Source organism: Sprattus sprattus, assembly GCF_963457725.1.
Source record: "Sprattus sprattus genome assembly, chromosome: 21".
NCBI lineage: Eukaryota > Metazoa > Chordata > Actinopteri > Clupeiformes > Clupeidae > Sprattus > Sprattus sprattus.
In genome coordinates this window covers 12717020-12789108 of record NC_137919.1, presented here as the reverse complement: position 1 = coordinate 12789108, position 72089 = coordinate 12717020, and the positions used below count along the sequence as shown (strand labels likewise).

The window sequence follows — 72089 nt, the reverse complement described above, 5'->3', positions numbered from 1 at the left end:
TGAACTGAGGTCCCCGTTCTGACACAAAATCTTAAGGGAAACAATGTATCCAGAAAACGTGGGAAAGAACAGCCTCCGCAGTCCCCTTGGCGGAAGGTAGTTTGCTTATGGGAATGAAATGGACCATCTTGGAAAATCTGTCCAACCAGTTAAAATAGTAGTTTGACCTTGAGAGGGACGTAACCCAGTGACAAAGTACAGAGATGCTGACGGAGCACTTCTGGAAGGAGAAGCTGGAAGATGGTGCTGGTGATGGCAGAGAAGTTGCGAGGATCTCCAGGTGTGCCATCATCTGCTGTAGTTGACCCGACAGGAGGCTAACCTGGCTTCCAACGGAGGTGAGTTGTTTGTTCAGAACAATATTTCTCGTCTGAACAAGAGGAGAGATGAGTAGACACAGAAAAACACAGAACTTAAATAAAAAATGACAACACAAGGAAAACAAATCCTAGGAAAGAGAACGGCACTTAACATGTATGTCAAAACCATTCCAGTCTGCATGATGGGCAACATATCGAAAAAGGGTCTTCTTCATAAATGTTAGCCAATGTGTGTCACCCCACTGTGGGGTCATGAGCTGCAGTGGAAGTATAATTTACTTTTTCCAGTTGACTGTATAGTGTGTCATTATGGAAAAATCTTTATTGACATTGATTGTTTCTTTGAGGGAAGTGGGTGGGGTCTGCAGGTATAATAGAAGATCACACTGGTCCCGAAACTGCCCACAGTTGTATAGAGGTGGAAAAATTAAACAAGAATGACTAGATGTTGTAACTGGCATTACTGAAGGGTTCTTGGAAGACAATGACATAGAGGAAAATTGTAAACATAGATTTTGAAAACCAATGATTAAAAAAACAAAACTCAGTAATCAGTGAACGAGATATGCCCAGCACAGTGAGGATGTCAGAAGAAAGAGACATCTAAAAGCAGAGTCATACAGAGAACCTTTACTTTACCTTTGAAGAGTCTGAAACAGGGCTGGTATTTAAATTGCAGATCATTGTTTCAAAAACATGCCCTGCAATAACTGTAGACTAGCCTGGATACCAGCCCGAACTCTGCCCACAAAAAAATTTGGACGGGAAGTTCGGTCTGGCTCGTCGGCCGTTGGGGAGAATTTTTTCCTGGTAGAAAACAGTACAGCCAATCAAAGTGCCAGGGCGGGCTTTATACGATGATGTACAGATGATCAAGCGGTAGATTCGAAATCCAACAAAGATGGCGCCGTCTCGTGAGCCTGTTAGTGGGAAATATTTTATTTGAATTAAGCTATCTACGACTTTTTGAATGTCTAAATTGACTCGGTTAGTTGTGTATGTGCAACACGAATGTTGCAGAATATTGTTGGTCTTAACTAAAGCTCTATAGACCATCATTATTATAGCCTCGCTGCTAAACGTATAGTATAACGTGATCAAGCATATCTCACAGATATTGACAGCGCATTCATTTTGAAAGAGGAACAGAGAAACGCGGTTAAGGCATTTGTCGATCGAAAAGATGTTTTTGCCGTCCTTCCTACGGGATCTGTTAAAAGTTTAATGTATCAGATGGTCATACTACGTTGCTCTGATTAGTTCTAGGTATCCAATTGAGCGAAGAGGCATTTTCTTTCCTGGTTCGTTGAAACACGACCCATAATCACAGCTCAATGGAGCAGACTCAGACTCATATTCTGACTAGAATTATGAGTATGACATCGTCTGGCTAACTGTAGACTAGACTAAAGGCTGCGTTTTATTTACGTTTCTTTACTGGTTTTGATGGTTCTTGCTTAGTGTGTGAACCAGTTTGACTGTTGCTGATGAGGAAATGCGTTTAAAAATGTACTCAATTTACACAAAAAATATATAATAGAACTGGAGATATAGTATTACCTAAAATAAGCCAAATGATCTGCCAACAGAACAGGAACATTTTACTTACCAAGATTTAAAAATATATATATATATATATATATATATCTTTAAACTGAAAGCTGTCAATAGATGAAAAATGTTTTACAAATTAATCTCACATTTTGAAATTCATTAATCTAGATGAATTGCGACTAAAAGATTGAGACTTAAAATGTTTAATCTTATAAATTAACCACAGTGTGTATTTTAGACACCGTTTTAAAGCAGCACAACGGATCAATAGCTATTCGCTAAAGGTACGCTAAAACTAACGAAATCTCTTGAAATGTGCTGACTTTGACATTATGACAAACTAGTTACTCAACGACTGTCCTTACACAGTCAAACATCAAGCAAGTGCAACACAAGACCAAGCAAGATGGCAAATAAGCTACTTACTAGATCGGCAGAAAGTAAACAAGTCAGGGCTGCGGCAGGCAAAACTACAGAACGCAGTTATATGCCTATGGACCCTGCTATGGCAATGGCACGGAGGCGATTCTCCATATTAAAAGTCATTGTAGCGCCCCAATTTTTTTTAAGCTGTTATTTTAAGGTTAAACTGCTTATCCTAACCCTAATCCTGAAGTATACTTGTTGCATAATGGGGCTTCAAACAAAAAACTTCACACAGAGAAGTTTTTTCTTAGAGACTCAGGCCTATAACTCCTACTTATAAAGTGCCAGCCAGGTTTTTAAATTTCATGTATGATGAATTGTGTACAAAAATAAAAATCCTGTTTTGAATATGCCCAATGTCCTTGGAAACAAAACCACTGCTTCTTTCTTCAGTGAAAGAGTAAAAAAAAAAGGTGTATTTGAGACACCATTGGTACTGTCATGAAATCAGTGAGCATGCTATTTCCATGTGACTGTTGCTGAAGCGTCAGCCCTTGTGTTCAGCCCTTTTCGTGGGAAGACCTTTTTAGGTCTCACTGAGACATACATCAAACCTGAAACCAATGCTACCCAGGCAGCACTCTCCACCAACTATGCATTCTTCCATACTTCCCGACCATCTGGTGGTGGTGGGACAGGGCTGCTAATTTCTGACAACTGGAAATTCACTCAACTGCTGCCTTCGAACAAGTATGCCTCCTTTGAATATCATGCAATTATGGTAACTGCTCCGGTTAAAGCTTATGTGGTTGTTGTCTACCATCCTCCTTGACATCTGGGTGACTTTGTCCATGAGCTGGACACCCTGCTGTCATCCATTCCTGAGCATGAGTGTCCAGTGGCGATTTTAGCCTGAAATTTCTGGTGGGGCAAATTTGTATGACGTCATGTCACGTCACAAAAATAGAGGTAGCCGATTATTATAACAGTAGACCTACGTATATACAGTAGACCAGTCAGGTATACTATGGGCTGCATTTTGAGTGCCAGCAGGGAGCAGACATCCCATTTCAAATACATTTCACATGCTTTGCGGCTCAGCACGACACAAAGATGTTGTCTATAATAATAATAATATTGCATTATATTTTAAACGCACTCTTCGTTCTAAAGAATTTCAGAGCACCAACATTGTACACACTATAATATAGCATTAAAGTAAAAAGATTAGACAGACACATAGATTCAATAACTTTCAAAATGTATTAAACAAAACTTTGTAAAAACTAAAAGATCACTTAAAAAGGAAGTTGGCGCGACGGTTCTTTGCTTGAGCAAACCTATCGATGACTTTGTTGTTAAAATCCAGCAGTCCATTAATGAACGAGTTTTCAATAGAAAGCATGGAAAGGGCGTTCAGTCTCTTCTGTCCCATCTTGTTCCTTGTGAAAGTCTTAGTCTGAAAGTCTTAATCCTTTTCAATAATCAACGTTATTCATTGTATTAAAAAACTCTTCCAAGGTTGTCGAAATCTAGCGATAGCTAACTAACCTGTAACTGGAATTAATCTCACACTCACTGTATGCTTTTTTTTCTTAGTCTCGGGGTACAGTTCTTACGGGTTTCGCATTATTCCAGTCTATATTACGTAGAATACGTAGATTACGCAGTATACGTCTAGGGGCAAATTTGAAATTGCCCCACGTCTCAATGTTAACTTTGGCCTGTGTGGTTCCCGCTCATTGGTGTTTCTATGGTAATGGTGGGGCAGCGTGGGTCTTTGCCCTCCCGGAAACCGGAAACGTTGCACAAAGCAAGCACCATATAGTAATATAAACGTTCATTCACACAAATATTTACGCTACTTTGCATGTATAAAACATATATATATATATATACAGTATATAGTTTGCCACGAAGTAGGAATGGATTGACCCTTCTGCACAACAGCGCCATCTGGTGGGGCACTGTGTCCAATGCTCATCCTTGGCGACATGAACATCCACCTAGAGAATCCCAACACAGCTGACTTTCTTACCCTGGTTCACTCTTTCGACCTACAACCGGTCCCCACTTCTTCAACTCACAAAGCAAGGAAAGCTGCACCACGGACAACCTAATGGTTACGCCTCTGCACCTCTCAGACCACTTCTTCATTCGCTTCGATGTTTGGTTTATTGAGTAACCCTCTGTCCCCCCTTCGTTCAGGCGCAATCTCTGCAACCTCTCTCCCACCAACTTCTCCTCTCTGGTTTCTTCTGCTCTTCCACCTTTAACCACTTTCTCCTCACTAGGTGCCAATGATGCCAGAGAATCTTTCTGCTCCACTCTGAGCTCATGCATGGACAGTTTGTGTCCACTTTCCACCAGACCTGCTCGATCTTCCCAGTCTCATTCATGGCTGAGTTATACCCTCCGAATGCAGCACTCCAATCTCAGAGCGCTGAGAGAAAGTGGCACAAATCTGCAGCACAGGACGATCTTGCAAGCTACCAAACACTGCTGGCCTCCTTCTCATCTAGCATCACTTCTGCTAAGAAGACTTTTTTCAATGACAAGATCAACGGTACAAATGACGCTCGGAAACTATTCTCCACCTTCAAATTTCTGCTCTACCCTCCTCTTCCTCCGCCAGCTACCAACATCACTGCTGATACCTTTGCTTCTTTTTTTTACACAGAAAGTGGCAGCCATTGGGAAAAAATTCAACCAACTGTCTCCCCCCCTAAGGGCACCACTGTCAATGGCTCATTGTTTCCTTCTTTCATCCCTTTCACTGAGAGTGAAGTCTCCAAAATCCAAACAGGTAGCCGTCCTACTTCATGACCGCTGGACTTCATCCCATTCAACAACCTTCAAGCCATGTCGCCTGACGCCTGCCGTCTTTCCGGCAATCACACAGGTGATTAATACTTAATTTTATTCTGCAACATTTCCTTCACTATTTAAAGTGGCTCAGGTAACGCTTCTGCTCAAGAAGCCGTCTCTCGATCCCACTTTTAAAACTATGGGACGTTCTCACTTCTCAAGCTCCTACTTATATTTGTATTGTTAGCCAAGAGGCTAATTAGCAGGCTATGTATTTTATTTTCACCAAGTGAATATGCAGAACTGAAATGATCAAATCTGACTCAGTCATTCAAAATATTGATTTGTAGATGCACAGCTTTTAGATGGGCAAGTCACAATCCTAAATCACCAGTAAACATATTTCTTGTTATTTCCCACCGTTCCAGCAAAAATATGTTTACTCAATATCAACTCAAGAAATAATCACACTTTTCAGTTAGATAAAAAAAAAATCTATGACTAGTCTGACTGAGTTTTTTGCATTTGTGCTTTCCTAACGGATACAAAAGTAGTGGCCTAACCCCGAGTAAAAAAATGGCACAGAAGGAAAAATGGCAATGTCGTTGTAGGTAAAACCGTGGTTGTTACATTATATTAATTAAATCAGTCTCATAAAATGTAATAATCATTAAATTTAGTATTTAATATTTTATAATTAAATTACTAAAATAATGGAAAGCTCTAGTTGTACCACTATGCTACAGTCTAAGTATGGTATCACAATACTATCGTACTACAATATCACTACAAAGTCTATAACACTTCATGGAACAACCAGAGAAGTGAAGGCAATTGGAGTACTTGGTTGGCGGAAAATGGCTTTCAGTGGAATATTGGAACAACAACAGACAAGACAATTGTTTAAATCTAAATAAACAATTTATTAAAGGTAACAGATAGTAATTAATGGCTAATACTAATCACATAAACAACTGAGTATAACAATGAAACAAGGCACAAAGTGGAGTTGGGATTACCGAGGAGGGGCATGAGAGCCTGCTCGCCCGTGTGTGTGTGTGTGTGTGTTTGCGTGCATGCGTGCGCAGGTATGCGCGGTTACGCGCTAAGTGGTGCGCGTACGTCTGTGTGAGAGACGCCAATATAAATTGGAGGATGGGCACAACTTTAAATGAGTAGGTTATAGACAAAGGATTCTTATCTCAAGGATAGAATCGGCCTTCAACTCAATACAATATATTTCAGCAGCACTGAACTCGCGATGTGGAGAGAGGGGAAGTGAGAGAGGCTATGCGAGCGCACAGATAATAAAATCTGTTTGAGTGAAGTGAAGAGTGCGCTAGCCCTAAATTCAGGAGATAAGGCTGGGGTCCGAGACCTAAACTCATTTGTTTTCTTAGTTGGGGGCAGGGCACCTTTCTGGGTAAAGAATGCCTGAACAAAGGGATTCTTGTCTTAAGGACTAAATCCAAGCTGCCTTAATTCAAAACAAGATATTCAACAACACTTAACTCGCGATATGACGTGTATATGTTTAGACGGTGATTGAGGTAGTTAGAGAGAGAGAGAGAGAGAGAACGTGTATGCACGTTTCTAACAAGTTAGCGAAAGTAAAACAAACGCAAGATATAGCACGGTTACAAACCATGCACTGTGAATTACAAAGTAAGCATTTAAATCATGAATGAAATAAAACAGCAATACTTTCACACATATATTAACACACATATAAGACTAATCTCTGCCCAGATGTCAGCCTTACGTGAAGAACGCTCCTGCTAAGCATTCAACGGTGTTTTCGCGGAATCCTTGGAACAACGCGTAACGTAGGTTCACTGGATGTCCGTCTGTCCTTTCTTTGCAGCCCGTCGGCTGAACTCGCGGAGGCCTTGCTGGAGGTCCGATGTTTTAGAAGGATGTAAAGTTCTGTCGACTTGGAGAAACGAATAAGGGAAGCCGGTCGCCTTATCCTACTCAGAGCACTGCTGGGCTGCAGTAATATACTACCGGTATAACTTGGTTGCAACTAGACGCGTCAAAGTATTTTCTTAACTTCGGCCAAAAGTTCAATACGACTGTCGTGCGTTGTCCTTTGTTCTGCAGAGAGGGTATCTCTTAATTGAACGATGTTCACGTGTGTGAAACCACCGTACAGAGAGAAAGATTTGGGGGGTTATCACTGTTTTAAGGGCAAAATGCGTCACCCTTTTTATGACTTTGATGTGACCAATTGCGAGGTCACTGACTGTTGATAAGGATTGAAATGTGATAAGGGAATTGTGGGTAATGGAGTCTATGGTGTCTCATTCACTTACATCGTTCACCCTGAACATGTCATAGTAATATGTGTAATGTAAGTACACCCTGTACACTAATACGTACAATTTAAGTGCAACTTGAACACGTAAAGTAATATGTATAATTTAGGAGGCATATTTATTCATGCTCATCATTATTTCAGCTACATAACTACAGTTTTACCAACACAGAGCCACTGACACAGACCAACAATATACACTCAAACAAACAGTATACATTTCAGTTTAAACTGCATCGTTTCTATCAGTGATCACATTTGCCTTTACTTTTCCCCGGGCTTATAAAGTTTCACTAATGTATTTAAACCAAGTACCATGATCATTGAGACCACAGTAGGCCTTTACTGTACTACCAAACATATTCACTCTCCCACGGCCTGCATTACATACCCACAGCTGTGACTTTCTGCCACCCTGTGGCCATAGAGGTTAGTGCAGCTAAGTGGTGACCCATTTTACTCACTGCTGCCTCGTGTGGACACTATGGGTGTGTGCATGCTTGATCAGTGTATGAGGGAGGATGTTCTTGGTGAATAATTATGTGTATTCTGTGTTGGATGACTAGATCTCGTGTGTAGCTGTGTTGGAAATGTTGTGTATTTGTGTGTGTGTCTGTGTGTGTGTGTGTGTGTGTGTGTGTGTGTGTGTGTGTGTGTGTGTGTGTGTGTGTGTGTGTGTGTGTGTGTGTGTGTGTGTGTGTGTGTGTGTGTGTGTGTGTGTGTGCGTGTGTGTGTGTGTGTGGACCTCCTGCAGGTTCTCAGTGGGGTCATCCTAGTTGGATCTGGTTTACCATGTATCAGCTGCAGTCCTCTCTGGTGTCACTGAGCTGGTCCTGTTGAGGAAGATGCTGCCCCCTGGTGCCTCTAAGTGTTACTGTGCAGGCCCCCAGCCTGCCTGGCGCTGGTCTCGGGAACCTGGTCCCCTCTTCGCCCCCCACCTCCTCTTCCTGCTCTTCCTCCTCTCCCTCTTTCTCCTCTTTCCCCAGGTCAGTGTTAGATTTCAGTGAATTTTATGTGCTCAAGCTGGCCTCCTGACCTTTTGTATTCAATGTGATTGAATCAGGGTATTGATTCAATGTGATTAAATCAGGGTCAAAGTCCTAATTAGCAATCACCCACTCAAAAACTGATACATACCTCTAGACACACCTTTCCCCTCCCTTATCCCATATGTCATTGTTTACATGTAAATTGTATTGTTTAAAAGATGTGAGCCTTTGCTCAGTACTTTGAAAGAATCCTCTTGTGCACCATACGAGTGGATTGTCCTGCCACGCTGGAATAAACATATTTCTTACGTGGACATTTCCCCGAGTTCCTGATTGTCTGCAAACCTGACCTTGGATCAAAGACCCAGACAGACTTCTTCAATTAGCAGGGGGTTTGACCAAATGGCTGGGGTGGCAGGGTTAAGTTTAGCTCTTTGGCCCCTTCACTACCAGGGCAGAAGCTCCAAATGGGTTGGGGTGTGCGGTAGGGGTGGGCGATATGAGCTAAAATTCATATCGCGATATTTTCCACTGTTCTGACGATATCGATATGATATCACGATATATGAGGGTAAAAAAAATCTTAATCACATTTTAGTAGCCATTATTAGCTTAATGTCTAGTTAAGACAAAATATGTCATCATGAAAAGTAAGAATCGAATAATGATCAAATAAAATCTAAATGTATCCACTGATATGTGCTACAACTGAAATTTCTGTATGATTCATATCATTTCAAGCAATTTTATAATCATCTCATCTCACATTGTGCAATCCCTTACTAACTGGGTTGAGCGCACGCCTTTTGCTTTCTCATAGTTTGTCACCACTGTAGTATTTGTGGACACTTGTATTATATGTCCTTTCTATCCATAGAATAGGTAATGTATTTCATGTGTAGAACCTTCATTTAGACAGTACGTCTGTCTAAATGAAGGGGCCGTGCGAGAGCCTTAAAATGGAATGTCAAATCGAAACGTAAAATGTTAAATAATGGGAGACCAATACCGGAGCTAAAAGGTACGCTTCAAACGACGGGACAGAAAATAACGCAATCGACCTGTCTTGCTTAAAGCTGAATTGCTTTTGAAAAAGGTTGGAACCTCATGAATAGATTTGGCTTTGGACGAAGAGTGGAGACTAAATATTAGCATGAGCAATATTCACTAACATTACATTAATATCAGAGTGAGCCCTTGCTCTGTCGATTTCCCATTATTTGTCTTAGGATTGTTTATATCTACTGTATGTGAAGCCATCACACAAGTGGTTGTAATCACTTTGAACCGAAAATTTAGAAATTAAACTTGGCAGCTAACGTTGTGTTTCCTGGTTGTTACTGGTTATCGAATTGCTGTGCTAGCTAAGGAAGCATTTAATAACCTTAGCATAAACGATTTCAATGGAAGAGTTACATTTGCATGAAATGATAGCGAGTTATCTAGCTGATGATATAGTTTGCTCGATTTAACTCAATTATAATGGGAAAAGCCCTCAGGGTGCCTGTGCAACTTCGTATGAAAGAGTTCATATTGACACATATTAACACGAGTTCATCACAAGCTAGCAGCTGCAAACTGTATGTATCTTACCTATGTGTGTTAAGAATGATGATATGAAATATGATAAACAACCAGAAGACAATTTGCAAGCTGTCAATTGAATGGTGATTTAACAGGTTGCTGGTGCTTACACCTTTGGCTAAAACAACACGGCGACACAACTGTCTATTATTCTTTTTTGGTCGGGGTCGGGGATTTTAAAGCATAACCAGTTCCAAACAACAGGGGTGTACCCTTTCTTTTTAACCAATTCATCCTCCTGCTGAAAAAATATGAAATTCAAATTCAAATTTCAAATTCAAATTTATGAATTATGAATAAATCGCGATATCCACGATATTGCAAAATCCATATCATGGCGTGGCAAAATCGCGGTATTACTATCAAACCGGTATATCGCCCACTCCTAGTGTGCGGCACATGGCAGAAGCACATTAAGATAATGCATTTTCGCCTGTGTGTAGACCTATGTTTAAAGTATTGTGGAGAACTGACGGAACATAAATGACAGTGACGTAAATCACAACTACTTCACACATTTTATTTATTGTTTGGAATGTCCTGAACATATTCCGTGTTCCCTATGTTTAAACAATAAAATCATACTTTTGTAACATCAGTGAATCGTTTTTAACCCCTTTTGATGTTACTATGAAATTAATATTTCTGACAGTTGAAGAAACACAGGGCGAACAATTGACTTTTATTTAGAAAAATCGTAAAAGGAAGTTGCTCAAGCTAATTTGACTATCGTCGCTCACTGAACACTGCTGTGTGAACTAAGGTAAACATTACCTGAGACACAAAGTAGTTTTTTTTCCCCCTTAACTCACATAACAGCAATATATAATTCACACATTCATAAAATTCATAACTCACATAACAGCAATATATAACTCACACACCCATAAAATTCATTACTCACATAACAGCAATATAGGTGATACGCTTTTCTTCAATAGGGCAGCGATCCGCCTACACCCTTTTACAATCAATTATAAGTTGAGGACTTGCCTTGACTTAATGATACGACCATACCTTGTGCGGAGACAAGGCTCAGTGTGTTTTGTTTCACATACAGACCCAGGGTGGGGTTCATGTTCCCATGGTTCCCATTGTCCAGTGACCTGATCATCATTCCTGATCTCAGGCTGCTGTGTGCTGTGTGTGTGTGTGTGTGTGTGTGTGTGTGTGTGTGTGTGTGTGTGCCGTTTCGGGTGTCGAGAAGGTGCCGTCGGGGGCTTCTGTACCATTGTCCATCGCTGGTTGTGATGTGGTAGCTTCATGGAGTCTCAGCGGGTTGGAAGACTGTTGCTGGTTTCCACATACCATCTCCCTGCTGGAAGCGGATGGGCGTTCCAGCGTGCAGTGTTGACAGGGGCCTAGCAGACCTGTTGTAGTGCTGTTTTTGGCGCTGCTGTCATTTCTCTTGCCTTGCTCGCACTGCCTCCTGGGGGGTTACCTGAGGTCATAGCTGTAGTGCTGTTGTGGGTAGGATGGAGGGCAGTCTGCTGCTCATCAGTAGTTGGGCTGGAGATTTGAGTCCATTGACTGGTGTGTTGACCGTTCCATTGACCCTACTGTTGCCTCTATATGTTGACCCATGCCTGGCCAAAACATTTTGTCTCTTGCACTGTGTTTGCTTTTCTCCACCCCAAAGTGTCCTGTATGTATGCAATGCAGCATGTCTGCTCTGGGCCTTTGTGGAATGATTCTTTTCTCAGCCTTTAGGAGGATGCCATCAGCCTCTGTGATCTCGTCACAGTGGTTCCAGTATTCACTGATCTGTGGGTGACACAGTTTCCTTGTCTCCAGCCAGCCTGATCGAATTACCTGTTTGAGGGTGGACAGCTGCTCGTCCTGAGCTGTGGCGGCCTTGATGTCCTCTAGCCTGTCTGCACTCACCAGAGCTGCGCTGATGACTGTGTGTACCTGGGTCTCCATAGCCTAGGAGAGTCTGTGTCTGTGTCATTCATGGACTTTCTTGACAGCGTGACAGCCGCAGGGATCTCTTCGCCTGGTCTGTGGATGAGGGTTATGCTCTATTTCTGCAGCACGAGGTGGTGCTAAGCCTAGTGGCTTGCGGAGTATTGTCTCCAGTGGCTTGTGGTCTAATTCCATTCACCCATAGAGGTATTCGTGGAATCTCTTACTATAGGACTGCATAAAGCTCCTTCTCTATCTTGGCGTAATTCTGCTCCGTACTGTTAAGCAGCTTGGATGCGTATGCAACTGTTCTGCCTTCTTGCATGATAGTTGCGCCTAAGCCATTTATCTATGCGTCGACCTGAAACTTAACTTCTTTTTAGGAATCAAAATATGCAAGCACTGGCCCTGGTTTAGCTGCCAGTAACCCGATCTTGCGTCTAGGACACTGAAGAACTTAGCCCCAGTCAGTTTGGATGTTACATCTTCCAGTGTGGGTAGAGGGTAGTGCGGCCTCAGTTTTGCCTTGTTTAAAAGCCGTGGATCTAGACATACTCTAAGCTTGAGTGTTTATGGGTTCTCACACACTACCAGCGTGTTAACCCACTGGGTAGGTTCAGTCCCTTTGCAGATTATGCCATCCCTTTCAATGTTGTCTAACTCTTTTTTAAACTATTTTTAAACGTTCTCTTAAGGCAAATGGTACTCTTCTTGGTGGGCAAACCACTGGTGCGATGCTAGGGTCTATCCTTCTCACCCTGGAACTCACCAATGCCTTTGAAAACATCTGAGTACTCATTAAGTATGTTGCCTGACTGTGTGTCTGGCTCTTCCTTGCGTTGTTAATGGCTTATACCACCTTGATGAGCCCCAGGTCTTGACAATCTCTGTAGCCTAGGATGGGTGGGCCGTTGCAGTCCACAATGTAAGACTTCCAGGTTATGGAGTTACTCTCCTCCCAAAGTGCAGTAACCGTTAGCTCAGAGCGCAGTTAGCTTACGGCTGTCAGTACTTATTAAGGGAGGCTGGGCATGAGTGTGGCAAAGTCTTTGGCAGGTATCACTTTCGCTTGTGCACCTGTGTCCAGCTTGAATGTCATTTGTTGGTTCTTTGGTCCCAGTCCTATGTCTGCCTACACGCTTTCCTCATCTTTTCTTTCGGTTGTGACTATGTCCACAAAAAGCTCTGAGTCGTAATCCTTATAATCCTCAACAAAATGCTCAGGTATCTTCGAGTCTGTGAATATCTTCAATACTGTACCGAAGTTCTCACCTGTGTAAAACTGTAACCCCTGCTGAGTGTTGCAAGTCTGAGAGTGTTTCCCTGAATCACCCCACTTTGTGACGTGGTTGTGTGACATGACAATGTGGGAGTAAAGACCGTAAGAGTAAAATCTTTCAGTGGCATGTGGCATCAAGAAGTACATGCCACTGGCATGTGGCAGGAAAAGACAGTGAGCCGCTAATGAGCAGCATTGACCGTTGACAGACAATTGCATGTGCATTCTACATGATTGTAGAATGCCATGGCCAAATCTCTCAATGTTGGATCATTTGTCTCCGTTTAAAGTCGCTACAGACCTTTTCATTATGTCAGGTAGAGGTTGAGTTTTTCCCCAGAGGAAAAACTCGGAGGAGGCGCAGACAACTGCAAGCACTGGGGTGTGTTGTCATGTGCATAGCATAGCACATGCGGCTTCGGCATTTAAAATATATAAGTCATTTTAATCCAGTGGCAGTAGTGAGTGTATTAAAAACCCCATTCTTTACGATTTTACTAATTACTTTCGTATTGAATTACTTATGTATACATGTCAGCAAGTGAAAAGGTATTGTTGTAGCGAAAAACAACCTCTTCAAATCTTAGAGTAAATACTCAATCAGAGTCAGAAGTCAGAGTGCAATAAACTAAAGTTTTATTCAATCCTGCGGACATTTCATTCACATCGAGAGTGGTGGTCCATGGAGCACCTCTGACTAAAATAACGAACGCACTACCTATTAAAAGGGCATATTCCGTGACTATGTTTTTTTTTATCAAAAGCCTAAAACGTATCCACATAGAACCAACCAGAAGATTCTGCTTACTTATTGCCAAAACATCTTTCAAGATGACGAGCAGCTGTTTTCTTATCAGTAGTTTTACCCCTCCGGGTTGTGATGGCAAGGCTCTTTCGTGGGAACTTTTACCTGCTCTCTGATGAATTCTGCATTCCCTTATGCATAAACCTTTTAATTAATATTAAAATTAATATTCGGCTGTCTCTGTAAGCCTGCACCTGTGGAAACTGTGTGATCTTGTTTTGAGAAAATAGACATCTCTGTTTAGCCTGACCTTCATCCATCAACAAAACACTCACTCCTGCACACAAGCTATTCTGTTTATCCTAACAAAACGCTCACTCCTGCACACTGTTGCTGCACACCTGCTTTATGTCCACCACTGTTTTATAACGATGATTCTCAACAGTATAAAATGTACCTTTCCGTACAGTAAAATTCACCATTCCCTGTTTTGTGGAGGGGGGAGATGAAAAGGTGCCATTGGCACTGTCTCAAGAATGTCCTAACACGTGCCCAGAACTTTAAGAAGCACCTTTCAAATCATAGTCTGAACAGAGTTTACATGTGACAACCTTGAAGTATGTGAGTGTGTGTGTGGAGTTGTAACAATTCACAACTTACCTCTACCGCATATTTTTTCTATATCATTTTAAACTCTCACTAACAGCCGCCGCTAATTCCGGGCTTATTTTATCTAGGCATACATGAAGTACTGCAGCCGTAATACTAATACTAATACTTCCAGTGTGTTACAGTCCGAGCATCTTTTGCACACCAGACCAACTATATGGTGTATAATGCATAGAGATGATACTTGTACTTCAGCCGTGAAGTGGGCAGCCGTGGCCTACTGGTTAGGGTTTCAGGCTGGAAACCGTAGGGCGGCCGGTTCAATCCCCAACCAGTAGGAAAAATGTCGGCGGGGGGAGTGGTAGACCACTGCTCTCCCATGCCCACATACACGGCTTGAGCAAGGCACCTAACCCCAGTCACTGCTCCCCGGGCGCTGCCAAAGGCAGCTCACTGCTCCGGTTTAGTGTGTAACCTCACTTCACTGTGTGTGTGTCACTTAAATGCAGAGGTGGAGTGTGTGTGTCTACACCACCTCTGCCATAGAGAGGACCTTCACTTTTTTTCACATGAATCTCATTACAACTACAACTGCCAGTATTACGTTTGAAAAACACATCTCATAATAACGGTTTAGGGTGTGTGTAGTAACTGTTCTGAATGTCCATGCATATACAGTGCCTCCCATATGTATCTGGCTAGAGCAGGCCGTCCTCACAAACTGAGTGCCCGTGCATGAAGGAGACAAGTAAGAGAGGCCACCAAAACACCTATGATGACTACTCTGAAGGAGTTACAAGCTTCAGCAGCTGAGATTGGAGACACTCTGTATACAACAACTTTTGCCCGGGTTCTTCACCAATCAAAGCTTTATGGAAGAGAGCACCTGTTGAAAACCAGCTCCACTTTGGTCTCATCAGACCACAGAACCTTCTTCCACTTGTCCTTGGAGTCTCCCACAGGCGAGCTCTAGTCGATATTTGATATGAGGTTTTTTAACAGTGGCTCTCTTTCGTATGTTAAAGGCATGTGGGAGACTCCAAGGTCAAGTGGAAAAAGGCTCTGTGGTCTCTAGCCAGACTTGCACATGGCGTTAGAATCTCTCAATCTTTGGTATGTTATCCTGAAATTGAGTAGCTCTCCCCCTGCCACAAAAGGCCTTGAACAACTTGTAACGTATATGTGTGTGGTATAAAAATAATACAGTTCATTAACAGTTCTAAGCGTATTACTTTAACCCTTTATTAAATCAAAGAATAAGCAGACCCACCGACATGGATTACGTATGTCCTTTTTGATTACCAAATCAAAACAACAAAGTTTCACTGTCAGAAGTAAAAAATACTGTCATGAGGCCACATGAGTGAATTGTTTGGTTTTTGTTTGTTTGTTTGGTTCTTGAGTGCACTTTTAAAGTATTTCTACCTTTCCAATGTAAGTGCCTATAGCCTTTATGCTTACTCTCTTGGACAACCCAAAAGTGTGGATAACTATACAAGATTTGAAAGAAATTAAACACACACGTCACAGTACACCAGTTTCTCAAAGTGGGGTCTGTGACGCATTGCCTAGGGGTCTGCGAAAAATTCTGGCTTCCAAAGGTTTTTTTTTTGGGGATGCAATTACGAAGGTGTCCTTGGAAAGTATTCTGGCCTTTGAGGGGACAACTGGCCCTGCAGTACACCACAAATAGATCACACTCTCTTTAATCTTTGGAATGATATCTTGGAATTGAGTAGCTCTGCCCCTGCCAAAAGAGGCCTTGAACAATGTGTGTGGTATAAAAAGAATACAGTTCACGAACAGTTACAGTATAAGTGCATTACTTTGACCTTTATTAAATTAAAGTATTAACAGGCCCACCGACATGGATCATGTTTTTGATTACCAAATCAAAACAACAAAGTATTACATAACAAACATTTCATGTTTAACTAGAGGGGCATTGTTTTAACAAAATTACACAGATGCTAATCCACAGCTACAATATCAGAGTTTGCTTCAATGCTTGAAGCAATGCACCAATATAATCAAAATAACAGGTTAATAATGGAATATATTTAATACTATTATTAAATAAGTCAATACCATAAATGGACAAGATTAGGTATCATTACCACATCCCGCAATTGAAGAATGGATGCTAGTCATTTCATAAGATGTGTGAAGGCATGCCTGTCATAATGTTTAAATATACCAAACCATCCCCATCCTGCCTTATATGGATCCTGCTTAGTTTGCAGATGGTCACAATATAAAGGACTTGGAGGATCCAAGAAGAGACAGAGGCAAGGGGGTTCCAGTGCAAAGTAAGTTATAATGCTGTGACTGCTTGGTAAACTCTGATCTTCTCTGAAACATTGGAGAGCTGGATTGGCTTGGCAGTGAAATCTGTTAAGTTTTTACTATTTGCATTTATATTTGATATATTGTCTGACCTCTTACTCTCATCATTTTAGACTATTTGACAGTTCTTCACATTTCACCTGGACCTGGGAAGAACAAGTAAGTTGATCTGCTTTTTAACAGACTATCAATTCTGCAACTTCAGCTACCTTTTCAAATAATAGCAAATAGGAAATATATGCCTATAGTTCAGAATTCCCCTACCCAGTTCAGTCAAAACAATCTTTCACAAGCAAATAGGGTTGCATAGGTATGCATATTTTCCACATTCGGTCCTTAAATCCAAATCTCTGGGCTGTACACATAGTCTTTGGCTGGACAGTTATCACCTAATCTGGCTTTGTTTCTTATTTAATTCATATGAAAAGGTCATATCTCTTTTGACCAGGCTTCAGTGCAGTTCTATGAAGATATCAATTCAAATATAAAAAATACTGTAAGAGAAGAGACAATGCACTCAGCTTAAACATTTCTGACACCTACTTTCACATCTGTTTATGTCTTTTTTCTTTTTTTGGATTAAAAAAAAAAGGCTGCACTCCATACTTCTTGATGACAGACAAAGACAACATTTTAAATCTGCTAAATAATAATACAACACACTTGTATTTATTTACTACACTACCCCACGCCCGTAAGGTGCATTTTGAATTCAAGATACCCATGGTTTAATATGATTACCTGTTTCCCACATTAGATACATTGTAAATATTTACTGTTGCTCTTGACTGCCTCATACACAGTCACTACAAAAAAAACTTATTTTAGATATGCTATGTTGCAAGGATGAATTATGTTTCTTACAGTTCGTGGTTGTAATCTTGATTATATATTACATGTTCATGCCTCTTCTTCCAACAGTAAACCTTAACCATGGGCGACGGCGACATGGCCATCTTTGGCAAGGCTGCCATTTACCTCCGTAAGCCTGAGAAGGAGAGGCTCGAGGCCCAAACCATCCCCTTTGATGCAAAGTCAGCTTGTTATGTAGCTGACAAGGAGGAGTTGTACCTGAAGGCTAAAATCAAGAGTAAAGATGGTGGCAAAGTCACTGTTGAACTGCTTGAATCCAAGGAGGTATGTTAGCAAGGCTCTTAGTAAAGAAAATGATTGACTGTTTCCAGTACCACTTCCAACACCAAGGTCTTTTTTGACTCTGTAAGGTAGTCTGCCTTGCCCGATTTTTTTTGTATACAGTATTTCACCTAACTAAAAACCATGAGGCTTATGTGGCATTTATGATTATATTCTAGAAAACTTCAGCAATAATAAAAAGAGAGTAAAAGGAATGTAGTAAAAAAAAGTTTTAAATCTAAAGACACTAAAATTAAATCTAGTTTTAGAGGTGCTCAGACTTTGTACAAAAACACATTGTAAATATTTTGGAAGTTTTCTTTATTACTCTGAACCTTGTAAACATAGGTGTTTGCACCACATAGGTAAATTTAGCATTCAGAAAGTGTGTGTGGTTTCTATACTAATAATAAGTAATTTAGAAAGTGAAACATTTCTTCACGTAGAGTCTAGACTACTATGCATATTGATGAGATAGGTGTAAGCAACCTGGGACAGCTCAGTCAAAGACATTGGCCATTATTTAATGGCCCTGGAATGTCTTTGTGGCCCTCTACCCCTACAGGTTTTCTTGACACATCATAACATGGAGTCATGTCGGCTGAAACCTCACTCAGAGACTGATATTGCTGAAACCTCACTCAGAGACTGATATTGCTGAAACCTCACTCAGAGACTGATATTGTGCAAGGGATTAGTTGTATTCTTCTTACAAAGTGATTATTTATATTTTAGTTTCAAACTGAATATATTTTTGAAGTAAAGGGTTCAAGGTTGCTGTGGGTGTTAGTTTAATGTTTGTAGGACAAAATCTATTTATCAAAATACCACCAACTGCCCCACAGAAAGGTTCTTGACTGTAACTCTCTATATTGGCCATTTGTTTTAGGAAAGAGTTGTTAAGGAGGAGGATGTCCACCCCATGAATCCTCCCAAGTATGACAAGATTGAGGACATGGCCATGATGACCCACCTCAATGAAGCCTCTGTCCTGTATAACCTCAAAGAGCGTTACGCAGCATGGATGATCTACGTAAGCTCTATGCCTCCCAAAGATGAAAAACTGTTCAAAAAATAATAGAGCTGTGAAACCAATCCCCTTTATTTCCTCATTCTAGACCTACTCTGGACTTTTCTGTGCCACCGTGAACCCCTACAAGTGGCTCCCTGTGTATGACCAAGAAGTGGTGGAGGCCTACAGAGGCAAGAAGCGTATGGAGGCCCCACCCCACATTTTCTCTGTCTCTGACAATGCTTTTCAGTTCATGCTCCAAGGTTAGCATTCAATTTAAAAGCCACCAAATAATAAGATTTAATTACAAGTTTGTTCATGAACTCATTATAAAAGGTGATTTATCTAAAATTGCATTTGTTCCACAGACAGGGAGAACCAGTCTGTTCTGATCACGTAAGTGTCAATGCAGGCCTTAACACTTTGCATTATCTTCTATGTTACCCTGTGGCACACAAAATTCTTATCTGAAAAATGTCAATATCTTATGTTTAATCTAGCGGAGAATCTGGTGCTGGCAAGACTGTGAACACCAAACGTGTCATTCAGTACTTTGCAACAATTGCAGTCAGTGGTGGAGAAAAGAAAAAGGAGCCAGTGCCTGGAAAGATGCAGGTCAGAGCCCTTACACATTTATGTGCTAATTATCATAAAGCAACACCAACATTCCCTTCATAACAACATATTCCTTGAATGTTTCAACCGCTTGCAGGGCTCTCTTGAAGACCAGATTATTGCTGCTAACCCACTGTTGGAGGCTTATGGTAATGCCAAGACTGTGAGGAATGACAACTCTTCCCGTTTTGTAAGTTAATTTCTCATTTAAACTCTGGCTTCAGTTCTGTGGTTATTAATAAGATACAATGACTTAGGATATTATTTTGTCTAAAACAGGGAAAATTCATCAGAATTCACTTTAACGCAACTGGAAAACTGGCCAAAGCTGATATTGAGACTTGTAAGTATAATTATCCTGTGTATATCTACATTTTACATTATTGCTGCTTAATTTAAAGTTAAAATATATTCCTCCCCACCTAAATAGACCTGCTGGAAAAGTCTAGAGTGACATTCCAGCTTCCTGATGAGAGAGGCTACCACATCTTCTTCCAGATGATGACCAACCACAAGCCTGAGCTTATTGGTAGGGTTATTATTTTCAACCAACAATCAAAAAACATTACATGTAATTATTCATTTGCAACAACACAATATTGTTTTCTCCCTCTATAGAAATGACCCTCATCACAAACAACCCCTATGACTTCCCCATGTGCAGTCAGGGTCAGATCGCTGTGGCCAGCATTAATGACAAAGAAGAGTTGGACGCCACAGATGTGAGATATCCATTCCGAGTTTTTGTTCTGGACAATGAATACAATGAGAATGACATTCTTAAAAAAACTAATGATTAAAAATAATGATGCGCTTAAACTTCATGTAATTGCAGGATGCCATTGACATCCTGGGTTTCACTGCAGAGGAGAAAGTCACCATTTACAAACTGACTGGTGCTGTGCTCCATCATGGCAATATGAAATTCAAGCAGAAGCAGCGTGAGGAGCAGGCTGAGCCTGATGGCACTGAGGGTAGGTTTTAAAACTCTACTGCACTTGGGTCAGTTCTAGTGATAACTACTATGTAGTCTTATTTATTGAAGTAATTTCATTAAAAGATAGATCAGCATGCATATTAACTTCAAGTTGTATTTTTCCTCTGATTATAGTTATTCATATATTATATTTATTACCTACAACAGGAGCCTTCAAAAAATATATCTACTATGTCATTCATTAGATGTGTTTTAGTGGCCTCTCAATTTAGGTTAATAATGACTTTCCTGAGTAAAAAAAATTGATATACGTAAATAACTCACTTAAACGCTTTGTTTTAAGATGCTGACAAAGTCGCTTACCTCCTGGGCCTGAACTCTGCTGATATGCTGAAGGCTCTGTGCTCCCCAAGGGTGAAAGTCGGAACTGAGTATGTCACCAAGGCTCAGACTGTGCCACAGGTATCTAACATACAAGGTTGACTTAAGACCACAGAGATTTTGACATTGTTTGACAAGAATTTTACTGCTTGTATTTTCTTACTCAGGGTTCACACCCGTTATCATTGACAACATTTCAAAACTTTTCAAGGACCTTTAATGAAATCTCCATGAATCTTCACAATCTAATAAATAAACAGAATGATATACTTTACAGCACAGATTGGGCCTACAATCTGAAAGGAAAGTTTTCCATTACTTTTCTATTAGACAGGCTCAATTCGAGTAGAGACTGCATCAGGCACAGCAAAACCATTATCCATCTAAGAGTACAATAACATAATTAATTTCATTAGACCTACTGTACATTCAACAAAATAAATATTTCTTGACTTTTCCAGAACTTTCAGTGACTTAACTGAATTTCATGACTTTCCTAGCCCTGGAAAATGGGATTTTGAAACTCCATGACTTTTCAGGGATTTCTATGACAGTGGAAACCCTGCCTTTTCTCATCATAGTAAGTAAGTAGTTATTCTTACATATTGTTTTAGGTCAACAACGCAGTGTCAGCCTTGTGCAAGTCTATCTATGAGAGGATGTTCTTGTGGATGGTCATTCGTATCAATGAGATGCTGGACACCAAGAAGTCAAGTCAGTTCTACATTGGTGTGCTGGACATTGCTGGATTTGAGATTTTCGATGTGAGGACAAAATTATAAGATTCGACACTAACATCATTTATTTCTAGTCACTTAAGAGTGCCACTTTTAAAGAATGTTTGAATATGTATCCAACACAGTACAACAGCATGGAGCAGCTGTGTATCAACTTCACCAATGAAAAACTGCAACAGTTCTTCAACCACACCATGTTTGTCCTGGAGCAAGAGGAGTACAAGAAAGAGGGCATTGTTTGGGCGTTCATTGACTTTGGCATGGACCTGGCTGCCTGCATTGAGTTGATTGAAAGGGTCAGTTTCAATCAATCCACATAGCACAGTGTTAGATTTGTGTAGTTTCATGATGTCCACTTTTATAACTAAGCAATCTTAATTTTCAACAGCCCATGGGTATCTTTGCCATCCTTGAAGAGGAGTGCATTGTCCCCAAGGCCTCTGACACCACTTTCAAGGAAAAGCTGTATGCCCAGCATCTTGGAAAGACAGCAGCCTTTACGAAGCCCAAGCCTGCCAAAGGCAAGCAGGAGGCTCACTTTGCCATGGCCCACTATGCCGGCATCGTGGACTACAATATTACTGGATGGTTGGAAAAGAACAAGGATCCACTGAACGACACTGTCGTGCAGCTGTACCAGAAGTCATCAGTCAAACTTTTGCCTGTCCTGTACCCACCTGTTGTTGAGGGTAATAACCTGTTCAAGTCAAAAAGCTAATACACAAATAGTTATTATATTAGATTCTATGTATATAACTCAACTATCCGATTCATTATTTTTATATGTCAACAGAAACTGGTGGTGCTAAGAAGGGTGGTAAGAAGAAGGGTGGCTCCATGCAGACTGTGTCCTCACAGTTCAGGGTATGTGTTTAAATATCAAGAAGAAAATGATCAATCAATCAATAATCATCCCATCACAATAAACTGTATGATTAAAATTGTATACATTATTGCCACAACAGGAGAACTTGGGTAAACTGATGACCAACCTGAGGGCCACCCATCCTCACTTTGTGCGTTGTCTGATTCCAAATGAAATTAAGAAACCAGGTAAAGGGCTTTTAGTAAATTAAGACATTTCCATTATTCATCACCTTGTATTTGCTTGAAAATGTTACGTCTCTGTATATTCACAGGCTATATGCAGAACTTCCTGGTCATCCACCAGCTCAGGTGTAATGGTGTACTGGAGGGTATCAGAATCTGTAGAAAGGGTTTCCCAAGCAGAATCATGTATGCTGACTTCAAGCAGAGGTAAACATACAACAATAACTTATAATACACACTTCATATATGTATTATGTGGGTAAAATAATGTTTTTCTTATTACTGACAACAGATACAAAGTACTGAATGCCAGTGTTATTCCTGAGGGTCAGTTCATTGATAACAAGAAGGCTGCTGAAAAGCTCTTGGGATCCATCGATGTTAATCACGATGAGTACAAGTTTGGACACACTAAGGTGGAGAATGTTTCTATCTTATATCTTTTATTATGGATAAATATTGAATTACATGCAGTGTGTCCATTTCTGCCTTCAGTCACACACCTCATCATTTTTTGTTCTTCTTTTGTTCTGTAGGTGTTCTTCAAAGCTGGTCTACTTGGTGTCCTTGAGGAGATGAGAGATGAGAAACTGCTTATCCTGGTCACAATGACTCAGGCTCTGTGCCGTGCATACCTGATGAGGAGGGAGTTTGTCAAGATGATGGAAAGGAGGTAATGTGTGATGTATTTGGTGGAATCACACTCAACAAAATGATCTGCCATAAAACATAGCATTGCAGGTTTTTTAATTGTAACACAATAGGTTGTGTTGAATGAATTGCCAATCTTTTATACATTAAAGTACAAACGTACAGCAGAGATATCATTTCCATCAACACAGATGTATATAAAAGACTGGACTAATCACTGTCAATGTTTGACATAATCCCTCTGATCTATTTAGTTAGCTTCAACACGGTTTAATCAACAAATCTCTTTTGCAGAGATGCAATCTTCACTATCCAGATGAATATCCGCTCATTCATTAATGTGAAGCACTGGCCATGGATGAAGGTGTACTACAAGATCAAGCCTCTGCTTCAGAGTGCTGAAACTGAGAAGGAGCTGGTTTCCCTGAAGGAGGAACATGCAAAACTGAAAGACATGTTTGCAAAGGTTGATGCCAAGAAGAAGGAACTTGAGGAGAAGATGGTGTCTATTGTGCAAGAGAGGAATGACCTACATCTGCAAATGGCATCTGTAAGTCTATAACTGTACAACTGGTTACAATTCTTCACATCATTGCAATATTCAAATCACTGTCAGAGAATTATGTTTTCAAAACAAATCAGATTTCATCCTTTTATCTTGTATTTACTGTAGAGCAATGAGACTATCAACGATGCTGAGGAGAGGTGTGAAGGTCTGATCAAAAATAAGATCCAGCTTGAGGCCAAACTCAAGGAGACAACCGAGAGACTGGAGGATGAAGAGGAAATCAATGCTGAGCTGACTGCCAAGAAGAGGAAACTGGAAGATGAGTGCTCTGAGCTCAAGAAGGACATTGATGATCTGGAGCTGACCTTGGCCAAAGTGGAGAAGGAGAAACATGCCACTGAGAACAAGGTTTATATTCTTAAAAAAAAAAAGAATTATGTTTTATTTTCAAGAAGACTTTGTGAGGTATACTGGATATTGATATGAAATATTCTATGTGTAGGTCAAGAACCTGACAGAGGAGATGGCCTCTCAGGATGAGGCCATTGCTAAGCTGACAAAAGAGAAGAAAGCCCTCCAAGAGGCTCATCAGCAGACTCTTGATGATCTCCAGGCAGAGGAAGACAAAGTCAACACTCTGACCAAGGCCAAGTCTAAGCTCGAACAGCAAGTGGATGATGTGAGTTAAGGGCCTGTCTGTGTAAAGAAATGCACATATATATCATTGTTCTACTTAATTACTTTTTTGCTTTGTATCTGCAGCTTGAGGGTTCCCTGGAGCAAGAAAAGAAGCTCCGCATGGACCTTGAGAGAGCCAAGAGAAAGCTTGAGGGTGACCTGAAACTGTCCCAGGAGAATGTCATGGATCTGGAGAATGACAAGCAGCAGTCTGATGAGAAGCTGAAGAAGTAATGTAGAATTCTATTAGCAACTAATAATTCATGCAAACATGTACTCCTTTTTTAGTCCTTTTTTGGTATAAGCAGCCGTTTACAACTATTTAATTTACAATTATACAGGAAGGACTTTGAAACGAGCCAGCTCCTTAGCAAGATTGAGGATGAACAATCATTGGGTGCTCAGCTCCAGAAAAAGATCAAGGAGCTTCAGGTTTGTTTCACATCTTCAGTTACGAATAGTGTTAACTGTCATCTGCCGGTTCTTTCTTAGTATCATTGTTCTCTTTTCAACAACCAATAGGCCCGCATTGAAGAATTGGAAGAAGAGATTGAGGCTGAGCGTGCAGCTCGTGCTAAGGTTGAGAAGCAGAGAGCTGATCTCGCCAGGGAACTTGAGGAGATCAGTGAGAGGCTTGAGGAGGCTGGTGGTGCCACTGCTGCTCAAATTGAGATGAACAAGAAGCGTGAGGCTGAGTTCCAGAAGCTGCGTCGTGACCTTGAAGAGTCCACTCTGCAGCATGAAGCCACTGCTTCAGCTCTCCGTAAGAAGCAGGCTGATAGCGTGGCCGAGCTGGGAGAGCAGATCGACAACCTCCAGCGTGTCAAGCAGAAGCTTGAGAAGGAGAAGAGTGAATACAAGATGGAAATTGATGATCTTTCCAGCAATATGGAGGGAGTTGCTAAAGCTAAGGTTTGTGTCATGTAAACCTTAATGCTCTAGCTGACTCTGACTACAAACATTATCATACTGAAAACAGTGATACAAAACTTACATATTCTTGTACGTTTTGTATTTAATGTTATCCTAGAATTTTTTAAATAATTGCCATAAACATTTCTGACTTTTGTTTTACTTGTTAATTTTACCTTCTCAAACAGGGAAATCTTGAGAAGATGTGCCGTACCCTTGAGGACCAACTCAGTGAAATCAAGGCCAAGAGTGATGAGGGTGCGCGCCAGGTCAACGACCTCAGTGCTCAGAGAGCCAGACTTACAACTGAAAATGGTGAACTCGGCCGCCAGGTTGAGGAGAAAGATGCTCTTGTGTCTCAACTGAGTAGAAGCAAACAGGCTTTCACTCAGCAAATTGAGGAGCTGAAGAGGCTCAATGAGGAGGAAGTCAAGGTACTAATATCCGTGAATGACATGAAAAAATTGGAGTACATAGCCCACATTCTGTAAAGCCCCAAATGACACCATTCATTGTTCACAAACAGGCCAAGAATGCCCTGGCCCACGCTGTTCAGTCTGCACGCCACGACTGCGACCTTCTGAGGGAGCAGTTTGAGGAGGAGCAGGAGGCAAAGGCTGAGCTGCAGCGTGGCATGTCCAAGGCCAACAGCGAGGTTGCACAGTGGAGGACCAAGTACGAGACTGATGCCATCCAGCGCACTGAAGAGCTTGAGGAGTCCAAGTATGTACCAAACAGGGAAAGAAACACATAGAATGTGTATGTTGTTTGTTATGTTGTCTCCTAAAACCTGTCCACATCCTCTAACTTAAATTGGTTGCATTATCAGGAAAAAGCTTGCCCAGCGTCTACAGGAGGCTGAGGAACAAATTGAGGCCATCAACTCCAAGTGTGCTTCTCTGGATAAAACCAAGCAGAGACTCCAGGGTGAGGTTGAGGACCTCATGGTTGATGTGGAGAGAGCCAATGGTCTTGCTGCCAACCTTGACAAGAAGCAGAGAAACTTTGACAAGGTTGTACATCTATCTGGAATTTGTGTGATGTTGTAGGACAAACTAGCCTTCATATAACATCATTTGAGCATACGGATTTTTGGTAGCAGTGTAGCTACCTTTGGTTGCAGATATTTCAAATTAACCCAAGGCACAAACTGTTTTTCAAAGGTCTTGGCAGAATGGAAGCAGAAATATGAGGAAAGTCAGGCAGAGCTGGAGGGTGCCCAGAAAGAGGCTCGCTCTCTCAGCACTGAGATGTTCAAGATGAAGAACTCCTATGAGGAGGCTCTTGACCACCTGGAGACTCTTAAGAGGGAGAACAAGAATCTCCAACGTAAGTCCAGATGGCCGTAAAATACTTACAAATCAAAGCTTGTTTAGAGAAGCTTAAATCAAAATGTTTTATCCTGGTATGCAAAAAAATCAATAGCACATTGGTAGATGCTGACTTTGTGTTAAGGGTTTTTAAATGTCTTGTTGCAGAGGAGATCTCTGATCTGACGGAGCAGCTTGGTGAGACTGGAAAGAGCATTCATGAGCTGGAGAAGGCCAAGAAGACTGTTGAGTCTGAAAAGGCTGAGATCCAGACTGCCCTGGAAGAGGCTGAGGTACAAATACAAAATCTAACAGAATGGAGTGGATAGATTCAATAGGACATCTTAATAAATTAAGCAATTGTCCTATGTTTTACACTCTATTATAAAATAGGGAACTCTTGAGCATGAGGAGTCCAAGATTCTCCGTGTCCAGCTTGAGTTGAACCAGGTCAAGGGTGAGGTTGACCGCAAGCTTGCAGAGAAGGATGAGGAGATGGAGCAGATTAAGAGGAATAGCCAGAGGGTGATTGACTCCATGCAGAGCACCCTGGACTCTGAGGTCAGGAGCAGGAATGATGCCATGAGAATCAAGAAGAAGATGGAGGGAGACCTTAATGAGATGGAGGTTCAGCTGAGCCACGCCAACCGCCAGGCTGCTGAGGCCCAGAAAAATCTGAGGACCGTCCAGGGTCAGCTCAAGGTCAGTAGTATAAATATTAAGTGTTTTGATATTACAGTGCTTACACCAATGAAGTATAGCAAACACCATACATTTTTCTGTCAACCAGGATGCTCAACTGCACCTTGATGATGCCGTCAGAGGACAGGAAGACATGAAGGAGCAGGTTGCCATGGTGGAGCGCAGGAACGGCCTTATGGTGGCTGAGATTGAGGAGCTTAGAGCTGCCCTGGAGCAGACAGAGAGAGGCCGCAAAGTGGCTGAGCAGGAGCTGGTTGATGCCAGTGAGCGTGTTGGCCTCCTCCACTCCCAGGTAGAGAATACAAAAAGTTTGTTTAAACCGATACCTAAAACAAACAGTTTCAGCATTCAAAATATAACTGTTGTTGTTTTTTTTTCTACACTAGAACACCAGTCTGCTGAACACCAAGAAGAAGCTTGAGACTGACTTCCTTCAGGTCCAAGGTGAAGTTGATGACATTGTCCAGGAGGCAAGAAATGCTGAGGACAAGGCCAAGAAAGCCATCACTGATGTATGTTTTTTTTTCTGAAACGGAGCATTATATTTAAAAGTTCTGTTTTTTCTATTATTTAAAAATACACTTTTCCATCATATAGGCTGCCATGATGGCAGAGGAGCTGAAAAAGGAACAGGACACCAGTTCTCATCTGGAGAGGATGAAGAAGAACCTGGAAATCACGGTCAAGGATCTGCAGCACCGCCTGGATGAGGCAGAGAATCTGGCCATGAAGGGTGGCAAGAAACAGCTCCAGAAACTGGAGTCCAGGGTAGGTAACAAAATATGACTGGATGAATATGTTTAACTTATCATAACAAAACAGAGGTCAGTGTCTAAAATGGGAATATTTTTTTTAAGGTTCGTGAACTGGAAGGTGAGGTTGAGGCTGAACAGAGACGAGGTGTTGATGCTGTCAAGGGAGTCCGCAAATACGAGAGGAGGGTGAAGGAGCTCACCTACCAGGTAAGAACGCTCTCCTCTTTCTATAGAACTGCATGCAAAATGTAAGAGGGGAGGACATTCCTGGACAAACTTTTTCTCTTTAGACTGAGGAGGACAAGAAGAACGTCAACAGACTGCAGGATCTGGTTGACAAGCTGCAGCTGAAGGTCAAAGCCTACAAGAGGCAAGCTGAGGAAGCTGTGAGTATTTTTCTGCCTTTGCTAAACAGGAAAATATTTGCTACTTCACGTTGACTCTTTATTAATTGTTCCGTTTAAATTGCACTCAATTTCATTTACAACAGGAGGAACAGGCCAATACTCACCTGTCCAAGTGCAGGAAGGTGCAGCATGAGCTGGAGGAGGCAGAGGAGCGTGCTGACATTGCTGAGTCTCAAGTCAACAAGCTCAGGGCCAAGAGCCGCGATGGCGGAAAGGTGAGATAATGTTTTATGAAATTAAAGAAATATTATTATATCACAAATAAACTTTGAGAATGTAAGTGTCATTGATTTTAATTTGACATCTAGTTTATTCATTTTATTTGTTCTCTTTTAAAGGGCAAAGAGGCTGAAGAATAAACTCTCTGAATCCATGTCACTTTCATCTGGATTAAAAATCCTGGTTAATGTGACTTTGCTAACAATGCATACTCCCTAATAAATATTTATTTGACTTCATATTTTTTTGGTCTTTCTTTAATGGCATATTCATGTACTTTAGTCAGGAGGTTGACTTTTCTATGACTTTATAACTGGACTGTAGCTTTTTTCGGTACCACTTTACAATAAGACTCCATTATAAATGGTGTATAAATGGTTTATAAATAGGTTATTAATTAGGTTGTAAACCCATTGTAAGTCATTAATAAGCCCTTATACATGAGTTATAAACACAGTTTTTATACATCGATGCAGGCTCACTATTTTGGAAGATCCCCATCTTGGCAACCCACTGTTTATGCTATAGTTTGCTCTACTAGCCCAATTGCACACTCCCTGCCATTCTTGTATCTGTTACTAGAGATTAAACCCCAGGACGGGGGGGTCTCACAACGTGCCCCCCCCCCCCCCCCCCCCCAAATAAAAACTTTACAGTTAATGTTTGTAACTGATAACTAGATGATGATGTGTTTCACACTTTAAAATAAGGCTCCGTTTTGCCAGTCATAAATGTTAGTAACTGATTAATAGAGGGTGATTTGTTGTGTAATGAGAAGTAGGCAGTAACTTGATCTTGGATGGATAGATACTTTATTAATCCAGAGGGAAATTTTAGGGCATCCAGTAGCATCCGGACACAACATCCTTGCTCGTTTCAGTAAAGACGCCATTTTGAAAGTACGGGTGCCAAGTTATGTCATGCGAGACTGACATAAAATTCAACCAATCCCATCTCGTGTACCATTCAAACACAAATAGAATACATTTTCTCATTGGCTTACCTCTCTGTCACACAATACAACAGTTTTTTTACGTTTTCTATGTTAGGTTATGATAAAACAGCGGCATTATGTCATCAGTACTGTGGTACTGATATTTGCATGGCCGGACCTGAAAGAGTCGTGCATTTTTTGTTAGCTAGTGACGTGATGCCATAGGTCAGAAGGTCACAGACCAGCGCGCCCACGGCATATAGGGAGCTTGAGTGGGGGGGCTTCTTGTGTTTCAGTTCCGTTCCCACTCCTTTTGAACGTGTTCTCCCTATGTGTATGTGATTTGTGGATGTTGTGTCTGGATGCTACTGGATGTCCTAAAATTTCTCCGGCTGGATAAATAAATTATCCATCCATCCAAGATCAAGCTACTGCTTACTACTCATCACACAACAAATCACCCTCTATTAATCAGTTACTAACATTTATAACTGGCAAAACGGAGCCTTATTGTACGTTGTGAGACCCCCCCCCCCTCCTGGGGTCTCTAGTAACAGATACAAGAATGGCAGGGAGTGTGCAATTGGGCGAGTAGAGCAAGTTATAGGATAGACAGTGGGTTGCCAAGATGGGGATCTTCCCAAATAGTGAGCCCGCATCGACATATAAAAACTGTGTTTATAACTCATTTTTAAGGGCTTATTAATGACTTACAAAGGGTTTACAACCTAGTTAATAACCTGTTTATAAACCATTTATAAACCATTTATAATGGAGTCTTATTGTAAAGTGGTACCCTTTTTTCTATAGGAAACGGTTTTATCATTCACAATCATTCAACAGATCTCACGGTCCTTGGTACTTATGTGAGACTAATTAAGCTGTTGAGCTACATCAGAGTTATAACACATCAGAGAAGGTCTGCTAACGTCCAACCTAAAGATTATATTTTGCATACTGAACTAGAAGGGCTTTATCCTAAACTGCAGATCAATCACAGGGATCACATATGAGGGATTTGAACACGTGTATTTTCAAATGTGCAGTTCTGATATTTTACCATCTCCTAACTAACTATATTTTTGTTTTGCTCTTCTATCTCATTAGGTTCTTTCCTATCCAAATCGCTAAGTTGGATTTGATAATGTCCTCAACATGTTCAATAACCAGCACACTCGAGGAACTATCATGCAGTTCTGTCTTCAAAAGATAAGAGGCAATGTATTAAAGGGGACTTCTTCATCATCACAGAGTCAGCTTGGCAAAAGATTGAAAGATTGTTGATAGACCTCCACTTCCAATTGAAGGAGAAAGATTGCTTGGGTTATGCATGTATTGCAAAGGGCTTTGCTTTGTACAGGACTTAAGAGCAGACTCATATAAAATGGTAGAGAATAATCCAAAACATTTTACAATCAGAGTTTGGTACACAGAAAGGCAGTCCAGAAACAAGCAAGCAAATAAAAAAGGGGGCAGGCAACGACAGGGTTCGGTGTGGGATTGGGTCGAGGTTCTCTACAGGGGCAGGCGTTCAGAGATCAGGCTGATAATCCAGAAGTGAAGAAACAAAGGCGAAATCAGATGGACAGGCAGAGGTCGGCAACAATAGGTAATCAATAAACAACAGGGACACACAGACTATAAACACAAGACGATGAGGGTCAGGTGGAAACAAATGCAGGCAATCAACAAGGCAGGGAACACTCACAAGGGCAGGGCGTGAGGTGAGCTCTCCTTCACAGGCTTGATACGGGACACATGGAAAGTGGGGTGCACCATCATTGCTCTGGGGAGCCTGATTCGTACGGCAGTGGGGTTAATGATGTTGGAGATGGGAAAAGGACCAATAAACCGGGGAGTCAACTTGCGTGCCTCAACACATAGGGGGATGTCACGGGTGGACAGCCAAACTATATTGATAGTTTTCAGGTGACATCAGAATGACCAGCTGGCGGGTAAAAAAAACATTCCACAGCTGTATTTCACTGGAGTTTATACAGAAACCGTCCAGGTACTACAATGCCAGTAGAAAATATATGGGAAGATAATCTAAGTTGTCATTCGCCAGACCAGGTGTACTCACTTGTTTAAACCGTTGGGTAGGCTAAAGGCTGCTAGCTAACAGCAGGTAGCTCGCTAGCGGGTAGCTAGCTATTAAAGGCACTCATCTTTGCTCTGATTATGAAGATGTGTTTTGTTTTCACCTTCAAGATGATATCATTGTGAACCCATTCACTTCTGAAAATTAAATAACTATCTTTGCTTTTGTAGGCTTTCATTTTTTGAGATGTGTAGGGCGATGGATTTTCTATTAGATAGAGGTAAATATCTCCACACTGGAGCTCAGGCAAGTTCCTAAAATTAAGTATTGTTCTAAATATCTCTGTCTGGCTATGGTGGTATGGTCTGTGGTTGATGGTGATCGTAGTTGAGGAGGCGACACTGCTCGAATTTGTCCACTGTTTGTTGCCATTTTCGCGGTTTCGCTGTACTATTTGCCCGCCAGCTAACTATTGTAATCACGTGCCTGAAAACTACCATTTGCCAGGTTGGTAAGGGGGCGCGGGGTCGCCATATTCTTCCCCCAGGCTGAGCTTCCTAGGAGCACCTCACAGTCACCAGTCCAGCGGCATTGGCGGATGAACTTCTGGGCAGAGGGGATGCTGACCTCCATCTCTAGGGCGGGGAATAGTGGTGGATGGTAGCCATAGACACACTGAAAAGGAGAAAAGCTGGTAGATGAACTGGGTAGGGTGTGAAAATTCTACCCAAATGAGATGTTTGCTCCAGGTGGCCGGATTCTGGGAAACAAGGCACCCTAGGCAGTTCTCGAATTCAGCCGCAGTTCTCGAGATCAGCCGCTCCGCCTGGCCTTTTGACTGTGGATGGTATCCTGTGGAGAGACTGACCGTGGCGCCGAGGAGGGAACAGAAAGCCTCCAGAACTGTGAAATGAACTGAGGTCCCCGTTCCGACATAAAATCTTTAGGGAAACAATGTATCCAGAAAACGTGGGAAAAAACAGCCTCCGCAGTCCCCTTGGCGGAAGGTAGTTTGCTTATGGGAATGAAATGGACCATCTTGAAAAATCTGTCCAACTAGTTAAAATGATAGTGGGACCTTGAGAGGGAGGTAACCCAGTGACAAAGTCCAGAGATGCTGACGGAGCACTTCTGGAAGGAGAAGCTGGAAGATGATGCTGGGGATGGCAGAGAAGTTGCGAGGATCTCCAGGTGTGCCATCATCTGCTGTAGTTGACCCGACAGGAGGCTAACCTGGCTTCCAACGGAGGTGAGTTGTTCGTTCAGAACAATATTTCCCGTTTGAACAAGAGGAGAGATGAGTAGACACAGAAAAACACAGAACTTAAATAAAAAATGACAACACAAGGAAAACATATCCTAGGAAAGAGAACGGCACTTAACATGTATGTCAAAATCATTCCAGTCTGCATGACGGGCAACATATCGTCGTTATGAAAAAGGGTCTTCTTCATAAATGTTAGCCAATGTGTGTCACCCCACAGTGGGGTCATGGGCTGCAGAGTCCCAACTGTCTCCGGACAGTGGTAGTATAATTGGCTTTTTCCAGTTAGTGTGACATTATGGAAAAATCTTTAATGACATTGAATGTTTCTTTGAGGGAAGTGGGTGGGGTCTATAGGTATAATAGAAGATCACACTGGTCCCGAAACTGCCCACAGCTGTATAGAGGTGGAAAAATTAAACAAGAATGACTAGACTAGACATTACTGAAGGGTTCTTGGAAGACAATGACATAGAGGAAAATTGTAAACATAGATTTTGAAAATATTTTTGCATTACTGGCAGCTCCAACCAGTACAAAGCTTATGATAATGGTGGCAGTAAAAACCAATTATTTAAAAAAAAAAAAAACTCTGGTGTAATTACTCAGTAATCAGAGAACAAGATATGCCCCGCACAGTGAGGATGACAGAAGAAAGAGACATCTAAAAGCAGAGTCATACGGAGAACCTTTACTTTACCTTTGAATAGTTTAAAACAGGGCCGATATTTAAAATGCAGATCATTGTTTCAAAAACATGTCCTGCAATTATTGTAGTCTAGACTAGAGGCTGCGTTTTTTTTCATGTTTCTTTAGTGGTTTTGATGGTTCTTGCTTAGTGTGTGAACCAGTTTGACTTTTGCTGATGAGGAAATGCTTTTAAAAATGTACTCAATTTACAGCCCAAAAAATTATTGAAAAGAAAAGATATAGTAGAACTGGAGATAAGATAAGCCAAATGATCTGCCAATAGAACAGGAACATTTTACTTACCAAGATTTTTTTAAAGAACCCAAATATATCTTTAAACTCAAAGCTTTCAATAGATTAAAAATGTTTTACTAATTAATCTCACATTTGAAATTCATTAATGTAGATTAATTGCGATTAAAAGATTGGCTCTTAATTAGATTTAGTTTATAAGACTAAATCCTATAAACGTGTAATCACTAACCACAGCGTGTATTTTAGACACTGTTTTAAACAAAAAACTTCACACAGAGAAGTTTTTTCAAAGAGGCTCAGGCCTATAACTCCTACTTATAAAGTGCCAGCCAGGTTTTTAAATTGTATGTATGATAAATTGTGAACAAAAATTTTAATCCTGTTGAGAATATGCCAATCGTCCTTGGAAACAAAAACACTGCTTCTTTCTGCAGTGAAAGATCCAGATTAGTAAAAGGTGTATTTGAGACACCATTGGTACTGTCATGAAATCAGTGAAAGTCCTCTCTATGGCAGAGGTGGTGTAGACACACACACTGCATTTAACCCATCCAGGGAAGTGACAAACACACACACAGTGAAGTGAAGTAACACTAACCCGGAGTAGTGGGCTGCCATTGGCAGCGCCCGGGGAGCAGTGATCGGGGTTAGGTGAAGGGCACTTCAGCCGTGGGCATGGGAGAGCAGTGGTCTACCACTTCCCCCCCTCCACATTTTTCCTACTGGTCGGGGATCAAACCGGCCACCCTTCGGTTTCTGGCCTGAAACCCTAACCAGTAGGCCACGGCTGCCCACAGTGAGCATGCTATTTCCATATGACTGTTGCTGAAGCTTCAGCCCTTGTCTTCAGCCCTTTTTCGGGGGAAGACCTTTTTAGGCAAAGACCTGTCTACCTGTGTAAATCCACCGAAGCAAGGACCACAAACAATGTACAGTAAACCTGTTGAATCTGCCATAGCCATGCGTCACTGCAGCATCTCTGTTGTCACTTGCTGTCACAAAAGGTCTCAGCACAGCAGAAGGCAGCGCATCCTGGGTATCCTCCACTCACTTCAACAAACCTCATTTGCTGTAACCTCCTTATCTGTTGGCCTGTGGAACTTTCAGTCTGCAGTCAACATTTCAGGTAACCAATGCTACACAGGCAGCTTTCTCCACCAACTATGCATTCTCCCATACTTCCCGACCATCTGGTTATGGAGGTGGGACAGGGCTGCTAATTTCAGAGAACTGGAAATTCACTCAACTGCTGCCTTCAAACAAGTATGCCTCCTTTGAATATTATGCAATTATGGTAACTGCTCCGGTTAAAGCTCATGTGGTTGTTGTCTACCATCCACCTTGACAACTGGGTGACTTCATGAGCTGAACACCCTGCTGTCATCCATTCCTGAGCATGAGTGTCCAATGCTCATCCTTGGCGACATGAACATCCACCTTCACAATCCCAACACAGCTGACTTTCGCACCCTGGTTCACTCTTTCGACCTACAACAGGTCCCCACTTCTCCAACTCACAAAGCAGGGAAAGCTGCACCAAGGACAACCTAATGGTTAAGCCTCTGCACCTCTCAGACCACTTCTTCATTCGCTTCGATGTTCGACTTATTGAACAACCCTCTGTCCCCACTTCGAGTGTCTAGTTCAGGCTCAATCTCTGCAACCTCTCTCTCCCACAAACCTCTCCTCTCTGGTTTCATCTGCTCTTCCACCTTAAACCACTTTCTCCTCACTAGGTGCCAATGATGCCACAGAATCTCTCTGCTCCACTCTGAGCTCATGCCTGGACAGTTTGTGTCCACTTACCACCAGACCTGCTCAATCTTCCCAGTCTCATTCATGGCTGAGTTATACCCTCCGAATGCAGCGCTCCAATCTCAGAGCGCTGAGAGAAAGTGGCACAAATCTGCAGCACAGGACGATCCTGCAAGCTACCAAACACTGCTGGCCTCCTTCTCATCTAGCATCACTGCTGCTAAGAAGACTTTTTTCAATGACAAGATCAACGGTACAAATGACGCTGGGAAACTATTCTCCACCTTCAAAACTTTGCTCTACCCTCCTCTTCCTCACCCAGCTATCAACATCACTGCTGATACCTTTGTTTCCTTTTTTACAGTGAAAGTGGCAGCCATGGGGAAACAATTCAACCAACTACATAACTACAGTTTTACCAACACAACCACACTGACACACAACAACAATATCCACTCAACCAAACAGTATACATTTCAGTTTAAACTGCATTGTTTCTAACAGAGGTCACATTTTGCCTCTACTTTCCTCCATTATAAAAAGTCTCACAAATGTATTAAAACCAAGTGCTGTGATCATTGAGACCACAGTAGGCCTTTCCTGTACTACCAAACATATCCACTTGCATACACCTTGCATTACATACCCACACCTGTGACACTCTGCCTCCCTGTGGCCAAAGAGGTTAGTGCAGGTAAGTGGTGACCCATTTTACTCACTGCTGCCCCGTGTGGACACTATGGGTGTGTGCATGCTTGATCAGTGTATGAGGGAGGATGTTCTTGGTGAATTTGTATGTTTATTCCATGTTGGAGATGATGACTAGATCTGGTGTGTGTAGCTGTGTTGGAAATGTTGAGTGTGTGTGTGTGTGTGTGTGTGTGTGCGGACCTCCTGCAGGTTCTCAGTGGGGTCATCCTAGTTGGATCTGGTTTACCATTTCTCAGTTGCAGTCCTCTCTGGTGTCACTGAGCTGGTCCTGTTGAGGAAAACGCTGCCCCCTGGTGCCTCTAAGTGCTACTGTGCAGGCCCCCAGCCTGCCTGGAGCTTGTCTCCGCAACCTGGTCACCTCCTCTTCCTGCTCTTCCTCTGGGTGGGGGTGTGCGGCGCATGGCAGAAGCACATTAAGATCATGCATTTTACCCTGTGTGTAGCCCTATGTTTAGGTATGTTTAAGTATTGTGGAGCACTGATGGAACATAAATGACAGTGACGTAAATCACAACTACTTCACACATTTTATTTAATGTTTGGAATGTCCTGAACATATTCCGTGTTCCCTATGTTTAAACAATAAAATCATATTTTTGTAACATCAGTGAATCGTTTTTAACCTCTTTTGATGTTAGTACGAAAAAAATATTTCTTTTTTTAATTATTTATTTATTGAAGGAATTGCACAATACAGGTTATCTCAAGCATTTTTCCTCCATGTTTTCATTCATTTTTTTAAACATGAGCAAGATTACCCTCACCCACCCTCCCCATACACCTCTTGGCAGTTAGTATGTTCATAAAAACAAAACAAAATACATTTCTCAGTCATGAATGTACACAGCTATGCATCAATATTCTTTTCAAAACATACACTTTATTGGCTCAAATATAGTAAATATTTACAATGCGTCAACCATTCTTTGAGGCGATCAAATATCAATAGGAAAAAATTAAAAATAAGCTATAAATAAATAGGCAATGAATAGATAAAAAAATTAACGTCTAGGAAAGAATAAAGAGGGGGGAGGGTCTCAGTTACAATTAGGGACACCCACCCAGTGGGCAACTCTTTCAGACTTTCAAAATACGACAAAAACGGTTCCCACTTCAAATTGAACCTTTCCACAGACCCTCTGAGTGTACATTTTATCTTCTCCAGCTTTAGAAAAAAAACATTACATCTTCCAGCCAGACCGAAGCTGATGGGGAAGTAGAAGATTTCCAAACTAACAAAATTCTTCTACGGGCCAAAAGTGATGTGAATGCAATGATGTCTGACTGGTTTGCATTTAAACACAGGGTTTCATCAGCTACACCAAATATTGCTATAAGTGGACAGGGTTCCAGCATCACTCCAAGAGCCTCGCTTAGCGTTTTAAAAACTATTGCCCAGTTACCTGAAAGTTGGGGACAAGACCAGAAAGAAGTAACTAGGTTGGCTGGAGAAAAAGAACATTTATCGCAGCTAGCATCTGTCTCAGTGTTTATGCTGGCAAGCCTTGCTTAAATGAAATCTATGCAAAACCTTACATTGTATAAGCCCCAGTCTGGCACATGATGATGAGCAGATCTATACCAAGCTCTTCTTCACACCTACTTTTGTATTTGTTTAGGCTTTGATCTTCAAGAGACATCAGCTGAGAGTAAATTAGAGAGATTAGACCTTTATTCACAAAGGTGAGAGTAAGTTTGTCAAGCACTGTGACGGCTGGGAGATCGGGAAAATGAACAAATGTAGGATACAAATGTAGGATACAAATGTAGGATACAAAGTGGCGAACCTGTAGATACTTAACAAAAAAAACTGCAAGGAAGGTTATATCGTTTACACAAATTTTCAAAACTGTCAAATATGTTATGTGTATATAGGTCTTTGATGTATAAGAGACTGTTCAAACTCCATTGTTTAAATGTTGAGTCAAGTGTAGAGGGTAGGAAAGGATGGTTCTTAAAATCGGGCCAGAACAGATGCTGATGTTAGCTTATAGTGACAGTGAAATTGATTACAAATTTTGAGAGTTGACAATACAACAGGATTGTTTATAAATCTAGAGAGCTGCACTGGCAAAGAGGAATAGACTAAAGCTTGGAGAGATGTAGAACGACAAAACTGAGCCTCAAGTAGACACCAGTTTGTATCTGATTGATGGAGCCAAAATAATATCTTTTGTATGTTGGATGTCCAATAATAATGGATAAAGCTTGGAAGGCCCAATCCCCCTCCTCACGATCTCTTTGGAGAATGGACTTCTTAACTCTAGGAATCTTATTCCCCCAAATAAACGATGTTATGGATTGGTCGATGGATTTAAAAAATGACTTGGGTATAAAGACTGGCAGGCATTGGAATAAATAAAGAAATCTCTTCAAAACATCAAATAAATAAGACCATTCCACTCTGTCAAATGCCTTCTCTGCGTCCAGAGAAATAACTACCTCTGGACACGGAGAAGCCCTGGGTGAATAAACTATAGCAGCCAGCCGTCAAATATTAGAGAAGGAATGGCGGTTTTTAATAAAACCTGTTGAAATTATTTGAGGGAGGAGGCGCTCTAAACGCCATGTTAATAATTTAGCCAATATTTTAACATCGACGTTCAAAAGAGAGATGGGGCGGTAGGATCCACACTGGGTTGGATCCTTGTCTTTTTTAAGAAGAAGGGAGATAGATGCCTGTGAAAGGGTGGGGGGTAGAGAGCCATTTTTCAAGGATTCCTGAAACATTTTCAGATGGATTGGTGTGAGCTGCTCTTTGAATTTCTTGTAAAAAATTGGTGGGTACCCATCAGGTCCTGGGGATTTATTGCTCTGCATTGCCATGATGGCACTTTTAAGCTAATCTTGTGTAAGAGCTTGATCTAAATCCTTGGTATTTGCAAACTATCTAAGAAGTGCTCCATATCTGTTGTATCAAAGGGAAATTCAGAAGTGTAAAGAGAGTAGTTAAAGTCTTTAAAAATATTATTAATTTCTTTTGGCTTGTTTGTGGTGTTTTGGTGGGTATCTTTTATCAGGGGAATAAGTCGAGAAACGGCTTGACATTTCAATTGATGAGCCATTAACCGGCTTGATATCATTTGCAAAATGAACATTGTCCCAGTTAGGGGCATAAACATTCACAAGTACAACAGGCTTCTGAAAAAGGGAACCGGAAACTATGAGAGAACGGCCATTGGGGTCACTGATTACACTAGAGGGAGAAAATTGAGTACTTTTGGCAACCAATATAGCCACACCTCTGGACCTGCTTGTAAATTTGGAATGAATGATCTGACTAATCCAATTTCTACTGAGTCTATTATGATCCTCCAATCTGAGATGTGTTTCTTGTTAAAGTAATATATCTGGTTTTAATTGTTTTAAATGAGAACAAAACTTTAGCTCTTTTAACAGGACCATTAAGCCCCTTGACATTCCAAGATATAAACCTCACAGGATGGCCTTCATCAGGGTTCATCATGTTGGCAACATTAACAGACATATAGGGCAAGCAATTATAAACAATGTAAGCATACGCTGTATTTTAGAACACATACTGAGAAAAACAAAACAAAAACGACCATCTGAGGTAAGCTGCCATGGTGATTCCCCAGAACACCCCTTTATAACATATACCCCCCCAAACCTAGATCTACCTCCCCAATTGAAGACGATCGCAGGCATTACAAAACTAGAAACTTCCAAAATGATTTCCTTTAAAACGGGGCCAGACTAAGACTTTTTGAGGCCTGGGGCTAATTACCAGGATGAGGCCCCTATATCGCCCCGACACACATCATGACACGCACACAAACCCATGCCAGGTGCACTGGCAGATCAGTGCTTTAAAGTCCACAGAACCACTCTATAAATATGATCAGTTTAAAGCCAAGGATAAAATGTATGTGTGTAGTAGACTTCACTGTGGACAATAATTAACCAATAATGTAAATGTATACATATTTCCATTCATTCAAAAGCAAAAACAAGGCTAAATAGCCAGGGAATGAAATAACGGATTGATTAAGTGTATGCCTATTCAGTAAGGCAACAGCTTGGCTCCGCGCCCACGTTTCTATGCGAGAGCACGGACATGCGGTCAGGGGAGGCAGAGCCTCACCTATCATCATTAAAGTAAAAAAACAAATAACAATCAAAGGAAATAAATATTTTCTACTGGTCTGTGATATAAATGTATTTTCTGCATGATTCCAATCATTTCGAGCAGTTTTTTAGAGGGTCACGGTCCACGGACCAGTTTTTTGGCCCCACTCTCGTGCTTTCTTTGACCGGACATTTTCGCGCATTATAATTTTTTTCACTCTGAATGTTTCTAATGTTATGCGCGGTGCCGTTGACATCGGGCAACCTGAGGCCCCCTGGTGGCGAGGCCCAGGGCTGCAGCCCCTAAAGCCCATTGTCTTAATCCGGCCCTGCTTTAAAACTAAAACTAACGTTTTGATCGAGGGTGGCCCTTCCTTGAACATTCTCATCACCTTCAAAGCACCTCCCGCTTAGCTACAGAAAACATCAGTATAGCATGTACAATAAAAAAAAACATTACTCCTGCTGATTGAAAGGATACTCATAGTTAGTATATCACAGTCTTATTAAAGTCTGTAAAGTAGCCTTAATTAAGTGGGATGCAGCAATCAAAGAAGAAAATCAACAGGTTACCTCGATAAAGTAGGCTAAACCAACAGTGCCAGCAGTGGGCTACAAGTATCTGTATCTGTTATCTGTAGCTGCCTCTGGTGAGCCAAAGGAGTGTCTTTTACCTTCATGGGTGACCTGGAGCCTGGCAGGGTACAATAAGCCAAACCTGATCCCTTTCTCGTAGAGCAGAGATTTAACATCCCTGAAAGTTGATTGTTTTTCTCCCTAGCTCCGCACTGAAATCTTCATGGAAAAACACACGACTTCCACGGAAGACTAGCTCCTGCCTCTGTCTGCTGACGCGATGTTTGTCCTGAAAGTAGTGAATGTGGACCAGGAATACTCTTGGTTTCGATCGCCGGCCTTCATCGGTTGGTTTAGCTCCAATTCGGTGTGCAGGGGGAAGCAGGAGAGGTCCCGTAAAGAAATCTGCGCCCAGTACCTCATGAAAAAAATCGGCCATGAATTTAACAGGGTCTGAACCTTCCAAATTTTCAGGGATGCCGACCACTCAACACTCACCAAACGGTCGCTGTATTCACTTAGGTTATCTACAACCCCACGAATGCGTTCGTCGTGTGATTCGTAGTAAGACTTTACTTGTTCAAGTGTGCTGTTCACTGGAGTCAACGTGGTTTGAAGCGCATTTTTAAGCGCAGAATGCACTGCTTGAGTCATATCAGTGAGGAGAATCGAACGAAGTTTCTCAAGGTCTTCTGGTAGTGCATCAGGCACCGAGGCCGTAGCCATGTTTTCACTTCTGGTTGAAGCTTCGTCTTTTTCAGTTGCTTTATTATTTCTACGGTGTGCTTTGCTTGTCATTTCGGTGTCTAGCTAAGACCAAAGTTGTGCAAAAGGTTTAGGATACATACGGGTGGGGTTCATGTTCTCCTGGCTCTCATTCTCCAGTGACCTGATCATCATTCCTGATCTCAGGCTGCTGTGTGCTGTGTGTGTGGGTGTGTGTGGGTGTGTGTGTGTGTGTGTCGTTTCGGGTGTCGAGAAGGTGCCATCGGGGGCTTCTGTACCACTGTCCATCGCTGGTTATGATGTGGTAGCTTCGTGGAGTCTCAGCGGGTTGGATGACTGTTGCTGGTTTCCACCTACAATCTCCTTGCTGGAAGCGGATGGGCGTTCCAGCGTGCAGTGTTGACAGGGGCCTAGCAGACCTGTTGTAGTGCTGTTGTTGGCACTGCTGGCATTTCTCTTGCCTTGCTTGCACTGCCTCCTGGGGGGTTACCTGAGGTCGTAGCTGTAGTGCTGTTGAGGGTGGACAGCAGCTCGTCCTGAGCTATGGCGGCCTTGATGTCCTCTAGCCTGTCTGCACTCACCAGAGCTGCGCTGTTGACTGTGTGTACCTGGGTCTCCATAGCCTCAGAGAGTGAACTGTCTGTGTCATTCATGGACTCCCTTGACACCGTGTCAACCACAGGGATCTCTTTGCCTGGTCTGTGGATGAGGGTTATGCTGTATTACTGCAGAGCGAATATCATGCGCTGTAGGTGCGGTGGTGCTAAGGAGTATTGTCTCCAGTTGGTTGTCGTCTGATTCCGTGGTTACATGTCGCGCATAGAGGTATTCGTGGAATATCTTACACCCGTATAGGACTGCATAAAGCTCCTTCTCTATTTTGGCGTAATTCTGCTCCGTACTGTTAAGCAGCTTGGATGCGTATGCAACTGTTCTGCCTTCTTGCATGATAGTTGTGCCTAAGCCATTTATCGATGGGTCGACCTGGAACTTAACTTCTTTTTAGGAATCAAAATATGCTAGCACTGGCCCTGGTTCAGCTGCCAGTAAACCGAGCTTGCATCTAAGACACTGAAGAACTTAGCCCCAATCAGTTTGGATGTTACATCTTCCAGTGTGGGTAGAGGGTAGTACGGCCTCAGTAGTGCCTTGTTTAAAAGCCGTGGATCTAGACATACTCTAAGATTGTGTGTTTTTGGGTTCTCAGTTCTCACACACTACCACCGCGTTAACCCACTGGGTAAATTCAGTCACTTTGCAGATTATGCCATCCCTTTCAATGTTGTCTAACTATATTTTGAAATGTTCTCTTAAGGCAAATGGTACTCTTCTTGGTGGGCAAACCACTGGTGCGATGCTAGGGTCTATCCTAAAACTGCACTTACCCTGGAACTCACTGATGCCTTTGAAAACATCTGAGTACTCATTCAGTATGTTGCCTGACTGTGTGTCTGGCTCTTCCTCACTGGTGTCGTTAATGGCTTATACCACCTTGATGAGCCCCAGTTCTTGAAAAGCTCTGTAGCCTAGGATTAGCACTGCATGCTGTATGAATGCAGTATCACAATATCCGCAAGTTCTTGAGGCTTTATTCTTCAACAATCATCAACTGTCATGGTACATTCTAGTTTCCGATTCACAGATAATTTCATAATAGAAGTCTTCATTCTATCAGTGCTAAACATTACAACACCCAGTAACCTTTTCTTAACTGCGTTTCGAGAATGAGGTCCAATGTTTGTCACCTTTTCATGTTTTTTGCGAAAAGTCTGACTTTCCGAGTGGAGTTAACTTATTCTTGGACTTTCCTTTCCTTAACCAGAACAATGTCACTTATTGTGAATGGAATTTCATGGAGGGTCGGAAGGGACAATGAACAGGGAAAAAAGAAAGAGAGAGAGACTTCGGCAAACCCACATTAAGGGCAATGTACTACTGGGTCAGTTCAATGAACTCGTCTGACAGCCGGCTGTATATGCAGACCAATGTTAATTGACCAGCATGAAGGACAGTTTGTTAAAAAAAAACGTTGTCTACCTTACTACAATTGGAAAGCGGTGTTGTGTGTTTTAGCAACGTTCTGTTTATGTGTGAAACTGTAACCCCTGCTGAGTGTTGCAAGTCTGAGAGTGTTTCCCTGAACCTCCCCACTTTGTGACGTGGTTGTGTGTCATGACAATGTGGGAGTAAAGACAGTAGGAGTTAAATTTTTCAGTGGCATGTGGCATCAGGAAGTACATGCCACTGGCATGAGGCGGGAAAAGACAGTGAGCCATCCATCTGATCTGCCTCTGAATGTCATTGTCGAATCAGTCAATTTGCCAAAAGTGTTGCTTCTTATGGCCCGCCCCTTTTTGGGGCGAAAAGGAAATCACCCCAGATCTCTCTCATTGACTCTCATGTTAAATCAATTTTTTTCACAAAACAGGGTTGTGGTCGAAAACTTAGAAAGCTGTCTTGATCCTTGTCAATTTATCTTCATTAGTACACCGGCTTAAAGGAGCTTCTTTCAAAGAGCGAATCGAGTTGTTGCACTTACCGTTAGCCATCTTGACACAATGTGACTTGATGAAAGCCGTGTGATGTCCTTATACGCAATTAGAGCTAAGGTCCGGGACGCGATCTTGCACTCCGCGCCTGGGCGAGACGCTCCACTTTGTGAATGAGGCGTGCCTCACCTAGGACGCGATCTTGTACTCCGCGCCGCATTGCATAGAGGCAGGGGCCCGGGCGCACATAAGACTCTTATTAAAGATCTTAGCCTACTATAAACGTTGTTGAGACTCTTACTAAAGATCTTACTGATTCTCACAGAGTCAAAACAAATAGCTACACTGTCATTTATCTGTTTGATGTCACATGTGTGCACCAGTGTTGTCAATCACATGTGGGCGCCAATGTTGTCAAAGATCTGTAACTTGTGGAAGTTGTATTGTTAAACGGTGAGTACTTTGGTAGATTAAAGTGTAAACTTTGAATACAAATGCTAGTACAACTTCTATACGTTATCTGTAAGGTTGTGAGTGTGCAGTGGTAATGTAAGTTGGATTCGTAAAACGTATTTTAGGAAATAAATGACATTGCTTGACGTGTAGCTATTTGTCTCTGTTTTGTTACCGACTTTCAACTTAATAAAAATCTCAACAACGTTTATAGTAGGCTAGGTGTATTGTTTTGTCTCTGTGAGAATGAGTAAGATCTTTAGTAAGAGTCTCAACAACGTTTATAGTAGGCTATAAGATCTTTAAAAAGAGTCTCATCGGCACGGAGTGCCAGATCGCGTCCTAGGTGAGGCGCGCCTCATTCACAAAGCGGAGCGTCTCGCCCAGGCGCGGAGTGCCAGACCCACGTCCTAGGTGAGGCGCGCCTCATTCACAAAGTGGAGAGTCTCAGCCAGGCGCGGAGTGCCAGATCGCGTCCTAGTCCTTACCTGGCAATTACGTGTGACAAAACACGGTGGGGATAGCCCTCCCGGAAGCCATAGAGATTGCAATGAGAGCCCTGTGGCGGCGGTTACAAACATGAAAAAAAGGATACGGAACCACTGACATGGGCCCGTCATAATAGCCTGCACCTGGCCCCGTGGTTACTACGTTACGCCACTGAATAGCCCAAACCTGAATGTTCTGCTATACCAAATTGTGAGAGAACTGAAAATTCAGAAAAAGTATTTCCTGTATTTTAAAAATACAAAATACATGTATTGTATTTTGTTACATTTTCTGGCAACAGTATTTTGTATTTTATTTTGATACATTTATTTGAGGGGTATTTTGTAGTTTGTATCAAAATACATTTTAATGTATTTTTGCCCATCTCTGTGTGTAATCAATATCCATAAGTGACAAGAGACAAGACAATGGGTGCTCAGCCCATTTATAGTTCCCCCATGATCCTGAAGGATCATGGGAGCTGTAGTGGCAATACACAACACGTTCTCCGTGTTTGAAAAACTCGGATGAGGCACAGACAACTGCAAGCACTGCGGTGTGTTGTCATGTGCATAGCAGAGCACATGCGGCTTTGGCATTTAAAATATGCCATGTATTTTTAATCTAGTGGCAGTAGTGAGTGTATTAGAAACCCCATTCTTTACAGTTTTACAAATTACTCTTGCATTGAATTACTTATGTATACATGTCAGCAAATGAGAAGGTATTGTTGTAGCGAAAAATAACCTCTTCAAATCTTAGAGTAAATACTCAATCAGAGTCAGAAGTTGTATTCAATCCTGCAGACATTTCATTCACATCGAGAGTGGTGGTCCATGGAGCAAGATTTATTCAATCCTGCAGACATTTCATTCACATCAAGAGTGGTGATCCATGGAGCATGTGGAAACTGTGTGATCTTGTTGTGAGAAAATAGGCATCTCTGCTTGGCCTGGCCTTCATCCCTACACACAGGCCTCTCTGCCTGGCACACAGGCCTCTCTGCCTGGCACACAGGCCTCTCTTCACGTAGGCCTCTCTGACTGGCCATTCTGTTTGAACCAACAAAACACTCTACCCTGCACACAAGCTATTCTGGTTATCCTTACAAAACACTCACTCACTCACACGGGCCTTATGCACACTGTTGCTGCACTCCTGCTTGATGTCCACCACTGTTTAATAACCATGATTCTTAACAGTATAAAATGTACCTTTCCTTACAGTAAAATTGACCATTCCCTGTTTTGGTGGAAGTGGAGGGGGGAGATGAAAAGGTGCCATTGGCACTGTCCCAGGTGTCAGAATGTCCTCACACGGGCCCAGAACTTTAAGAAGCACCTTTCAAATCATAGTCTGGACAGAGTTTACATGTGACAACCTTGACGTATGTGAGTGTGTGTGTGGAATTGTAACAATTTCGCAACTTACCTCTTCTTAAAACCTTTTTTGATGTATTAAAAACCTTTAACTTAACATATAGAGCATTCCCAAGCAGAGAGGCTCTACTAGTTGTGGGGTGTTCATCCTAATGGTAAGGTGTATTGCCATCCTATGTTCCTTTCAGAATTTTGTTCCTGTTATCTTGTGGTTTATGGAAACTTAAATTCAGGTTTATGGAAACTTTAATTCAGGTTTATGGAAACTTAAATTCAGGGATGTGCACAGGAATTTTGAAGGGCAGTTGCTCTGCCCTCGAAAAAAGGGGCAACACGTTAATTTTTGTCAACACTGCTGCCGCTGTTCTGCGCCAATCAAAGCTTTATGGAAGAGAGCCACGTTGGTCTCATCAGACCACAGAACCTTCTTCCACTTGACCTTTGAGTCTCCCACATGCCTTTTGGCGAGCTCTAGTCGATATTTGATATGAGTTTTTTTTTTAACAGTGGCTCTCTTCCATATGTTTAAGGCATGTGGGAGACTCCAAGGTCAAGTGGAAGAAAATACTGTGGTCTCTAGCCAGATTTGCACATGGCGTGAGAATCTCTCAATCTTTGGTATGTTATCCTGAAATTGAGTAGCCCCTGCCAAAAAAGGCCTTGAACAACTTGTAATGTATATGTGTGTGATATAAAAAGAATACAGTTCATTAACAGTTCTAAGCGTATTACTTTAACCCTTCATTAAATTAAAGAATAAGCAGGCCCACCGACATGCATTATGTCCTTTTTGATTACCAAATCAAAACAACAAAGTTTCACTGTCAGAAGTAAAAATAGTGTCATGAGGCCACACAATTGAAGGGTTTTTGTTTGTTTGTTTGGTTCTTGAGTGCACTTTTAAAGAAGTTCTACCTTTCCAATGTAAGAGCCTATAGCCTTTATGTTTACTTTCTTGGACAGTATATTTAAGTATAAGTATATTTTATAGAAATTAAAACACACACATCACAGAACACCAGAGTTTCTCAAGGTGGGGTCCGTGACGCATTGCCTGGGGGTCTATGGAAAAGTCTGGCTTCCAAAGTTTTTTTTTTTTTTTTTTTTTTGGATGCGATTACGAAGGGGTCTTGGCCCTTCAGTACACCACGAATAAATCACACTCGCTTTAATCTTCGGAATGATATCCTGACATTGAGTAGCTCTGCCCCTGCCAAAAGAGGCCTTGAACAACTTTTATGTGTGTGGTATAAAAAGAATACAGTTCATGAACAGTTATAAGCGTATTACTTTAACCTCTATTCAATTAAAGTATTAGCAGGCCCACCGACATGGATCATGTCCTTTTTGATTACCAAATCAAAACAACAAAGTATTACATAACAAAATAAAAAATTCTATATGAAGAGTCTTAAAGTGCTTTTTAGCTTCATGTTTAACTAAAGGGGCATATGTAATTTTAACAAAATGACAAAAATGCTAATCCACAGCTACAATATCAGAGTTTGCTTAAATGCTTGAAGCAATGCACCAACATAATCAAAATAACAGGTTAATAATAGAATATATGTAACACTATTAATAAATAGGTCAATACCATAAATGGACAAGATAAGGTATCATTACCACATCCCTCAATTGAAGCATGGGTGATGCTCATTTCATAATTCATGTGATGGCATGCTTGACATTATGTTTAAATATACCAAACCATCCCCATCCTGCCTTATATGGATCCTGCTTACTTTGCAGATGTTCATAATATAAAGGACTTGGAGGATCCAAGAAGAGACAGAGGCAAGGGGGTTCCAGTGCAAAGTAAGTTCTGATCTTCTCTGAAACATGGGAGAGCTGGATTGGCTGGGCAGTGAAATCTGTTAAGTTCTTACTATTTGCATTTATATTTAATATATTGTCTGACCTCTTACTCCCATCATTTTAGACTGTTTGACAGTTCTTCACATTTCACCTGGTCCTGGGAAGAACAAGTAAGTTTATCTGCTTTTTAACAGACTATCAATTCAGCATCTTCAGTTACCTTTTCAAATAATAGCAAATAGGAAAAATATGCCTATAGTTCAGAATTCCCCTACCCAGTTCAGTCAAAACAACCTTTCACAAACAAATAGGGTTGCATAGGTATGCATATTTTCCACATTCGGTCCTTATATCCAAATCTCTGGGCTGTACACACAGTCTTTGGCTGGACAGTTATCACCTAATCTGGCTTTGTTTCTTATTTAATTCATATGCAAAGGTCATATCTCTTTTGACCAGGCTTCAGTGCGGTTCTATGAAGATATCACTTAAAATATAAAAAATACTGTAAGAGAAGAGACAATGCACTCAGCTTAAACATTTTTGACACCTTCTTTCAGATCTGCTGATGTCTTTCTTCCTTTTTTGGACTTTTTGAGAAAAGACCGCACTTTATACATCATGATGAAAGACAAAGACAACATATTAAATCCCCTAAATAATAATACAACACACTTGAATTTATCTACTACACTACTCCACGCCTGTAGGGTGCATTTTGAACAGCAAGATACCCAAGGTTTACCTGTTTCCCACATTAGATGAATTGTAAATTTTTACTGTTGCTCTTGACTGCCTCATACACAGTCACTACAAAACAAAACAAAAACATATTTTAGATATGCTATGTTGCAAGGATGAATTATGTTTCTTACAGTCCGTGGTTGTAATCTTGCTTATATATTACATAATCATGCCTCTTCTTCCAACAGTAAACCTTAACCATGAGCGACGGCGACATGGCCATATATGGCAAGGCTGCCATTTACCTCCGTAAGCCTGAGAAGGAGAGGCTTGAGGCCCAAACCATCCCCTTTGATGCAAAGTCAGCTTGTTATGTTGTTGACAAGGAGGAGTTGTACCTGAAGGCTAAAATCAAGAGCAAAGATAGTGGCAAAGTCACTGTTGAACTGCTTGAATCCAAGGAGGTATGTTAGCAAGGCTCTTAGTAAAGAAAATTATTGTTTCCATTACCACTTCCAACACCAAGGCCTTTTTTGACTCTGTTAGGTAGTCTGCCATGCCTGTTTTTTATTTTATTTCACCTAACTAAAAACCATGAGGCTTAAGTGGCATTTATGATTATATTCTAGAAAACCTCAGCAATAATAAAAAGAGAGTAAAAGGAATGTAGTAAAAAAAGTTTTAAATCTAAAGACACTAAAATTAAATCTAGTTTTAGAGGAGCTCAGACTTTGTACAAAAACACATTTTAAATATTTTGGAAGTTTTCTTTTTTACTCTGCACCTTGTAAACATAGATGTTTACGCCACATAGGTTAATTTAGCATTCAGAAAGTGTGTGTGGTTTCTATACTAATTATAAGTAATTTAGAAATTGACACTTTTCTTCACCTAGAGTCTAGACCACTATGCATATTGATGAGATAGGTGTAAGAAACATGGGACACCTAGGTCAAAGACAATGGCCATTACTTAATGGCCCTGGAATGTCTTTGTGACCCTCTACCCCCTACAGGTTTCTTGACACATCATAACATGGAGTCATGTCGGCTGAAACCTCACTCAGAGACTAATATTGCTGAAACCTCACTCACAGACTGATATTGTGCAAGGGATTAGTTATATTCTTCTTACAAAGTGATTATTTATATTTTAGTTTCAAACTGTATATATTTTTAAAGTAAAGGGTTCAAGGTTGCTGTTGTTATTAGTTTAATGTTTGTAGGACAAAAACTAATACCACCAACTGCCCCACATAAAGGTTCTTGACTGTAACTCTCTATATTGTCCATTTGTTTTAGGAAAGAGTTCTTAAAGAGGAGGATGTCCACCCCATGAATCCTCCCAAGTATGACAAGATTGAGGACATGGCCATGATGACCCACCTCAATGAAGCCTCTGTCCTGTATAACCTCAAAGAGCGTTACGCAGCATGGATGATCTACGTAAGCTCTATGCCTTCTCAAAGATGAAAAACTGTTCAAAAAATAATAGAGCTGTGAAACCAATCCCCTTTATTTCCTCATTCTAGACCTACTCTGGACTTTTCTGCGCCACCGTGAACCCCTACAAGTGGCTCCCTGTGTATGACCAAGAAGTGGTGGAGGCCTACAGAGGCAAGAAGCGTATGGAGGCCCCACCCCACATTTTCTCTGTCTCTGACAATGCTTTTCAGTTCATGCTCCAAGGTTAGCGTTCAATTTAAAAGCCACTAAATAATAAGATTTAATTACAATTTTGTTCATGAACTAATTAAAAAAAGTGATTCATCTAAAATTGCATTTGTTCCACAGACAGGGAGAACCAGTCTGTTCTTATCACGTAAGTGTCAATGCAGGACTTAAAACTTTGCATTATCTTCTATGTTACCCTGTGGCACACAAAATTCTTATCTGAAAAATGTCAATATCTTATGTTTAATCTAGCGGAGAATCTGGTGCTGGCAAGACTGTGAACACCAAACGTGTCATTCAGTACTTTGCAACAATTGCAGTCAGTAGTGGTGAAAAGAAAAAGGCGCCAGAGCCTGGAAAGATGCAGGTCAGAGCCCTTACACATTTATGTGCTAATTATCATAAAGCAACACAAACATTCTCTTCATAGCAACTTATTCCTTGAATGTTTCTTCCACTTGCAGGGCTCTCTTGAAGACCAGATTATTGCTGCTAACCCACTGTTGGAGGCTTATGGTAATGCCAAGACTGTGAGGAATGACAACTCTTCCCGTTTTGTAAGTTAATTTCTCATTTAAACTCTGGCCTCAGTTCTGTGGTTATTAATAAGATACAATGACTTAGGATATTATTTTGTCTTAAACAGGGAAAATTCATCAGAATTCACTTTAACCCAACTGGAAAACTGGCCAAAGCTGATATTGAGACTTGTAAGTATAATTATCCTGTGTGTATCAACATTTTACATTATTGCTGCCGTAATTTTTTTCAAGTTAAAATATATTCCTCCCCACCTAAATAGACCTGCTGGAAAAGTCTAGAGTGACATTCCAGCTTCCTGATGAGAGAGGCTACCACATCTTCTTCCAGATGATGACCAACCACAAGCCTGAGCTTATTGGTAGGGTTATTATTTTCAACCAACAATCAAAAAACATTACATGTTATTATTAATTTGCAACAACAAATTATTGTTTTTTTCCCCTCTACAGAAATGGCCCTCATCACAAGCAACCCCTATGACTTCCCCATGTGCAGTCAGGGTCAGATCACTGTGGCCAGCATTGATGACAAAGAAGAGTTGGACGCCACAGATGTGAGATTTATTCCGAGTTTTTATTCTGGACAATGAATACAATGAGAATGACATTCTTAAAAACACTAATGATTAACACTAATGATGAGCTTAATTTGCATTTATTCATGTGATTGCAGGATGCCATTGACATCCTGGGTTTCACTGCAGAGGAGAAAGTCACCATTTACAAACTGACTGGTGCTGTGCTCCATCATGGCAATTTGAAATTCAAGCAGAAGCAGCGTGAGGAGCAGGCTGAGCCTGATGGCACTGAGGGTAGGTTTAAAAACTCTACTGAACTTGGGTCAGTTCTAGTGATAACTACGATGTAGTCTTATTTATTGAAGTAATTTCATTAAAAGATAGATCAGCATGTATGTTAACTTCAAGTTGTACTTTTCCTCTGATTATAGTTATTTATGTATTACCTACAACAATGTATTTATTATCTACAACAGAAGCCTGAAAATACATCTACTATGTCAGTCATTAGATAAGTTTTAGTGGCCTCTCAATTGAGGTTAAGAATGACTTTCCTGGGTAAAACAATTTATATTAATAACTCACTTAAACGCTTTGTTTAAAGATGCTGACAAAGTCGCTTACCTCCTGGGCCTGAACTCTGCTGATATGCTGAAGGCTCTGTGCTACCCAAGGGTGAAAGTCGGAACTGAGTATGTCACCAAGGGTCAGACTGTGCCACAGGTACTTCACATGCTTTGTTTGACTAAAGACCACAGGAACATTGTTTGACAAGAATGTTAATGCTGGTATTTTCTTTCTCAGGGTTCACACCCGTTATCATTGACAACATTTCAAAACTTTTCAAGGACCTTTAATTAATCCATGAATCTTCACAAACTAATAAATAAACAGAGTGATATACTTTAAAGCACAGATTGGGCCTAAACTCTGAAAGAAAAGTAAATAACAAGAGACTGCATCAGGCACAACAAAACCACGATCCATGGAAAAGTACAATAACATAATTAATTCCATTAGACCTACATCCAACAAAATCATTATTTCTTGACTTTTCTAGAACTTTCAGTGACTTAACTGAATTCCATGACTTTCCTAACCCTGGAAAATGGGATTTTAAAACTCCATGACTTTTCCAGGATTTGCATGACAGTGGAAACCCTGCCTTTTCTCATCATAGTAAGTAAGTAGTTATTCTTACATATTGTTTTAGGTCAACAACTCAGTGTCAGCCTTGTGCAAGTCAATCTATGAGAGGATGTTCTTGTGGATGGTCATTCGTATCAACGAGATGCTGGACACCAAGAAGTCAAGTCAGTTCTACATTGGTGTGCTGGACATTGCTGGATTTGAGATTTTTGATGTGAGGACAAAATTCTAAGATTCTTCACTAACATTATTTGTTTCTAGTGACTTAAGAGTGCCACTTTTAAATAATGTTTGAATATGTATCCAACACAGTACAACAGCATGGAGCAGCTGTGTATCAACTTCACCAATGAAAAACTGCAACAGTTCTTCAACCACACCATGTTTGTCCTGGAGCAAGAGGAGTACAAAAAAGAGGGCATTGTTTGGGCGTTCATTGACTTTGGCATGGACTTGGCTGCCTGCATTGAGCTGATTGAAAGGGTCAGTTTCAATCAATCCACATAGCACAGTGTTAGATTTGTATAGTTTCATGATGTCCACTTTTATAACTAAGCAATCTTATTTTACAACAGCCCATGGGTATTTTTGCCATCCTTGAAGAGGAGTGCATTGTCCCAAAGGCCTCTGACACCACTTTCAAGGACAAGCTGTATGCCCAGCATCTTGGAAAGACAGCAGCCTTTGCGAAGCCCAAGCCTGCCAAAGGCAAGCAGGAGGCTCACTTTTCCATGGCCCACTATGCCGGCGTCGTGGACTACAATGTTACTGGATGGTTGGATAAGAACAAGGATCCACTGAATGACACTGTCGTGCAGCTGTACCAGAAGTCATCAGTCAAACTTTTGCCTGTCCTCTACCCACCTGTTGTTGAGGGTAATAACCTGTTCAAGTCAAAAAGCTAATACACAAATAGTTATTATATTAGATTCTATGTATATAACTCAACTATCCGATTCATTATTTGTATGTCAACAGAAACTGGTGGTGCTAAGAAGGGTGGTAAGAAGAAGGGTGGCTCCATGCAGACTGTGTCCTCACAGTTCAGGGTATGTGTTTTAATATCAAGAAGAACACGATCAATCAATTAATAAATGTCCCAGCACAATTAACTGTATGATTAAAATTGTATACATTATTGCCTCAACAGGAGAACTTGGGTAAACTGATGACCAACCTGAGGGCCACCCATCCTCACTTTGTGCGTTGTCTGATTCCAAATGAAATTAAGAAACCAGGTAAAGGGCTTTTAGTAAATTAAGACATTTCCATTATTCATCACCTTGTATTTGCTTGACAATTTTACATCTCTGTATATTCACAGGTTATATGCAGAACTTCCTGGTCATCCACCAGCTCAGGTGTAATGGTGTACTGGAGGGTATCAGAATTTGTAGAAAGGGTTTCCCAAGCAGAATCATGTATGCTGACTTCAAGCAGAGGTAAACATACAACAATAACTTATAATACACACTTCATATATGTATTATATGGGTAAAATAATGTTTTTCTTATTATTGACAACAGATACAAAGTACTGAATGCCAGTGTTATTCCTGAGGGTCAGTTCATTGATAACAAGAAGGCTGCTGAGAAGCTCTTGGGATCCATCGATGTTAATCACGATGAGTACAAGTTTGGACACACTAAGGTGGAGAATGTTTCTATCTTATATCTTTTATTATGGATAAATATTGAATTACATACAGTGTGTCCATTTCTGCCTTCAGCCACACACCTCATCATTTTTTGTTCTTCACTTTTAGGTGTTCTTCAAAGCTGGTCTGCTTGGTGTCCTTGAGGAGATGAGAGATGAGAAACTGCTTGCCCTGGTCACAATGACTCAGGCTCTGTGCCGTGCATACCTGATGAGGAAGGAGTTTGTCGCGATGATGGAAAGGAGGTAATGTGTAATTTTTTGTGGAATCACACTCAACAAAATGATCTGCCATAAAACATAGCATTGCAGGTTTTTTAATTGTAACACAATAGGTTGTGTTGAATGAATTGCCAATCTTTAATAAATTAAAGTACAAACTTACAGAACAGAGATCATTTCCATCAACACCGATTTATATAAACGACTGGACTAATCACTGTCAGTGTTTGACAGAATCCCTATGATCTATTCAGTAAGCTTCAACACGGTTTAATCAACAAATCAACCTCTTTTGCAGAGATGCAATCTTCACTATCCAGATGAATATCCGCTCATTCATTAATGTGAAGCACTGGCCATGGATGAAGGTGTACTACAAGATCAAGCCTCTGCTTCAGAGTGCTGAAACTGAGAAGGAGCTGGTTGCACTGAAGGAGGAACATGCGAAACTCAAAGACATGTTTGCAAAGGTTGATGCCAAGAAGAAGGACCTTGAGGAGAAGATGGTGTCTATTGTGCAAGAGAGGAATGACCTACATCTGCAAATGGCATCTGTAAGTGTATAACTGTTCAACGGGTAACCATTCTTCACATCATTGCAATACTCAAATCACTGTCTGAGAATTATGTTTTCAATACAAATCAGATTTCATCCTTTTATCTTGTATTTACTTTAGAGCAATGAGACTATCAATGATGCTGAAGAGAGGTGTGAAGGTCTGATCAAGAATAAGATCCAGCTTGAAGCCAAACTCAAGGAGACAACCGAGAGACTGGAGGATGAAGAGGAAATCAATGCTGAGCTGACTGCCAAGAAGAGGAAACTGGAAGATGAGTGCTCTGAGCTCAAGAAGGACATTGATGATCTGGAGCTGACCTTGGCCAAAGTGGAGAAGGAGAAACATGCCACTGAGAACAAGGTTTATATTCTTAAAAAAAAAAAAATTATGTTTTATTTTCAAAAAGTCTTTGTTACGTTTTTTATATAAAATATTCTATGTGTAGGTCAAGAACCTGACAGAGGAGATGGCCTCTCAGGATGAGGCCATTGCTAAGCTGACAAAAGAGAAGAAAGCCCTCCAAGAGGCCCATCAGCAGACTCTTGATGATCTCCAGGCAGAGGAAGACAAAGTCAACACTCTGACCAAGGCCAAGACTAAGCTTGAACAGCAAGTGGATGATGTGAGTTAACGGCCTGTCTGTGTAAAGAAATGCACGTGTATCATTGGGCTACTTAATTACTTTTGTGCTTTGTATCTGCAGCTTGAGGGTTCCCTGGAGCAAGAAAAGAAGCTCCGCATGGACCTTGAAAGAGCCAAGAGAAAGCTTGAGGGTGACCTGAAACTGTCCCAGGAGAATGTCATGGATCTGGAGAATGACAAGCAGCAGTCTGATGAGAAGCTAAAGAAGTAATGTAGAACTCTATTAGCAACTAATAATTCATGCAAACATATACTCCTTTTTTAGTCCTTTTTTGGTATAAGTAGCCATTTAAAACTATTTTAATTTACAATTATACAGGAAGGACTTTGAAACAAGCCAGCTCCTTAGCAAGATTGAGGATGAACAATCATTGGGTGCTCAGCTCCAGAAAAAGATCAAGGAGCTTCAGGTTTGTTTCACATCTTCAGTTACGAATAGTGTTAACTGTCATCTGCCGGTTCTTTCTTAGTATCATTGTTCTCTTTTCAACAACCAATAGGCCCGCATTGAAGAATTGGAAGAAGAGATTGAGGCTGAGCGTGCAGCTCGTGCTAAGGTTGAGAAGCAGAGAGCTGATCTCGCCAGGGAACTTGAGGAGATCAGTGAGAGGCTTGAGGAGGCTGGTGGTGCCACTGCTGCTCAAATTGAGATGAACAAGAAGCGTGAGGCTGAGTTCCAGAAGCTGCGTCGTGACCTTGAAGAGTCCACTCTGCAGCATGAAGCCACTGCTGCAGCTCTCCGTAAGAAGCAGGCTGATAGCGTGGCCGAGCTGGGAGAGCAGATCGACAACCTCCAGCGTGTCAAGCAGAAACTTGAAAAGGAGAAGAGTGAATACAAGATGGAGATTGATGATCTTTCCAGCAACATGGAGGGAGTCGCTAAAGCTAAGGTTTGTTTCATGTAAACCTTAAAGCTCTAGCTGACTCTTACTACAAACAATAACATACTGCAAACAATGATACAAAACATACATATTCTTGTACGTTTTGTATTAAATGTTGTCCAGTAAAATTGTAATAATTGTCATAAACATATCTGACTTTTGTTTTGCTTGTTAATTTTACCTTCCCAAACAGGGAAATCTTGAGAAGATGTGCCGTACCCTTGAGGACCAACTCAGTGAAATCAAGGCCAAGAGTGATGAGGGTGCGCGCCAGGTCAACGACCTCAGTGCTCAGAGAGCCAGACTTACAACTGAAAATGGTGAACTCGGCCGCCAGGTTGAGGAGAAAGATGCTCTTGTGTCTCAACTGAGTAGAAGCAAACAGGCCTTCACTCAGCAAATTGAGGAGCTGAAGAGGCTCAATGAGGAGGAAGTCAAGGTACTAATATCCGTGAATGACATGAAGAAATTGGAGTACATAACCCACATTCTGTGAAGCCTGAAATGACAGCATTCATTGTTCACAAACAGGCCAAGAATGCCCTGGCCCACGGTGTTCAGTCTGCACGACACGACTGCGACCTTCTGAGGGAGCAGTTTGAGGAGGAGCAGGAGGCAAAGGCTGAGCTGCAGCGTGGCATGTCCAAGGCCAACAGCGAGGTTGCACAGTGGAGGACCAAGTATGAAACTGATGCCATCCAGCGCACTGAAGAGCTTGAGGAGTCCAAGTATGTACCAAACAGGGAAAGAAACACATAGAATGTGGATATTGTTTGTTATGTTGTCTACTAAAACCTGTCCACGTCCTCTAACTTAAATTGGTTGCATTATCAGGAAAAAGCTTGCCCAGCGTCTACAGGAGGCTGAGGAACAAATTGAGGCCATCAACTCCAAGTGTGCTTCTCTGGATAAAACCAAGCAGAGACTCCAGGGTGAGGTTGAGGACCTCATGGTTGATGTGGAGAGAGCCAATGGTCTGGCTGCCAACCTTGACAAGAAGCAGAGAAACTTTGACAAGGTTAGACACCCTTCTGGAATTTGTGTGATGTTGTAGGACAAACTAGCCTTCATATAACATAATATGAGCATATGGATTTTTGGTAGCAGTGTCTTATATTTCAAATTAACCCAAGGCACAAACTGTTTTTTAAAGGTCTTGGCTGAATGGAAGCAGAAATATGAGGAAGGTCAGGCAGAGCTGGAGGGTGCCCAGAAAGAGGCTCGCTCTCTCAGCACTGAGATGTTCAAGATGAAGAACTCCTATGAGGAGGCTCTTGACCAACTGGAGACTCTTAAGAGGGAGAACAAGAATCTCCAACGTAAGTCAAGATGGCCATAAAATACTTCCAAATCAAAGCTTGTTAAGAGAAGCTAAAAACAAAATGTTTTATCCTGGTTTACAAAAAAAACAATAGTACATTTGTAGATGCTGACTTTGTGTAAAGGGTTTTTAAATGTCTTGTTGCAGAGGAGATATCTGACCTGACGGAGCAGCTTGGTGAGACTGGAAAGAGCATTCATGAGCTGGAGAAGGCCAAGAAGACTGTTGAGACTGAGAAGGCTGAGATCCAGACTGCCCTGGAAGAGGCTGAGGTACAAATACAAAATCCAACAGGATGGAGTGGAGAGATTCAATAGGACATCTTAATAAATTAAGCAATTGGTCATATCTTAAAATGCTATGTTTTACACTCTATTTTAAAATAGGGAACTCTTGAGCATGAGGAGTCCAAGATTCTCCGTGTCCAGCTTGAGTTGAACCAGGTCAAGGGTGAGGTTGACCGCAAGCTTGCAGAGAAGGATGAGGAGATGGAGCAGATTAAGAGGAATAGCCAGAGGGTGACTGACTCCATGCAGAGCACCCTGGACTCTGAGGTCAGGAGCAGGAATGATGCCATGAGAGTCAAGAAGAAGATGGAGGGAGACCTTAATGAGATGGAGATTCAGCTGAGCCACGCCAACCGCCAGGCTGCTGAGGCCCAGAAAAATCTGAGGACCGTCCAGGGTCAGCTCAAGGTCAGTAGTATAAATTAAGTGTTTTGATATTACAGTGCTCACACCAATGAAGTATAGCAAACACCATACATTTCTCTGTCAACCAGGATGCTCAACTGCACCTTGATGATGCTGTCAGAGGACAGGAAGACATGAAGGAGCAGGCTGCCATGGTGGAGCGCAGGAACGGCCTTATGGTGGCTGAGATTGAGGAGCTTAGAGCTGCCCTGGAGCAGACAGAGAGAGGCCGCAAAGTGGCTGAGCAGGAGTTGGTTGATGCAAGTGAGCGTGTTGGCCTCCTCCACTCCCAGGTAGAGAATAAAAAAAGGTTGATACATAAAACAAACAGTTCCAGCATTCAAGATATAACTGATGTTGTTTCTTTTTCCACACTAGAACACCAGTCTGCTGAACACCAAGAAGAAGCTTGAGACTGACTTCCTTCAGGTCCAAGGTGAAGTTGATGACATCGTCCAGGAGGCAAGAAATGCTGAGGACAAGGCCAAGAAAGCCATCACTGATGTAAGTTTTTTTCTAAAACGGAGGATTATATTTTAAAGTATTGCTATTTCTATTATTTAAAAAAACACTTTCCATCATATAGGCTGCCATGATGGCAGAGGAGCTGAAGAAGGAACAGGACACCAGTTCTCATCTGGAGAGGATGAAGAAGAACCTGGAAGTCACGGTCAAGGATCTGCAGCACCGCCTGGATGAGGCAGAGAATCTGGCCATGAAGGGTGGCAAGAAACAGCTCCAGAAACTGGAGTCCAGGGTAGGTAACAAAATATGACTCTGGATGAATATGTTTAACTTATCATAACAAAACTGGGGTCAGTATCTTAAATGGGAATATTTGTTTTAAGGTTCGTGAACTGGAAGGTGAGGTTGAGGCTGAACAGAGACGTGGTGTTGATGCTGTCAAGGGAGTCCGCAAATACGAGAGGAGGGTGAAGGAGCTCACCTACCAGGTAAGAAAGCTCTCCTCTTTCTCTAGAACTGAATGCTAAATGAAAGAGGGGAGGACATTCCTGGACAAACTTTTTCTCTTTAGACTGAGGAGGACAAGAAGAACGTCAACAGACTGCAGGATCTGGTTGACAAGCTGCAGATGAAGGTCAAGGCCTACAAGAGGCAGGCTGAGGAAGCTGTGAGTATTTTTCTGCCTTTGCTATACAAGAAACGTTTTGCTACTTTTACATTGACCCTTGTTTCATTTTGTTTTTGTTTTAATTGCACTCAATTTCATTTACAACAGGAGGAACAGGCCAATACTCACCTGGCCAAGTGCAGGAAGGTGCAGCATGAGCTGGAGGAGTCTGAGGAGCGTGCTGACATTGCTGAGACCCAAGTCAACAAGCTCAGGGCCAAGAGCCGCGATGGTGGAAAGGTGAAATAACTTTTTATGAAATTAAAGAAATATTATTATTTCACAAATAAACTTTGAAAATGTAGGTGTCATTGATTTGTATTTACCATTTAGTTAATTCATTTTATTTGTTCTCTTTTAAAGGGCAAAGAGGCTGAAGAATAAACTGTCTGAATCCATGACATTTTCATCTGGATTAAAAATCCTGGTTAATGTGACTTTGCTAACAATGCATACTACTTAATAAATATTTATTTGACTTCATATCTTTTGTCTTTAATGGCTCATTCATAAACTTTAGTCAGGAGGTTGACTTTTCTATGACTTTATAACTGGACTGTAGCTATAGGAAACTGCCTATATCTTACCAACCGGTTTTATCATTCATAATCATTCTAAAGATCTCACGGTTCTTGGTACTTATGTGAGACTTATTTAGCTGTTGAGCTACATCAGAATTATAACACATCAGAGAAGGTCTGCTAACGTCTAACCTAAAGATAATATTTTGCATACTGAACTAGAAGGGCTTTATCCTAAACTGCATGTCAATCGCAGGGATCACATTTGAGGGATTTGAACAAATTTAATTTCAAATTTACAGTTCTGTTGTAATGTTTTTGTTTGGCTCTTCCATCCCATTGGGTTTTCTCCAATCCACATCGCTAACTTGGATTTGATAATGTCCTCAACATGTTCAATAACCAACACACTGCATGTAACTATCATGCAGATATGTCTTCAAAAGATAAGAGGCAATGTGTTAAAGGGGACTTCTTCAACATCACAGAGTCAACTTGCCAAAAAATAAAGTATTAAAAGATTGTTGATAGGCCTCCACTTTTAATTGAAGGAGCAAGATTGCTAGGGTTATGCATGTATTGCAAAGGGCTTTGCTTTGTACAGGACTTAAGAGTAGACTCATAGTAAGGGGTAGAGAATAATCCAAAACGTTTTACTATCAGAGTTTGGTACACAGGAAGGCAGTCCAGAAACAAGCAAGCAAATAAAAAAGGGGGCAGGCAACGTCAGGGTTTGGTGTGGGATTGGGTCGAGGTCCCGTTCCGTTCTGTTCCAACCATAATCCAGGAGAGAAGAAACAAAGGCTGAATCGGTTGGACAGGCAGAGGTCGGCAACACTAGGTAATCATTAAACATGGGGAAATCGCTGGAAGACACTGAGAAACTAGGACGAACTGGCAACGAGAAAACAGGAACACACAGACTATATACACAAGATGTTGAAAACAAATGCAGACAATCAACAAGGCAGGGAACACACACAAGGGCAGGGTGTGAGGTGAGCTCTCCTTCACAGGCTTGATACGGGACACATGGATGGGAAGTGGGGTCATGGATCTGGGGAGCCTGAATCGCATGGTACGGCGGTGGGGCTGTTGATCTTGGAGATGGGTAAATGACCAATAAACAGGGCAGTCAACTTGTGCGCCTCAACACATAGGGGGATGTCACTGGTGGACAGCCAAACTCTATTGCCAGGTTGGTACAGTGCCCTCCACAAATTTTGGCACCCTTAGTGAATGTGACCAAAACAGGCTATGACAAAATATGTCTTTGCTGTTTAGCCTCTTGGTCTTTCACTCAAAATATTCACAAAATTCTTACCTTTTCATTGAAGTAAAAATATTGAAAGAAACTTGTTTTTTTGTCATTAAATAAATATAATTCTCCAAAACAGGTGTGCCACAATTATTGGCACCCCTTAATTTAATGTTTTGAGCAGCCTCCCTTTGCCAAGATAACAGCTCTGAGTCTTTTCCTATAATGTGTGATGAGGTTGGTGAACAATTGGCACGGGATCTGAGACCATTCCTACATACAGTATCTCTCCAGATCCTTCAGATTCTTAGGTCAACGCTTGAAGACTCGGCTTGTGCTCTTCCCACAAAATTTCAATGGGGTTTAGGTCAGGGGACTGTGATGGCCATGGCAAAACCTTTATTCTGCGGTCAGTAAACCATTTTTGTGTTGATTTTGAGGTGTGCTTCGGATCATTGTCCTGCTGAAAGGTCCAACCACCCTGTAAGCAAAATGACGTCCCCTAGACGTCCTGTAATGGTCTCTCTGAACGTTCTAAAAACGTAAATGTGTATGGTTCCCGTGACAACTTTAGGACGTTTTGCACGACGTTCCAAGACCGTCCCGAGGACGTTGCGGTGACAACTGGGAAACGTTTTCTATAGGTCCTGGGGACGTTATGCAGGACGTTGCAAGCACCTCCCGAGGGCATTGTGGTTACGTCTGGGGAACGTGTTTCTATAGGTCCTGGGGACGTTCTGCAGGAAGTTGCAAGAACGTCCTGAGGGCATTGTGGTGACATCTGGAAAACCTGTTTTAGACGTCCTGGGTACGTTATTCAAGGATGCACCGCGGACGTAGCAGGCACGACCGTTTTTGCTGAGCTAAATGAAGAAAATAAAATAATAATCGATCGCGGAGCCGTCATTTTGCTTACAGTGCGCACACACACACAAGTTCATTTATATTACACATTTCATATGATATGCATAGACACACACACAGACACACACGATTACAAACTTGATTGCGGGCATGGGAATTGAACCGTAAACCTTCCTATTACTAAACTAGATCGCTACCTACTGTCCTAACACTGTCTGATTACTATTGTGACACTTAGGACGTGACAGTGTGAGACAACCAACAAACTTAGACTTTTTTTCCGAGGATTTGAGGAAAAGCATATTGTAGCAATCTCAGTCACTACGCATTGAGGGTTTTCCGTAAAACTAAGAATGATGAAATAAAATAAATATGAATGCTTCTTTACTGATCTGTGCTATAAATGTAATGTCTGCATGATTCCAATACAATGCATACATAGGAAGGTGACCAAGTGTCTAGCTTTAACATATTGAGCTTTCCACAGGCCTTCAAAGATGCTGCAACAGAACGAAGAGCTCACCGGTCAAATTGTCTGATTGGAATTTCTTTAAAAATCCCGTCTCCTAATATCCTAATATTTAGGCCTATAAAGCAAACGTGCACTGCCCTTATTATGTTTTAAGGGAACAGGCTAATCTGCCGTTAGAAAGTTATTTAACAACGCGCATATGCTGCATTTTAAATAAAGCGCAAACCCTCGGTTTCAAACGAGGAGCGAACTGAGTGAGAAGGATCCAACATGGCCAAGCAGACTAGCTTTAAAAGCTTTTTTTCAGAGGCCAAACACATCTGATGAGGGTAAACCTTCTGACGAGGATGAACCTGTAATACCTGCAGTGTTGCGCGTTTCCTTTTATTACCGCGCGTGAGCGCGCCGAAGAGCCGAGAGCGGTATTGCAGGCAGAGATTTTGAAAAATTATAGCACTCGCAGCATATTGAAAATTGGAGCTGTGAACTTAGTTCAAAATTTTGAATTATGAACAATGAACTGAGCAAGTTCATGTAGAAAGTGAACTTTCCAAACAGTGAATACCTGAAGCCTAGATGTTCGAACAGCATCACCAAAGAAAAAGCTGAAATGTCGGGCGTTTATGTCATTTTAACGCCACAGCAGGTTGCGCTTAAAGGCCACTTATTGACGCGCATCAGACATAAATGTTTTTGTTTCCCATTGTAAACTTAGGAAAATAAACATGTTGCATTCTAAACTACCTGATTATGTTATTATTTAAGCTATGCAGGCCGTCAGTTTTCTTCAATAGGCTAATTTAGAAGCAGAAATAGGCTAGATATTTGGCCGGCTTATCATTAAAATGTCGGGCAAATGAAAAACATTTTTCTCTAGCGGAACTTCTGGTTCAGAGAGGACCATCAGAGGACGTCAAGGGGACGTTTTGGAAGGACCGAATGCGAATGTCCCGCAGAGGACCACAGGTAAAGGTTACGAGGACGTTTTTAAAGGACGTCCTGGGGACTTATGCTGAGAGACCAAATAAGAACGTTCCCTAAAAGTCCGTTTTAAGGCTCATGCAAACGTCACGCAGAGGACCTGCATGCAGGTAAAGGTTATGGGGACGTTTTTAAAGGACGTCCTGGGGACACGTGCTGAGTGACCACATTATAACGTTCCTTAATAGTCCGTTTTAAGGCTCATGCGAACGTCATGCAGAGGACCTGCAGGTAAAGGTTACGGGGACGTTTTTAAATGACGTCCTGGGGCCGGCCAAATATCTAGCCTATTTCTGCTTCTGCATGGCCCATTTTAAGCTTACTGGAGGGGGTTGTTAAGTTTTCATTTAGTATATGCTGGTATTTGATGGAGTCCATGATACCATGTATCCTAACAAGATGTCCAGGGCCTTTGAAAGAAAAACAGCCCCACAACATCAAAGAACCACCATACCTATCTTGCTATCTTTCTGTCAAAGCGAAACCCACCTTTGATGTTTTTTATTTTGGTCTAATCTGAACATATAACTCTATATTAAAAGTCTGACTTACATTTGGCAAACTGTAGACACTTTAGTTTGTTGTTGATTGACAGCAGAGGCTTTATTCTGGTAACCCTTTAAAACAACGTGTGCTGATGTAGGTGGCGTCTGATCGTAGTTTTGGAAACTTTCTGACACCAGACACTAACCTATGCAATTCTCAAGCTGTGATCCTTGGAGATTATTTTGCCAGTCGAACCATCCTCCACACGGAGCATGGGGTCAATTTACAGACAGGTTCTCTTCCAGGCTGATTCCATACATCTCCTGTCGCTTTAATCTTCTTAACTCTTGCCCTGTTTGTGGAAATGGGTATTTCCAACTGTTTAGATATTTTCTTATATCCCTATATCCGGGTTTCATCAGGGCCTCGTTTCCCGATAACGACGTATTTTAACGGCCTACGTGGATTTTTAAGACATAGTAGACTCAGTAACACTTTCTATTTACGAGCGTTTCCCGAACATCATCTTAAAGTCAGGTGCACGAGCGCAACGTGCACGAGTTCTTAAGTATATCTTAAAAGCTGTTTACGTCAGGTTAACCTGTTTACGTTAATTGCTGTGAAATTAGCTAGCCTATGCGTGTATCGAAAGTGCAATGTGCACTGAATTCGGGGCGGGGATAGTAACACCGAACGACGCCCCTGGATAAGGTGTCAAGGTGGTTGAAGCGTACGTCATGCGTGACTGTATGAGCTATGAAACTAGCGATTTAAAAAAAGTTTCAATGAAGAACATGGTTGCAAATATATGTATACAACTGTGTAGAGCACGAAACAAGACTGTCGTCATTTTTAAATGAATTATAAGCCAATGTTGCATCGCTAAGTGTGAAGTTAAGTGTGAAGTTCGCTAAGTGTGAAAGTTACTACTGGTCCTGACCACACGTAGAATTCTTCTCAGCGAAAGAACAATTTAAGCTAAGTGCGGCGTCGGGAAACTGCTCTGCAACGTAGGATCCCTCTTACGACCGATTTCAAGTGCTTTTTCGCGTTCGGGAAATGAGGCCCAGCTTAACAACTTTTTGTCACACTTTGACACTGTGTTCTTTTGTCTTTCCCATCTTGATGAATGACCAAGGGTATTTGGCCTGTGTCACCTCATATTTATACCCCTGTGAAGCAGGAAGTCATGGCTGACCACTTAAGAGTTCCTAATCAAACAGGTGAACTTAAAAATGTAAAACATGACTGGTAATATAATTCAGTTAGATTTTAATTATAAGATTTTTTTAGAGGAGCCAATAATTGTGGCACCCATGTTTGAGAGAAAAATATTTAATGTAATGTCAAAAAAAAAATTCTCTTTCAATAATTGTACTTCAATGAAAAGGTAAGATTTTTGTGAATAGGATAAACAGCAAAGATATATTTCTTCCATAGCCTGTTTTGGTCACATTCACTTAGGGTGCCAATAATTGTGAAGGGCACTGTAAGTGGGCGCGGGGGACCGTCTTCGGTCCGCCATATTCTTCCCCCGGGCTGAGCTTCTTAGGAGCACCTCACAGTCCCCACTCCAGATCCAGCAGCATCGGCGGATGAACTTCTGGGCAGAGGGGATGCTGACCTCCATGTCTAGGGCGGGGAATAGTGGTGGATGTTAGCCATAGACACACTGAAATAGAGTAAAGCCGGTAGCTGAACTGGTTAGGGTGCAAAGCTTCTACCCAAATGAGATGTTTGCTCCAGGTGGCCGGATTCTGGGAAACAAGGCACTGTAAGCAGTTCGCCAGTTCCTGGTTCAGCCGCTCCGCCTGGCCGTTTGACTGGGGATGGTTTCCGGAGGAGAGACTGAAGGTGGCGCCTGAGGAGGGAACAGAAAGCCCTCCAGAACTGTAAAAATGAACTGAGGTCCCCGGTCTGACACCAAATCTTTAGGAAAACAATGAAAATGTGGGAAAGAACTGCCTCCGCAGTCCCCTTGGCAGAAGGTAGTTTGCGCATGGGAATGAAATGCACGAACTTGGAAAATATGTCGACAGTTAAAATGGTAGTTGAATCTTGAGAGGGAGGTAACCCAGTGACAAAGTTCAGAGATACAGAATGTCAGACCAGGGACGATGGGGCAGGCGTTGTGAGACCTTTTTTCACGCACACACAGTGCAGGCAGCCACATATTCCCCAAACTTTCTCTCCATTGACGGCCACCAGAACCATTGCCTGACGACTGTTACGTGTTCATCATGTGATTTGCCGTCAAACAAAGTTCTCAAACTCAAGAGTGTCTTTCAATAGTTTCTATTTTCAAAACCAAACAAAAATATTTCACCAAATTGTCATGCATCAATAACAAAATACAGATCCCTAAATCTGTTGTTCATTGTCCATTTCGATAGCGCTCTTGTCCATTCAACGAAAAAGACCGTTTTATTCCTTGTGACACACTGAACTCCGTACGTCCGACGGTGTGAACAAACTCTTGCTGTCTGTATGAGCGATCCAAAACTCTCGATGGCCTGTATACCAATACACTGCACGTCTCTCTCAAGCTTGTGGCCAAAACGCAGACAATCTCCATCTTCCAACACACATCTACATGGCATCATCTCAAGCACGATACTTCCGGACAGGTTTTATCCCCTTCCTGGTTCGCGCCATCACCTCCCAACCTATGATCTCTGTTGACCTGGCATGAAGGCTTTAAATGCGTCAAACTAAAAGTTTTACTTACACAGTGTTTTAACTAACACCCATCGATTATATGACAACATACATTATATAACCACGTGAAAACAAATATACAATGAGGTAGAAATTAAATATAAATGCTTGTACATTACCTGCCACCCCGGGGTATGACAGACCTCTTCGTCGCCAGGCAATGGTTCTTGGTGGTGGTCAATGGAGAGAAAGGTCGGAGAATATGTGGCTGCCTGCACTGTGTGTGTGTGTGTGTGTGTGTGTGTGTGTGTGTGAAAAAAGGTCTCACGACGCCTAAATTAAATCAGCTTTGTTGACTGCAGACTGACAGTTCCACAGACCAATAGGTCACAGCAAATGAGGTTTGTTGAAGTGAGTGGAGGTTACCCAGGATGCGCTGCCTTCTGCTGTGCTGAAACCTTTTGTGACAGCTAGTGACAACAGGGATGCTGCAGTGACACATGGCTATGGCAGATTCAACAGGTTTACATTGTTTGTGGTCCTTGCTTCGGTGGATTTACACAGGTAGACTTGAAGGTCTTAACCTAAAAAGGTCTTCCCCCGAAAAGGGCTGAACTCAAGGGCTGATGCTTCAGCAACAATCATATGGAAATAGCATGCTCACTGATTTCATGAAAGTACCAATGGTGTCTCAAATACGCCTTTTTTTTTTACTAGTCTGGATCTTTCACTGAAGAAAGAAGCAGTGTTTTGGTTTCCAAGGACAATCGGCATATTCTCAACAGGAATTTAATTTTTTTACACAATTTATCATACATGAAATTTTAAAACCTGGCTGGCACTTTATAAGTAGGAGTTATAGGCCTGAGCCTCTTTGAAAAAACTTCTCTGTGTGAATTTCTTTGTTTAAAACAGTGTCTAAAATACACGCTGTGGTTAGTGATTAAACGTTAATTTATAAGATTTAGTCTTATAAACTAAATCTAATAAAGAGTCAATCTTTTAATCGCAATTAATCTAGATTAATGAATTTCAAAATGTGAGATTAATTAGTAAAATATTTTTAATCTATTGACAGCTTTGAGTTTAAAGATATATTTGGGTTCTTTAAAAAAATATTGGTAAGTAAAATGTTCCTGTTCTGTTGGCAGATCATTTGGCTTATTTTAGGTAAAATATCTTCCGTTTTATTATATCTTGTTTTTAAAATATTTTTTTGTAGTGTAAATTGAGTACATTTTTAAACGCATTTCCTCATCAGCAACAGTCAAACTTGTTCATACACTAAGCAAGAGCCATCATAACTGTTACAAAGGTTGCCTCCACCAGCTGCATCCAGCTGTGCACCCCATTGTGTGGGGGTCGTAAACGGTGAGTTTCACTGGCCAGTTGGCCACCTCATGCTGGGTTCCTGAGGTCAGCCCCTCTCTAGCCTATATAAGGCCAACCCTTTCTGGCCATTGTGTGGGTCAAGCAGAGCTAGAGAGAGGAGCACTAAGGAGTTTGGACAATTCATTCAGAGACATTCACGATCATTCATGTGCCGTGCGTCGTTAAGATTGTGAGTGTTCTGTTGTCATATGTGTGTTTATTAGCGAGTCTGTTCATATCATTATATATCATATACATAGGTCATTTAGTGTAGTAATCCTGTCATCTGTGTAATTTCACTCTTGTTACTGTCACTTCAATCAGTAACTCTTATTACGGGATAAATGTAATGTTCACTGTTATGCGGCACGGTGTGGAAGGAACATATCAGCATTTAATCATAGCCGTATTATTCATCATGTATACTCCATTCATTCTTGGTGTATATAAATGTTAATATTTGTGTATACTTGTTATTGTCATTTCATAGAAAGCACGGATCATTGTCTCGTTCAGTACACGGTTCAATCAGTCATCATGGATTCATGTGTGTATACAAGTCCCTTACAAGGATAATTATATTCAGGCAACCTATCATTCCATCATCTGTAACTTTCCCTTCATCACTTCATGTGTGTTGGCAATAAACATCATTGGACATTGGCATTCTTGCACTGTTCTTACCGGACAGCCTGTGGCGATTGTCACTCATCATTATCAGCTATACAGTCTTTGGGGGATTTATCCATTCCATCATCCCCTATTTTATAAAAACCAAACATGAAAACAACACAGCCTCTAGTTTACTGTAATTGCAGGGCATGCTTTTGAAACAATGATCTGCATTTTAAATATCGGCCCTTGTTTCAGACGAGAAATATTGTTCTGAACGAACAACTCACCTCCGTTGGAAGCCAGGTTAGCCTCCTGTCGGGTCAACTACAGCAGATGATGGCACACCTGGAGATCCTGGCAACTTCTCTGCCATCACCAGCACCATCTTCCAGCTTCTCCTTCCAGAAGTGCTCCGTCAGCATCTCTGGACTTTGTCACTGGGTTACGTCCCTCTCAAGGTCACACTTCCATTGTAACTGGTTGGACAGATTTTCCAAGATGTTCCATTTCATTCCCATAAGCAAACTACCTTCCGCCAAGGGGACTGCGGAGGCAGTTCTTTCCCACGTTTTCTGGATTCATTGTTTCCATAAAGATTTTGTGTCAGAACGGGGACCTCAGTTCATTTCACAGTTCTGGAGGGCTTTCTGTTCCCTCCTCGGCACCACGGTCAGTCTCTCCTCCGGATACCATCCACAGTCAAACGGCCAGGCGGAGCGGCTGATCTCGAGAACTGCGGCTGAACTCGAGAACTGCCTAAGGTGCCTTGTTTCCCAGAATCCGGCCACCTGAAGCAAACATCTCATTTGGGTACAATTTTCACACCCTACCCAGTTCATCTACTGGCTTTTCTCCTTTTCAGTGTGTCTATGGCTACCATCTGCCTCTTTTCCCCGCCCTAGAGATGGAGGTCAGCATCCCCTCTGCCCAGAAGTTAATCCGCCGATGCCACTGGATCTGAAGTGGGGACTGTGAGGTGCTCCTAAGAAGCTCAGCCCGGGGGAAGAATATGGCGGACCTAAGACGGACCCCCGTGCCCACTTACCAACCTTGCAATTGATAGTTTTCAGTCACGTGACTGCAATAGTCAGCTGGCGGGCAAAAAGAACAGCAAAACAGTGAAAATGGCGATAAACAGTGGACAACTTCGAGCAGTGCCGCCTACTACGATCGCCATCAACCATAGACCATACCACAATAGAGATATTTACAAAAAAATCAAAAATTAGGAACTTGTGATCCATTTACTGCACCCGCCCTGACATTTTTATTTCTTTAACCTCGACGAAGTCCCTGCCTGAGCTCCAGTGTGGAGATATTCACATCTATCTAATATAAAATCCGTCCCCCTACACATCTCAAAAACAAAAAAAAAAGCCTACAAAAGCACAGATAGTTATTTAATTTTCAGAAGTGAATGGGTTCAAAACGATGTCGTCTGGAAGGTGAAAACAAAAAACATCTTCATAATCAAAGCAAAGACGAGTGCCATTTAATACCTAGCTACCCGCAAGTGAGCTTCCTGCTGTTAGCTAGCAGCCTTTAGCCTACCCAACGCTGTTCTTTATCATTTTACACAATTTCCTGGTTTAAACAAGTACTTAAACAAGTGCTTTTATTGCCAGCTCCAAAAGTAAGGCTACTTTACTGTGTGTCCGAGAAAAGTTGACCCAGAAGACGTCTACAATCAGCTGGCAGCAGGGCCGGATTAAGACATTTTGAGGCCTGGGGCTAATTACCAGGATGAGGCCCCTATATCGCCCCGATGCACATCATGACACGCACACAAACCCACGCCAGGTGCACTGACACATCAGTCCACAGAACCACTCTATAAATATGATCAGTTTAAAGCCAAGGATAAAATGTATGTGTGAACTACACTGTAGACAATAATAAACCAATAATGTAAATGTATACATATTTCCATTCATTCAAAGACAAAAACAAGGCTAAATAGCCAGGGAATTAAATAACGAATTGATTAAGCATATGCCTATTCAGTGAAGCAACAGCTTGGCTCCGTGCCAAGGGGAGGCAGACCAAAAAAAACAAATAACGATCAAAGGAAATCAATATTTTCTACTGGTCTGTGATATAAATGTATTTTCTGCATGATTCCAATCATTTCGACCAGATTTATAATCAAAATTGCTGCATTTGCGCATGTCCTGTTCAAACAGACAGAAGACAGCAAGACGATGAGGCAACGACGAGCTGTGTCTCATCTCAGATTGCGCAATACCTCACAAACTGGATTGAGCGTAGAACCTATTCAGTCCTGCTGATCTGACAAAAAAACCTCAGTGAAAACCTCTACACTTATATTTGACCATGACTGCGAAAATGGAAGATTCTATAGCTAAGCTAAAACATTTCACTTAGCTATGTCTAACTGGCTTGCAAATCATTTGTCTACAGCCTAATCTGCAGCGATATGCGTGAGGATAAGAACTCATACATCTTCAATTGCTGAAAGAATTTACGTTTTATTAGGCCTATATAGATGGAACCGGGAAGCCTGGGTTGTTACCTGCATCATCGTATTTGAAAGCACGTTATTAAAAGCGTTTATGCCTGTCTTAATGCGATGTTGTGCGAACCAAAGCAAAGTTTAGAAATGTTGATTTATCTTCTTCAGTTTCACTTACTTTGCACTTGAGTCCTTTTGCGATAAGAAGGTCACGG

The 72089-nt window shown here is 41.5% G+C and overlaps 2 protein-coding genes across 2 annotated transcripts; both read left to right on the top strand.

Annotated features, from left to right (window-relative positions):
• Window positions 1–16935: 16935 nt before the first annotated feature.
• Window positions 16936–29069, top strand: LOC308382170 (myosin heavy chain, fast skeletal muscle-like). Its single transcript, XM_080859854.1, has 39 exons — window positions 16936–16981; window positions 17744–17959; window positions 18846–18989; window positions 19075–19231; window positions 19337–19364; window positions 19469–19583; window positions 19681–19773; window positions 19863–19926; window positions 20014–20112; window positions 20202–20305; window positions 20419–20557; window positions 20864–20982; window positions 21516–21665; window positions 21764–21934; window positions 22027–22327; window positions 22432–22502; window positions 22604–22691; window positions 22778–22895; window positions 22981–23104; window positions 23225–23361; window positions 23634–23889; window positions 24013–24255; window positions 24350–24526; window positions 24610–24755; window positions 24867–24957; window positions 25048–25437; window positions 25626–25871; window positions 25964–26160; window positions 26267–26450; window positions 26601–26766; window positions 26916–27040; window positions 27141–27449; window positions 27538–27741; window positions 27836–27961; window positions 28047–28217; window positions 28307–28411; window positions 28495–28590; window positions 28695–28826; window positions 28950–29069. Exons 2-39 carry the CDS (start codon window positions 17756–17758, stop codon window positions 28968–28970), a joined length of 5811 nt encoding a protein of 1936 aa, XP_080715980.1. The 5' UTR covers window positions 16936–16981; window positions 17744–17755; the 3' UTR covers window positions 28971–29069.
• Window positions 29070–32860: 3791 nt separating this feature from the next.
• On the top strand, window positions 32861–60658 carry LOC308382169 (myosin heavy chain, fast skeletal muscle-like). Its single transcript, XM_080859853.1, has 41 exons — window positions 32861–33054; window positions 48434–48499; window positions 48624–48669; window positions 49432–49647; window positions 50485–50628; window positions 50715–50871; window positions 50977–51004; window positions 51109–51223; window positions 51321–51413; window positions 51503–51566; window positions 51659–51757; window positions 51849–51952; window positions 52072–52210; window positions 52521–52639; window positions 53130–53279; window positions 53378–53548; window positions 53641–53941; window positions 54044–54114; window positions 54216–54303; window positions 54390–54507; window positions 54593–54716; window positions 54832–54968; window positions 55243–55498; window positions 55622–55864; window positions 55950–56126; window positions 56208–56353; window positions 56466–56556; window positions 56647–57036; window positions 57224–57469; window positions 57562–57758; window positions 57865–58048; window positions 58184–58349; window positions 58499–58623; window positions 58738–59046; window positions 59133–59336; window positions 59422–59547; window positions 59630–59800; window positions 59892–59996; window positions 60080–60175; window positions 60284–60415; window positions 60539–60658. The coding sequence occupies exons 4-41, from the start codon at window positions 49444–49446 to the stop codon at window positions 60557–60559; spliced, it is 5811 nt and encodes a 1936-aa protein (XP_080715979.1). The 5' UTR covers window positions 32861–33054; window positions 48434–48499; window positions 48624–48669; window positions 49432–49443; the 3' UTR covers window positions 60560–60658.
• The last annotated feature ends 11431 nt before the right edge of the window (window positions 60659–72089 follow it).

Coding starts and splice junctions, on each gene's coding strand:
- LOC308382170 (XM_080859854.1), top strand. CDS start 17,756: ATGGGCGACGGCGACATGGCCATCTTTGGCAAGGCTGCCATTTACCTC. Junction 19,584..19,680: donor CAGTGCCTGGAAAGATGCAG/GTCAGAGCCCTT, acceptor AACCGCTTGCAG/GGCTCTCTTGAAGACCAGAT. Junction 24,756..24,866: donor TCTGATGAGAAGCTGAAGAA/GTAATGTAGAAT, acceptor ACAATTATACAG/GAAGGACTTTGAAACGAGCC.
- LOC308382169 (XM_080859853.1), top strand. CDS start 49,444: ATGAGCGACGGCGACATGGCCATATATGGCAAGGCTGCCATTTACCTC. Junction 56,354..56,465: donor TCTGATGAGAAGCTAAAGAA/GTAATGTAGAAC, acceptor ACAATTATACAG/GAAGGACTTTGAAACAAGCC. Junction 60,416..60,538: donor AGAGCCGCGATGGTGGAAAG/GTGAAATAACTT, acceptor TCTCTTTTAAAG/GGCAAAGAGGCTGAAGAATA.